Below are 60,948 nucleotides of genomic sequence, written 5' to 3'. Positions count from 1 at the left end.
CTGTACCTCTTCAGGGCTTACTGTTTCTTGGATTTCTATCCAATTCAATAGTGTGGCACCTGAAGGCATCCATGACCTCAAGTTTGGTCTTATGTTGTCTGGTTCCAGATCGTACAGTGTTAAGTTACCATGCTGTACTATGGCCTCCTCGGGAACTTACAAGAAAACTGTTTGATTAGGTAGCTGCATTGTGGTAGCTGTATCATGCCTGTCACGAGTCATAGTGACAGTTAAATGTGGTGTGCTTACCAGCCATTTACTTCCCACCTGCTCTTCATGGGGTTCATTAACCTCCCTCTGCTCGTTAGTACCTTTACACCCTTCATTGGTGAATCGTTTAGACACAGCCAATGGATAGCTTTGGTAGCCATACCCATCTCAAGATTTGGAACCGAATTCAATCTTGGATTGCCTTCTGGGTGAGCTATGAGCGATGGGGTTAATGTCACATACTCCTCTACTGAGAAGAGTGGAATCAAGTGGGTTGGGATTTGTGCCTTGGTTAGACTGGCTACAGTGGCACTAAACTCCCTTAACAGGTCTTGTGTCAACATTCTGGCCTGTTGCACACAAGCATAAACCCACTGTATAACACCAACAATCATGTCCACTGGTTGGGGAATAAGATTTAACCCTGTTGCATAGGAAGTTGCCTTTAGGGTTTTCCCTAAGCTTTCCAACTTTTGCTGCTGTTGATACAGTCTGTCACTACCCTCTGGCATCTCTGACCCCTGCCTTCTTGGGGCAGTCAGGGTGAGAGTGCCAGTAGCGCACAAACCTACCAGAAAAAGCAAATGTACAACAGTGGTGGCAGAAATCAGTCCTCCCAAAAGTCTTTTCGGTGGCTGATCCCAGTCATCTCCTTCTGAGTGACTGTTGCCTTTCTAAGCTGGCGCAGCGTGTACATGGTGTCTTTCTCAGTATGCCATGTGGCATCTTGGGCACCAACATCCTGGAAATCTGGGGAGATCTGACACAGCTGCTGATGCTGCTCCTCCTTTTCCAGGCCATCTGCTTTTTCGATTTGTCCATGCCTGTGCTCTAAGAACCCTGCAGGGGGCGGTGCAGCGGTGGAGCATGCCTGACCCTCGGCTGAGTGGTCATCTGGAGCACCTGAGTGATCTGGGATTGTTACCCCATTCTCACTGTTCAGGTCCACCCTGCACACTTCCTGATTGAGGAATCCCTCTATCGGCATGTTTACAATCGTTCGCTGGGGGTAGGTGTAGGACACCTGCTCGCTCCCCCCTTCCCTCGCTAGTGGTTCAGGGAGCTGCCCCAGCACTGGGATAGCTAGTTCACTGTCTTTGAACTCACTATCACTCACCAGGCCCATGTCAGTGCAGGCGGGGATTCTGACACCCCTCTTTGCGATGTCCTGCACTGGCAGGTGGGTGACTTGACCATCCAGCTCCAGTCTGGGTGAACCACTGTTGGTCAGACTCAGACTGACAGACTGAGCTGGTGGCTGTAAGAAAACCGGCTCGGCTTTCATTCCCTGTCCCTTCTGGGGGACTGGGTGTGTTGGCAACCCTGCCGATGAGGCAGGAACAATCAGGTCAGTCTCACTCACTACCTGGTAGTTGTGAGAAATAATGTTACCTGACTGCAGGTTCCCTGGGTCACAGCAGAGGGAATCGGCATCTGGGATCAGGTGTGTCCACAGCGCAATAGTCTCAGCGTCCAGCTGGACCTCCTGTCTAACCTGTGAATGTTGCACCAGGGGCACCTGGTGGTGGCCCTATGACAGCTGCTCAAGCAGATCCTCACTAATAGAGGACCTGTCAGGGCTAAAGGTGAGGGCTACATCACCAACCTGCTCTCCTGCCATCTGGATCCTTTCCACCACTGCGGGGTGGTGGTCCTGACCCCTCTTGGGTGCCAGGGTGCACAGGGAAAGCTCCTTTTCATCGCCAGGTGGGGAGATCTGCTCCTCTTTAGGGATGTAAAAGGTGTGTGCTTTACCTGGTGGATCGGGCGGCTGCTCGGAGCACCGCTCCTGTGGCATGGAGGCTGTTGGGACCTTGGCCGGGGCTTGACTTCCCTGTATATTCGGGGAACAAGAAAATATTTTTATTTCTTGTCCAGAGGGAACAGAAGGAATCTCTGCATGGGCTTCTGTGTTCGGTGGGCACTGTGTGAGCACAGTCTGCCTCTTGGCCCCTCTTTCCTTCTGTACAGAAGGCTTAGGAGCCTTGACCTGTTTCCACACCTTGCCTTTCTGGTGATCCACCAAAGGTTCCTCTCTGAGTCGCATGCCCTTTTCTTTTTCTACCCGTTTGAGCTTGCCGTGTGACATCAAACACCTTTCAACCTCAGTGTCAATCAGTGTCTCACTGTGTAAGACATCTCCCATGGCAGACTTGAGGTAAAAGCTTCCTGCTTTTCCTCTGTGTTTTACTGCCTGCTCTGTGACTTCAGGGGTGGAGTCAGCACTCACTTGAGAGTGGCTGACCTCATCCAGGCAGGAACCCTTCCGCTCAATCAGATAGACTGAGGGAGGGAGAGGGGGCGGGTCTCCGCCTCCTCCAGTGGAGAGTATCAGCTCATTCACGCTTCCGGCAGCCTTGGGGAGCGGTTGTCTCTGTCCTAATAAAGCTTGTTCAAGCCTGGCCAGGCGGGTGGCTACTGAATCCTTTTGTTCAGCTTTTTCTAGCCCTTTCCCTCCCCCGGTGTTCTCATGGCACTTAGGACGCTGGGTGCGGTCCTGTGTGAGTGCTTTGGAACGGGGCTTAGCCAGCTCAGGAGCCTGTGCTCCTTCGAGCAGGGGGCAGTTAACCCTCCTGGCTCTGATGGCGAACACAGTCGCTTTAACAGCTTTTTGCTCAGAGCGACTTTGGACATCATACTCCCAGGCTTTCTGGACGAATCTCTTAATATCAGTCATTTTCATGGTCTGTGCATCTGTATGCATTAAGATCATCTTTCTGAGTGATGGGTGGAGATTCGCAATGAATAAACCCTTGAAATGTGTGTTCTCTTCGCAACCCTCAGCATTTCGCCCTGCAAAATAAGTTCGTCTAAGTCTCATAATATTCGCGAGGGGACTCTGCTCTCTCGTGCTTAATGTTAAGAGCGGTGGCTATCGCAGCAGTTGGGTCAATAAACGCACTGTATTCTTCGATAAGTGCTTGACATAGCTGCTCAAAGTCATTGCAGACTTCTTTCATCTGCCTAGCCATCCACTCATGTACAGCTCTGCTGGTAGTTTTCCTGACCAGAAACACTTTCTCCTGTTCTGTGGCGTTTGGCAGGTACTGCAGGTTATACCTGAGGTCCTGAATATAACTCTCGATATTATTCTCTGACACTGCGGGGTCAAATCTCTCTATGTCCTCCGCTAGCTCTCTCAGAGAATGGAGATTTATTCTACTAGCTTCTCCGCTGACGGAGATATGGAAGAGATCGTGGTCAGACCTGTCGCTGCTAGAGAGAGTGCTTAATAGCGACTCGAATTCAGACCTTTTAGCAACCATCGTTAACTTAAAGAGTAGTACGTTTAAGTACGAAATCACAGTTTTACCACAGAAAACCACAAGATCAAGTATGCAATCAACCCAGTAGATTGCAAAAGATCACAAAACAATCAAGCACTGCTTAAAGAGCAAGGGGAACTTTTTCTTTCGGCTTTCAGCACACTGTATTGTCGTGTATGAAACCCGCGGCGTTTTATATGAATTATTCCGCTTGGTTGACTCATTTCAGTCTTGCCACGCCCCAGCCAGGGACGCCAAATAAAGTAGATTAAACCGACCCAGGGACGCCAAATAATGTAGGGAAAACCGGCTCAGGGACGCCAAATATGTAATCATAGTGGCTCTCTGAAGGCACCAGTTCTGTAAGGTATGGGCATTTACTGAGACAATTATTAATTGTAGCAGTAAATCACAAAGTTGATTGTTTTGATGGCTTTAGAATCCAACCATGCGACATAACTCAAACAACGCGCACACACAGGTACTAATACACGAGGATACATTTATTAATACATAGAATATGCATGTAAACCTAACAGATCTTGTCGAGAGGGTGTTACGAGTTCGGTAATAGGGACCGAACTAGTGAGTGAACCCACTTGCAGGAGCGAACAAAGCCAAGTCGTAAACCGAAAGTAAACCGTAATCGTAGGAACGAGCCGAGAGTCCAGGGGGAGCAAGATATCCGAAAGGGAACGTGTACCGAAGCCGAAGTGTGATCCGAAGTCGTAGTCCGTAGAGCAATCCGAGAATCCAGAGGTAGCCAGTTATCCAAGACAGAGCGAAAGTACCAATCCAAGCCGAGATCCGAAAAGCCGAAGTCCAAAGGCAAAAACCGTAAGCCGAAATCCAAGACAAACACACAGTAGAAGAAGCGCAACCAGGAAGCTCGATAGGGAAAACCAATACTGAGCAACGAGGTAGGGAAGGACAGGTGTTTAAGTAGGATGAGACGGGGGTGTAGTGGTGAATGGGAAAACTGATAGGTGAACTGATGGATAGGGGCTACGCCTACTTCTGCATCTTCCGTTGCCGAGAGGCACGGATCGTAACATTACCCCCCCCTCTACGGGCGGCTCCTGACGCCCTAACGGGACGATCCGGGAAGTTAAGGTGGAAGTCTTTGATGAGATTGGGGTCCAGAATATCCTTCTCCGAAACCCAAGAGCGCTCCTCCGGACCATAGCCTTCCCAATCGACGAGATATTGTAGGGCTCCACGAGACCATCGGGAATCCAGGATTTTATTGACCGTGTAAGCAGGGAGTCCATCAATCACTCGAGGCGGTGGAGGTTTTTGTTGTGGTTTAGACAGTGTGGATCTGTGAAAGGGTTTAAGGAGGGAAACATGGAAGGTAGGATGGATCCGAAGGGTAGGAGGCAAGGCCAGTCTGTAAGTTACAGGGGTAATCTGGGCGAGGACACGAAAAGGACCAATGTACCTGGGAGCAAGCTTGCCAGAAGGTTGCTTAAGAGGAAGGTTACAAGTGGACAACCAAACAAACTGACCACGTCGAAGTCTGGGTGGGATCCGGCGGCGCCGATCAGTTACCTTTTTCTGCTGATCTGAGCTGCGAAGAAGGGTGGCTTTGGCCTTCCTCCAGAAGGTCTTCAGGTTAGAGATATAGTCCTGAACCGAAGGGACCTCTGTGTTGGGGTGGGAGTCAGGGATCAGAGGAGGCTGATAACCTAAGGCACACTTAAATGGAGACATGCCAGTAGAAGTAGTATACAATGAGTTGTGTGCATACTCAGCCCATGGGAGCAAGGACACCTAATTATCATGGGTAGAGGAGATATAAGTCCGTAAATAGGTCAGCAGTTCCTGATTTATGCGTTCTGTCTGACCGTTGGCCTGAGGGTGGTAAGCTGAGGTAAGTGAGACTGAGGAGGTTATGGGAGTGACCACCGAGCTGAAGTTTCGAATAAACTTCCTGTAAAAATTAGCAAAGCCGAGAAATCGTTGAATGTGTTTGAGGTTCTTGGGTGTGGGCCAATCAGTAATCGCCGAGACTTTACTCAAATCCATTTCCACACCCTCTGGAGAGATGACATAACCTAAAAAATGAATCCTTGAAGCATGGAAGGTACACTTCTCCAGTTTGACATACAGTTTATTCTTGATGAGCCGGGAGAGTACTTCTCTGACGTGGAGAACATGATCCTGGAAGGAATCAGAAAAAATTAGAATGTCATCTAGATAGACCAAGACAAATCTTTGTAGTAGATCACGAAAGATGTCATTAATAAAAGACTGAAACACCGCTGGGGCATTAACCAAACCAAAGGGCATGACCAAATATTCGTAATGTCCATGGGTAGTCATAAAGGCCGTCTTCCACTCGTCCCCTTCCCGAATGCGGATTAGATTATAGGCCCCTCGTAAATCCAGTTTGGTGAAGACTTTGGCTCCATGCACCGACTCAAGTGCTGCTGGAATTAGAGGCAAAGGGTACCGATTCTTGATTGTGATCTCATTGAGACCACGATAGTCAATGCAGGGACGAAGCCCACCATCCTTCTTTTCCACGAAAAAAAAACTGGCACATGCTGGTGAAGTGGATGGACATATAAGTCCAGCTTTCAGAGAATCCTGTATGTAGACTTTCAGGGCCTCAGACTCAGAACTGGAGAGTGGAAAAATACGACCTTTAGGAGGGATAGTACCTGGCAGAAGGTCAATGGCACAATCATAAGGTCGATGAGGTGGGAGGGTCAAGGCCTCCTGCTCATCAAAGGCTTCCTGTAGATCGGAATATTGAGGGGGTATGGTAGGAACCCCTGAAGGGGATGTCGCCGTGAGTGCAATTCGTACTGGTAGATGACTGCAGTCTTTAATACATCTGGGTCCCCAAGCTAAAATTTCTTTTCGGGACCAAGAAATGTTAGGGTCATGCTGTTGTAGCCAAGGAAAGCCCAACACCAGAGGATGTGTTGGGGTCTCAAGGAGATAAAACCAGATGTCTTCCACATGGGTGGCGCCAATCTGCAAACTTATAATTTCAGTTTGCCATCTAATGAGTCCTGGAGATACGGGGGAGCCGTCGATCGATTGAACACGAAGTGGTGTAGTCACCGGGGTCAAAGGTAATTTCCAAGTTTGAGCGATGGAGGCATCAATAAAGTTTCCTGCCGCCCCTGAGTCTATAAAAGCTAGAACAGGTCTCCTTACAGTACCCCAGAATAGTGTAGAACGAATAAAAAATCCAGAGGAAAACTGAGGGGATTGAGAAATCTCACTCACTTTAGGAACTTGAGAAGGGGGGCTGCGCCTCAAGGACGAGTATGAGGCAGGGCAGGCCGCTTTAAAGTGTCCTAATTTCCCACAGTACATGCAGCGACCCTCTCGTTGGCGCCTCTCTCGTTCTTCCGGGGTTAACTGGGTTCGGGCTACTTCCCTAGGTTGATCTGAGTCGAAAGATCTGATAGGAGAAAGCCGAGGAGCCTTTAATATTGAGGTCCGAGATCTTTCAGCACTCCTTTGACGAATTCTGATATCCAATTCCAATACTCGTGAAATTACTTCTTCCAAGGTACTGCCCAATTGCGGCATATTTACCAGACGATCCTTTATTTCTTCACTGAGTCCTTGACGGAAAAAAAAAATTAGGACCTCGTTGTTCCAGTGAGTCTCCGCTGCTGCTACTTGAAAATCTATAGCATAGTCTTGTACAGACCGGCAGCCCTGGTGGATGGAGGAGAGGCGGAAGGCAGTGTCTTGACCAACTACAGGATCACAAAAAACCCCCTTAAATTTTCCTAAAAAGAGATCATAATCCTGAATTTCAGGAGCCTCGTGATCAAGCAGAGCAGTAGCCCATTCCAAAGCGCGGCCGGTTAGCAGTGAAACTATGAAGGCGATCTTGTCCTGAGGAGAAAAAAAGGTTTCCGGATGGAGCCTGAAAACCAGCGCACACTGTGCTAAGAAGCCCCGACATTTCATAGGGTTGCCGTCAAACCTGTCAGGTGGAGTTAGTGGAAGAGGCCGAGGGGCAGGTGTAGCAGCTGGCGGGGGTGGAGCCGAAGCGGCAGCTCCAGCGTTGCTTCCTAGATTGCCGATGGGCGGCATTGCAGACAGGTGCGCAGAGATCTGTTGGACAGAAGCCTGGAGCTGGAGTAAGGCTTGTCCGTGCTGATCCAAAGCCGTGCGAATCTCCTGTTGCTCCGCTGGGTCCATGTTAAAGGGCTCAGTATTCTGTTACGAGTTCGGTAATAGGGACCGAACTAGTGAGTGAACCCACTTGCAGGAGCGAACAAAGCCAAGTCGTAAACCGAAATTAAACCGTAATCGTAGAAACGAGCCGAGAGTCCAGGGGGAGCAAGATATCCGAAAGGGAACGTGTACCGAAGCCGAAGTGTGATCCGATGTCGTAGTCCGTAGAGCAATCCGAGAATCCAGAGGTAGCCAGTTATCCAAGACAGAGCGAAAGTACCAATCCAAGCCGAGATCCGAAAAGCCGAAGTCCAAAGGGAAAAACCGTAAGCCGAAATCCAAGACAAACACACAGTAGAAGAAGCGCAACCAGGAAGCTCGATAGGGAAAACCAATACTGAGCAACGAGGTAGGGAAGGACAGGTGTTTAAGTAGGATGAGACGGGGGTGTAGTGGTGAATGGGAAAACTGATAGGTGAACTGATGGATAGGGGCTACGCCTACTTCTGCATCTTCCGTTGCCGAGAGGCACGGATCGTAACAGAGGGTTATCAGAATACAAAAGGTATATATTCAATCAGTTACAAAGAGTTACATATATCAAGAGGACATACGTTCAGTATATCATTCATTAAGACCGTTTCGTAAAGTGAACTTGGTTACAACTTCTACATTAGATACTCAAAACAAGTACATAACTCTTAGGAATTAAATTGATATCAACTGATTTGGATAACAATTGAATTCTCGAGCTGTAATGCATTGAAGTTGAATACTCATCCAATCTTTGGGGATTAAGATCTCCTGCGGGCACAAAGAAACAGTTGCAGGCTTGTTGCTGTCCAATCCGCGCTCTCTGGCTCCGTGCCAGGCTGTGCTGTGCGGCTTGCGACGGTGCGCTGCTGATGCTCATTGTTGGCTTTAACTAACAAAGTTTGTGCACAGGAGAAAAGATGACTGTGGGTCCCAGCAAGTCAGGAAGAGGACCGGTTCGTTCCTGATGAAGAGCTAGTTCTGAATAGTGATTCAGCTTTCCACAGTTCCGACCTGTTCACGAGGCCTGCTGCTGGTTACTCTCTGGCAACCTCCACTCTAGACTCTTAGAACAAAGGAAAGTTCTGGCACTCGGACAGACTGGCCGTTCCGTGGTTGTCCGGGCTGAGTCTCAGGATGGTCAGGAGGCGCGCTGCGAGAATGTCCTGCCCTTGGGAGCCTTCTGCTCCTGGGCCGTCCTGCCCTGGAATTCTCCTTTGAATTCCCTTTAGAATCTTACTGAATCTTGTTGAATCTAAATCTGAATCTGAATCTGAATCTCTCAGGCTCTCTGTGTTGCCTGTTTTTACCTGGAGGAACTTCAGCTCATTGATTGGCTGAAAGTTCCATGGGCATCAGAGTCCCACGTGGGTTACTCGGCCCTACCAGTCCCTGATTGGTTGATCAAGGTGAGATATGAGTCACTTACTCCTGACACTTAGTAATGCAGTCCAGATGTCCAACTGGCACTCCCTAGACAGATAGGCGCCAATGGATGACCATTGATCATGATAGCCAGGCTTAGCTTAGTGCATCCCCCTTTGGGAGCTGTCCCTTATCAAAAGAAAACAGCTTTAAATCAGCCTGCATGAATAGCTTCTCTGTGGCTGCACCACAGAGATGAAGAGAGAGATGGGGCCTCATTTGGGAAAGCACAGCAACACTTAATTCTGTCTTATTAATAAGCATTGCTGCTACAGTATCATAAGGGAGGACATGTAGCAGCTGCTCCAAAATAATGGCCTCACCAATCTCCTCTTTGGAACACTGTTCTGGGCGAATCCATCTTCTGTACCGACCCTTCAGGCGGTTTCTGTAGGTGTTTCTACTGTTGGAACTATGGTCATCTTGAAGCACTGTTGGTATGTTTTCGGGGATATATAAAATTTTGTAAGTAATGCCTCCTTCAGGTCACTGTATATGTTGGATTGGTCCTCATCCATGGTGCTGTAAGCCGCCAAGGCCTTGCCTGTAAGCAGAGGCACTAGCCAACAGGTCCACTCCTCCTCTGGCAACTTTCAGGTTCTGGCAATTTGCTCACATGGCAAGAGATAGTTTTTGATGTCCTCACCTTGCTTGTAGGGGGGATCTTAGGCTCTTTCAGGAACATGCCTTCTGCTGAAGCACGTGTAGTAGACATGGGTGAACCCTGATTCTGATCCGATGAGATCCCTCTGTACCGAGGGGTTTTGTGAATTTACTGGGAAAATTAATTAATTGTAGAAGTAATCACGAGGTGATTCGTTATGGCTATTAGAAAATTAATCGATCAGTGACGCACACACATGGATTCAATAAACAAGATATTTTATTTATACATAAATTGTGCAAATAAAATATATATGGGCTGCCTGGATTCAGATAGCAGATCTTGGATTATCAAAGTTCAAGGTATATAATCATGAAGAAATGCAAAACAAAAAGAGATACAAACAAAGAATATGCTTCAGTATACCATTTGGCTATGCTACCGTTAATCAGTCTACATTAGCTACTCAAAAGAACACAATATGTATTGAATTGATATCAACTTATGTTGAGGTAATAATTAAATTCTCAGGATGCAATGTAGAACACTGGGTTTACTTATCCAAATATCGCTTTGTATTTTCTGACATGGAAACCAAAGACCAGCTAGCAGCTAGTGGATCGGACAAATTAGGAGGAGAGGTTTCTGCTGTGTGTCTCTGTCAGGGACCTACTAGTAGTCCGGCTGACTAGTAGAAAATGTCTCTATGCACAAGGGGGAAGAAACTTGGTTTGCTTCTGGTATAGTGCTGCTGCTGAATAAAAACGTATTCAGGTTTTTGACAAAAGTCCAAACGTATACGCATGTGATCAAGTGAAGCAAAAACATTTGCGTTGGCTAGCGATTTATGTACGGGCATTCTCAGAGCCAACACTTTGCTGAAAAAAGGTTCCAGTCCCTATACAGATAACACTGGCCGTCACATGATTGCTTCTGAGGGTGTGAAAACGTCTGGAGAAGCAAAGTTTCTGAGCGGTCTTTTAAACCACAACCAAGACAGGTGATGATTGGTCAAAAATTTAGTGGGCATTTCAGACCCACGTGGGGTTACCACGCCCTGCAGGTTCCTGATTGGTGGGTCAAGGTGAGAGTTGAGTAACAATGACTTCTGACATCTAGGACCACAATCCAGATGTTCCCAAGAATCTCACAGACAGATAGGCGCCAGGAATGGCCATTGATCATGATAGCCAAGCATGGCTGAAAGCATCCCCATTTGGGAGATGCTCTGTTTCTGAGAAAAATCACCTTAAATCAAAACTAAATGAATAGCTTGAGAAAGAGAAAGGGGGCCTCATTTAGGAAAGCACAGCAACACTTAATTTTGACTTATTAATAAAAATTGCCGCTTCATATCCCCCCTTTTTGGAGGTCATGAGGTCCTGAGGCATTGTTGCCTTCAAACACAAAACAGAGTTAAGTGGTGTCCATTGTAACACAGAGAACATTAACATCTGATATTCACATTACCCCTAGATACTTGAAGAATCTAGATACAATGGGTAACACCTGGCAATAGAGACATCGAATAGAGACATGTGCAAGCTATCGACAAACTGACTGATATCGAATAGAGAATAGAGACATCGATCAGTTCCTGCTTTGTGACAGGCTTCGCAGTTTTCAGAACGTAGTCTTTCAGCGAATGCCAAACCATCTCTATCTGATTTAGATCTGGGGATTCGGCTGGAGTTTTCACCCAGTTCACTCCTTCTGTTACAAGCCTCACCCTTGCTGCTGTGTGTTTCGGATCGTTGTCTTGAAAGAGACGGTGCCTTGATCCAAAGTGCTCCCTGATATATGGGGAAGCATGCTGTGTGACCACGACTTCCTCGAAGAATTCACGGTCCATAATTCCTTCGAAAATAAGAAGTGGTCCCGGGCCTCTTCTAGATATACCCCCTTAGATGTGAATTTCAGTGGATGTTTTGGCTTTGGCTTGTCCACATATCTCCCCTTTTTGCAAAATGACATTGTTGAAAACTGTTCCAGAGCCACTGTTGTTTCGTTGGTGAAAAGTACATCCTGAAATGCCTCCCCCTGTTCAATCCATTGGAGCACTTGTTTGAGTCTTTCCTCTTTGTTTTTTACCCTTATCATGGGGCATGTGTTGGTTTTTCTGTATCTCCATCCAAGCCTCCTGCGCACTCTTCTTATCGATGTCGGACTAACGGTCGCACCGAGGTCAGCCCATAGCTGTCTTTGGACTTGCATCGCCAGTAGCTCATCATTTTCATCAGTCAGTTTGTCGATAGCTTGCAAAATAGGACTTGAAAAAAAAGAGATCAACAGTTAGTTTTAAAAATAATGTGCATAGTTGAATTTACATGCAAGAAAAGTATTTTTAGAAAGTTATTTACCTTTGAATTGTCCTCTGTTTAGATTCTCTTTGCCTCCTCTCCCCTTTATAATCTCACTGTGCTTTCAGAAACGAAGATGTCCATCGAAGCCAAATGCTGTACAATGTCCTGTGTTGACTTCCCGTTTCTTTTCATCTTCATTATTTGGTGTGAGAGAGTCTTTGTGATTTTGCCCATTGTCCGTCTCCTTACCAAAGTGATACAGTGGTGCAGCTTGAATTCTGTACCTATATACTGTATGGTATGGTACAGATAAAACTTACACCATACCGATGAGCTAATACCAGGACACCAGGAAATGTGTCTGATGCATTAGCAAGTTAAAACAATTGCGTCGAAAACCTGGGTGTAACAGCTGTCCCTTTTTCTGATCACTCGCTCTCTGGATACACGTCTCACCTGTCCTGTTCTTTGTTTTCCTAAATTGCTGATTATGCCTGCTGCGATCCAATCCTACCCTCACACCTAAATAAGACTATTTTAAATTTCTTGGCGTGGTTCATTGTGCAATTAACCCTTGTATGTGCTGTCCTTAAGGTGATATCACAGAAAGGTTATACTGCTATTTCCTTAGATACGCGATTAAAAAAAATACAAAAAAATTTGAATCCCCGGCGGAACACATTCCATAAGAATCAGCGCGTTTATATATCGCCTTTAAAGGTGGCTTCTCAAAACGCTTTACAGGATAAAAACAACAATAACAGCATCAACAACAATATTGTATTTCATTGCACTTTGACAGAGCATCCTTAAATCAATTGTTGACTCTACTCTCTTTACTACTAGTTTGGAGTGACTGAGCTCCACTCTGTACCACACAATGATCACCCCAGAGTCTCTGCCCCGGGTGATTTGTGTTTTTTTGACAGAGGGCAAAAAACTCTCTCTCGCCTGCCCTCCCCCCCGTGTATTGTCTGTTTTTTTGTGCTGTCCTTTGACAAAACAAGGCTCGCCAGATAATGTGAATCGAAACCTGTTTTTCTAGCTTTTAAAGTCGTGTGATGTGTAAGTGGGAACACATCATTATATCTTACATATGAAAAATACATAATATAGCTCCCAAACAAACGCAAACGTGTTTTTTAATAAGATGCTTTTATTCACTCATAATCCGACAATTTCAGGAAGACTAAGGAAGGATTAAGGGAATTGTCATCTTTTGTTGAAGCTCTGTGAGCTCGGTGACTTTGAGACCATTTGTTATCCCAGGTTGTTTGAATCGCCACAATTCAAATAGAGAAAAAAGAGCTGACTGACAAGATTTAAGATGTGGCTGTCAATGTTGGATTAAAAAAAAACACATTGCCCGACGTTTGTTGCATTGCTTGAAAAATAACTTTATTTCGAGAGACTGGATAAGTTATTCAAGTGTTTTTTTTTAACTTCCTGAAAAACAACTTATAATTTAACTATATGTGCAAACGTTTTATGATATGTCGCTGTTGTGAATGTCTGTGGAAATGTGCTGGCTGGACAGGAGGCTCTACTGTATACAGAGAGGGGCAGGAGGGGGGGACAAGCTGATACATACTCTTAGAGTTTGATTAATAGGTAATATAATATAAAAATATAGTACTAAAAATAAGATACACTCTACAGACATTCACAACAGCGACTGTCAGAAGATAGGACACAGCGGCTCAGACACCCGCTGAATGGAAAGGGGCACTTTAATGTTCTGTATGGCTAATACTAAAGCCAACACTTTAATATTCTTTTCTGTATGTTTAACAATAGTGGGTACTGGCCAAATTCATCCCTGCTCCCGTTGTTAGGTGTTAATGTGTTGTTGTTAAGTGTGAATTTGTACCTGTTTCCCTGAGGTTCCCTTTTTTCTGGAAAACCATAACTCTGGTCTTGTCCAGATTGACTGGCAGCGCCCAGGTCTGACAGTGCTGCTCCAGCAGTGACAGGTTTTGTCGCAGCCTCTGTTCTGTGGGCGACAGCAGGACCGGGTCGTCTGCAAAGAGCAGGAACTCGATTTCTGTAATTAATGGAGATCAGTAAATTAAGGGACAAAACAATTGTTACGCCCGGCTCCTCAATGGGCTTTGACGTGCTAATGCATTGGTTTAACAGTCCGGGTGTGTCAAGCCTCTAATGTCTCCCGACATCGGCAAAAGTAACCTGCCTTTCATTGGACGGGAAAGCAAGAGCCGACCGCTACGCCGCCCTCGTGTTTCGAAATCTTGTGACTTTTGAAATTTACTGTAGGTGGACCACGTCTGTAAATTTCGATGGGTCCAGAGGCAAAAGTGCCTTGCCTTGCAATCTCCGGGAAACCATTAATAGCATGGTGAATTGAAGATTCTCAACCCTTACTTCGTGCGACTGGAAAAGAATTTGTGATCGGATCAACGGAATGCTTCGTAGAAGGAGGCGCTCTTTTCCTCTAGTCTAACAGTCTGTCCACAAACAAAACATTCCTGTTAGACAAGAGAAATGTAAAAAAACATTTACTTTTTGTCAGTGAAAACCGGTGTGTGTGTCTCTCTCTGCTGGATGTCCCTCTCACTCTCTTTAGTTTTGTATTTAACTTATTATATGATAGTCAGACTTAATGTATATTTGAACAATGAAAATATATTTTTACAAGATTTTACATTAAGCACTTAAAATTAATATGGTTAATAATAGTAAACTGTAACATGCTGTAACAAGATCGGTTAAACAGCGAAGAAAATGCTTTCAGAGAAAATGTTTCAGGTGTGAAGAACATAGATGTCCAATGCAATTTCAACCAAATCTGTTCCCACACACCCTGCCCCCACTACCATTAGAATATACACAAACATTTTAGCATTTCATTCTGAGCAGAAGACCCTCACACCTGAAGAGTGCTGGCTGTGACGAATTAAACCGGTTTTACAGGTTTCAATCACAGACCATGTGACATGGGAGTCAGGAAACTACAGTAACACACAACCAAAATCCGCAATATGGAAACAGAACCTGTGTAATTGTTGATAGATGATGTACTCCTAACATTTTTTCAAGACGAACTACAACATTTAAAAAATGACTTGTATGTACTTGATATCTCTAATCAATCCACAGGTCCCAGCACAAAACGAAACTAAAACGCATACCGTTTCGCGCTTCTTATTAGTTGCTCAAAAGTAATTTGACCGTATGAAATGCATAATATAAACCTAAAAACATATACGGGAGCAGTACTTAAGCACTGTAGTATCGGTGTTAAGACATACCTCTCAAATACTGTAAATCAAGTTAAAAATATCTCAAGACCGATTCTGGTCATAATGAAACCATGTTTCGTGTATGTTTTCTTTTTCATCTTGAAATAACTCATTTCTAAATACCTTTTTCACTGTTAACATCTTGCAGCAACTCTGCAACAAAATATACACTCTGACAGTTCATCCTGCTACCAACATTAAATAAAACAAATCTTAAGATTTCTATATTTATGTCTTTATTTAGTGGTTTCATTAGTGACAAAGGCTAAACTTTCTTGGAAAAATGTTTTTTATGTGCTGTGGAAAAAACTGACTTGCTTTAACAAAATATGTTTACAAATCCTTTCACCTGGCATTTTCGTAGTTAGAAATTATGGAACGCTCTGTTAAAAGCAAGGGAGTTTTTATGTCCGTTGCAGTTCTTTTGTAACATGAATATAATTATATCGTTATTAATTTCTTGAGATACGCAATTCCATATTATATTCCCTTTTAATCAAATTCTAAAAGTATGCTTGTTGACTCCGGTATCACGTTAGTTAAAGACTTCGAAGCTTACAATGTTTAGGGAGAAATGGAATACTGGTGTGTATTTTTTTCTTTAAAGTACCGAGACCAGCCATATACTGTATGTTTATGTTCCAAAATTAATATCGTTTATGGCCTTCACACGCGTTACGGTATGCTCCTCTTCTTTTTATGCTCACCTACTAAGATTTCCCTTCAGTGGTAAAATTAGATATGAATATTCAATACTTAAACGGGCACAGTTAAGACATTAAATATACATATACATACTGTATACAGTACAGTTTGCATACGGTAATATGTTTATGTTACGCGATTAAAAAATAAATAAATAAAAATGAAAAGTCCAGCACCAGCTGGATTTGAACACACAACCTGACAGTTGGTAGTCACACACCTAGACCAGTAGGCTACAAGACAGCTCGCATGAACAGGCAGGCGAAACAGCCCTACACAGCCCTGTCGCAGTACACGGATATAGTCATACCGTTATTAAATTCTTGAGATACGCGATTCCATATTATATTCCCTTTTAATCAAATTCTAAAAGTATGCTTGTTGACTCCGGTATCACGTTAGTTAAAGACTTCGAAGCTTACAATGTTTAGGGAGAAATGGAATACTGGTGTGTTATTTTTTCTTTAAAGTGCCGATTCCTGGAACATCCCTCTGAAGTGGTTCCATAAAATCTGGTATACGGAAAAGAAAGCGTTGATAAATACAAGTGTCTTTTAATACACTCTTTGCTGTGCTCTTGAGGATCCTTGTGATATTTTAAGCTCTAGTTGAATGATAGGTGTCGCATTTTAAATCATTTTCGTAGTTAGAAATTATGAAACGCCCTGTTAAAAGCAAGGAAGTTTTTATGCCCGTTGAAGTAAAACAAATGCCTGACAAAGTATGGCTTGGACAGATTCCAAGTGCTTGTACAAATGTGCTAAAGAAATTATACTTTGAGTATACAGCTTGTCCAAAGCCATCCATTATTAATACTATTAGTAATATCTTCAGTAAAGGCTTTGATGCATAAATATTTCTGATAAAGGTAGATTGTGTACTTTTGTCCAACTGAGCAATCTTGCTTTCATAAAATATACCAACATTTTAATGACTGATGATTAACATGCTGTAATACACAGTTCAAAATTAAAGGCTCAAATGCTGTACATGAGAGGTTAAGCTCCCCCTGGCGGTTTTACAAGGCGACGCCGGATAGTTAGTCACGTGACACACGTGAACTGCGTGATACCCCGGTGGGCGTGTCGCTGTATGCCGCGAAATACCTCACCCATTTTGAATGGCTGCATCTGTACTAGAGATTATGGTACTGCTTCAGAATGGTGATTGGCTGACACCATCTGACACCCCTCTAATTGGGGATAAAAGACCTGCTGATCTGTTTTACTCATCAGGAAGACAACAACATATGTTGCTTCTATTCAAAACGCGTATTTTAAGTTTAATTTAGAAGTAAAAGCCTTACAGCGTACACAGATTTCTAAACTGATCAGGAGGAAGAATAATCACTCGTGTTTTGTGTATAAAAAGTGGTTATTAACTATCGAAACCTGTTTTTATTTTGCCTGGCAATCTACCTGAATGCTGAACTACATTATCTGAGAAGAGACACAATTGAACTAGTGTTGATAATAAGAGAGAGAGTCCCCGTTACCCCCATTTTGATTTAAATCGCAAATGCGTGTTTAATTAAATGTATTTTTTGATTCACAATCAGACAAATGCAACATAAATTGTTATCTTTGTCTTCTAAGTATCTTAATAAACTTTCAACATAGCTTTCTCCCCATTTAGATTTATTTTTCTTGGGATTTTGGGATCAAATGTGGAAAGATTAGATTGTAACCGTTTTTATTTTGAAATACATTTTAGAAAATTGTAATCTATACTAAAAAGCTGTATTTATTTAATACAACTCGATTCTTATATTAATGGAGTTTAGTTGATATTGTTTAAAGTTTTAATTATTTTAAATTGTATTACAGCATTGTACACATGCTTAAAAGGTAAGAGAGAAAACGCAAGCCTTCTTCAGGTGTGAGGGTCTTCTGCTCAGAATGAAACGCTAAAATGTAATGTAGGCTCTAAATGGGTTCAATTATGATTTGGGCTTGATTAAGGTTGCTGCCTTTCATCTAAAATCCTGCTTGATTCCTTCTAAACTAAAAATTAGATACAAGAAGAGAAGAGGCTCTGGTGAAATTTCTCTTTTTTTAATTTCTGTTTTTTCTTGGAAAAATATCTTACCCGCTGCAATCCGGACACAGAAGGATTAAAAGTAGCCAGACAGGCAGGGGGGAGAGTGAGTTCTAAATAAAGAGGTATCCAGGTAACAGTAAAATGGGCGGACAGTCTGGGGAGATCGCCCATTTTCCATGTAAGTAGTTCCCTGGTTCCGCACCCCTTGGTGTTTCTCTCGCTCTCTCTCGGGTCACCTGATCATTAGCTTGAAAAATTTCAGTGCTTTGTGTATATTCTAATGGCAGTGGGGGCAGGGTGTATGGGAACAGGTTTGGTTGAAATTGCATTGGAGATCTATGAAACCTGAAACATTTTCTCTGAAAGCATTTTCTGCCCAGTTTAGCCAGTCTTGTTACAGCATGTTACAGTTTACTATTATTAACCATATTAATTTTAAGTGTTTAATGACATTTTTTGACCATGCACAAATATTCTTATGTCCATATTTTCGCAAGGGAATCAGTGCGAATTGTAATACTAATTAAATGACCGCGGGCACTTTCCACCCCCTATGACAGCAGGAACATTCCTATTCTTAGCTCAGCAGCTTATTACAATATAGGGTGTTCAAACCATTTTTTTTTTACACAGTGATACAGCGTTGCGTTGTGAATCTGTTCTTCCGTGTTTACAAAGAAAGTGGAATACAGTGATACTATCTGCTATATAGATACATATTTTTAGATATTTAGACCCTTAAATTAATATCATTATTAATAATAGTGATAATGATAATCGGCCAGTGAAAGGTCTGTTGCCCTTCACATGAATGCCTGAGGCAAATATTTCTGCTTCATTAAAATATTTATGATAAAGGTGGGTTGTGTACTTTTGCCCAACTGAGCAATCTTGCTTACATAAAATATACCAACTTTTAAATGACTGATGATTAACATGCTGTAATACACAGTTTAAATTTAAAAGTTCAAATGCTGTACATGAGAGGTTAAGCTTTATTGGCTCCTCCTGGCGGTTTTACAAGGTGATTCTGGATACTTTATGGTATGACGTCAAATGACGCGTTACAGCGCATGATACTGCGTGAAACTGCGTTTTGATGCGACACGCCCACCGCGGTGTACCCCGAAATACCCCACGTGTTTTGAATGGCTGCATCTGTACACAGACCAGCAACAAGCATTAGTATCATACAAGTGCCTTTTTTATTTTCTAAATACTCCAACATTTACCATTACCACAAGACACAAGGAAAACAGCATTCAAAGCAACAAAAGGTACTTCCAAGGGTCACAATGAATTCCTGAGGGTCAGCTGTGCTTTTAGGTGATGAGGAGAGGGCGTTAGAAAGTCTTGATGGTATGGAGAAGAAAAGCCACACATAAAAGAGGGAATTTTTCTAGTTTCCATTTGGACTGTATCGGGAGTCCTGCTGTATGCTGCACTATATTCCCCTTTGTTCAGTATCGACTCACCAGACCAGTTTCTTTGCTCCTTGCCCCCAAGTATTAAACGTCTCTCCCCAGTACTTCCATTCCACTGCCAACTGCCACTTTTCCAGAGGAGAGAGAGCTTCCTCTGTTCAGGCTCAGATATTTTTATTCTTTCCGTTAGCAACTCCCCCTCAGGGGGTTTTCCACTGTCTCTGTCAGGGGCGAAAGTGTCCAGTAGATTATCAGGAGGGAGCTTGGGTCATTTGAGCAACAAAAGGTACAGTGTTTGAGAGCTGTGAATGTGCAGACCTTACGAGTCATGGGCTCTTGTCACTTTTTTATTTGTTTTCCTGCTCTCCCCTCTGCTCAAGGTCTGATTCAACTGGCTAAGCAACCCCTGGGTGTTTCTAAATTGTTCTTAAATCATTACTATTATTCCCTGACCCAATGTCTGCATTAGAAAACCCGAAGTTGAAAACTTTGGGGGAGGCAAACATTGACACAGTCCTGGCCATCAACACAGCCCAATTAATCACACCCCGTTTCTACTTCAAAGGCCTGCATCCTGTGACATATATTTTTAATTTTAGCACATTCTACTCATTTTTTAACTTAGATAACTAACAGTTATCTAGTAGGTTGCTCAACCTCTTCTCCTAAACACATCATGCATAATTTTTTCTCTATTGTTCTTTTAGATATTTAAATGTATTTTAACCTTTATAGCATTCAGTTTTAATTTTTAATTAAATTTTTAAATATTCAAGCACTAATATTTTAATATATTAAATATTGACTTTACTGATGTGTAAAAGTTAGTACTTCAACTAAACAAGGCATCTTTGGATGTGGGTGAACAATTTTGAAAGGCATTGTAATTACTATGATATTGTTTCTTAAGTCCCCCATTCACATCCTCCTTAACTTTATACATTCAGAAGATTCTATATAATCTCTTTATTCATATTATATAATTCTTTGAGTTTTAATAAGTGTGTAATGTAAGTGGTAATTGTAAATTGTAGCTGTATCAATTAATAACACACTTTTCAAGGACAGCATTGAAAAAAAAAAAAACTTCTGACATGTCCTTGGTTATTACATCTGATTTTGCAAATTTTGGGTGAACCTGAGTATAAACCATAATGTAGGTTAAGAGTGAGTGTGGGTGTTTCTTCTCTCAATTATTAAACAACCCAGAGTGAATGTCTCCTCATCCAATCAATTCACTTCAGCCAGTTTTCCCCGCCTATCTTCTTGTTTTTAAGGATAATTTTTTAATATATCCTTCATTCCAGTTCATAACTTTCATTGTGTGCAAGACACACTGGGCATGAAGCAGTACCATCATGATTGGACTCTGTGTCACTCTAATGCTTTTCTGTGTGTGTAAGTAGAATCCTGCTTCCTTACCACCTTTACTAAAGTATATATGCTGTACATTTTCACAAATGCTAAAATTGTAATAATTTGTTACTATTAAAATGTAACACCAAATAATTTTACTCTCATATATAAATAATTTTCATCATTACTGCTCATTTTATAGACAGAAGAGACTAAATTCAGAAAAGGAGTTTACAAAATATTAGACTGTTTAACCTTTGATTCAATAGGTTGTTCTTGCTTCAGTAATATCCTTTAGATTTTTCTCATTTCAGATTTAACTCAGACTGAGGAGGTTACACAGCCTGGTCTCATTCAGACAACACTACTTGGTAGCCAGGTGACCCTGCATTGTTACTTGTCAAAAGAGAAAGCTGATTATACGGTTTGGCTCAAGCAGAGAATTGGACAGAAGCCTCAATACATAGCAATGTATTATTCAAATTTAAAACGGGCAATGTTTTATGACCAATTCAAAGATAATCCACGCTTTATGGTAAAGAATGACAAAAAACAATTCCATCTCATGATATCAAGAACACAGCCTTCGGATACAGCAATGTATTACTGTGGGATAATACGCACCAGTCATGTGCATTTCGGAAATGGAACCTTTTTAAAAATACAGGGTAAATTAAAATATTACCTTATAATGTTTTTTTTTTCTAAATAGTGCCGCCTGATCAACTGAACAACTGTATGCAAATGCGATACTATAACAATATGAATGTTGTAATAAAAACGCCACTGAAAAAATTGGTCCAAACACTTGTGGGCTAGTGATAACCATGATAGTTTTATTTCTGCACAAATGCATCACCAAATGCATTTTTTGTAATATTGATGTATCTTTTCTGTACAATGGTAGATATCATTACAGAAATTAAATCTAATAAGCTTTGTAAATTCTCAAATGATCTTAGAATATTCAAGCATTTTTTTATTCTAGCAATAGCTGGATGCAGTTTTTATCACTTAATTATGTTTGCATGGTAAATTATAGTTAAATTTAGGATTAATCTTAAAATACTAATCTCCCGCACAGACTAATATACTTGACTTATACTATAGAAGAAAAATAGCACTAGAACCAATAGAAACAGTTGGAAGTGAAACAATCTAACAATCTCTTTTTTTAATCATTATTCTTTGGCTGTGTGAATTTGTATTTTCCTCCCATGTTTGCATGAATTCTGTCTGGGTGGAATATGGAATTAGTTTTTAGAAAGTATCCTTTTATACAGAAGAGTATCTTGTTAGAATAAGCATGATTAATACTCAAACATCAAAAACTGTGGTACTTCCCAGCAGTTTAACACCATTCTTGTGATATGTGAAAATGAAATTCTCCAATAGCCAACCTGCAAATTATAGATCATATACAATATCCCTTTTTTTTCACAGCAATAAGAAAATTGTATATTTTCAAAGTTCAATATAACTATATTTTCAGATTATTTCTAAATATATGTACTTAAAATAACCCATATAAATATTTGATGATATAATCATCAGACTGCAATATTAACTTTTTTAATTTCAGGTTCAGAGTTAATAAGATGGAGTGTTACACAGCAGCTTGTGTCTGTTCCAGTCCAGCCAGGAGATAATGTGACTCTGCAGTGTACAATACACACTGAGACCTGTCCAGATCAGCATGATGTTTATTGGTTCAGAAATAGCTCAAAAGAACCCTTTCCAAAAATAATTTACACCAATGGAAGTAAGAGTGATCAAGAGTGTGAGAGGAACTCTCTGGTTGGGTTTCATACACAATGCTGTGTATATAACCTTCCCAAGATGAACCTCAGCCACTCTGATGCTGGGACATATTACTGTGCTGTGGCCACATGCGATGGACTATTGTTTGGAAATGGAACACTTCTGGAAATTACAGGTAGGTTTTTACTCAAACACTTCATCAGTCCTTCAAGGGATTTAGTTTAATTTACCTTTTTTCCCTTTTCTATTACTGCATTGGTGAATTCAAACTCTTCGACACAATATAGAGGAACAGGGTTATTTTTTTAGAAGGATCCAGTATCTAAGCCTTTTAATTAGAATGATTATGAAAGCCAAATCTACTACTACTAATCTAAACACTTTCACTTAAATGTGCAAGGAAAATAAATATTATTATAATATGTTTAGGTTTTAATACAGATAGCCTTTAAACTTTTAAAAGGTCTTCTAAAAGATAACTTTGTAGTATGTGCATCTTTACTTATATGTAAGAGGACATACATCACTGAATATGAATACCTTAGATGTTTATTTTAAGCTCTGATACCATTGCTAATAATGTAAGAAAAAAAAACAATTCAATGTTTGCTCTATTATAATGAATTTGTTTTATATTTTTTCTCAGATGCTTAGTATAGCAGGGTATTAGTGAAAAAACACGAATGTGAATGTGGCAGCTAATCTAATTTGTTACTCTTTATATATTATAATTGTTTAGGTGTATTTGAAATATTAACAGTGTGTTTTGATAAAAGTTTGATCAGGATGACACATAAGAAATACAGAAAAAAACATCTTTAAGGTTTGTTTTGATGAATATCCTGCCATTTTTGTCTGTATTCAATTGTTTAAATAGTTAATCAATTACCCTTTTTCTATATTCCATATTATTTTCTGCTTAATACATTACTCCTGTCTGAATTAACAGTATTCCAGGCTTATTTCCTTAAAATAAATACATTCCTGGAAAGTCTATTAAGTCAAATTAAGAAACAATTAAGTAATCATCTTTACGTCACATCCTAAGTATTAAACTCAATCTTTGTGGGGTCATAATGAACTATTGTGTAAAAAATAAAATTACCTGTTGTCCTGCTTTCAGATTTTTCTCCTTAAATCTGAGCACTTCAGTACAAAAGCACATATTTGTTAACTGCAAACAAAATATACACAATGTATTATGTAAAGGTACTCATTTCACTAATGGAATGAAGGTACTCAGAAACAGTTTATTATGCCCAGTTGAAGAAAGATTCAATTGTTAATTCTGAAATAATTTTCAATACTTTGTTCAATGTGTAATATATATATGTGCATTTTTTATATCCTTATATGGAAATATATATATTCAGATTTAGAAAATAATTTTCAATTTTTTTTTTTAAATCTTCTGTTACTGCTCAAACAGGATGGATTCTGGATCCCCTTGTTATTGGCTTGCTGGTGTCTAATGCTGTGTGTGTGACTGTGATTTCTGTCCTTGTCTATGGAAGATGGAAGAGAAAACGTGAACACTGTGAAGGTTCGAATTTAACATATATTATCATAACAACACAATAATAATAATAATAATAATAATAATAATAATAATAATAATAATAATAATAATAATAATAATAATAATAATAATAAAAACCCAGTTCCTCCAGATAAAAAGTAAAATGATTATTAAAAAAGTGGTGGTTGTTCCTCATACCAAAGGACCAAATATATCAACACACGTTTATTACTCTTATTGCGGAAGTTTGTCTTAATTTTCAATAATAATACTTTGCAGCTGAAAGGGAATACTAGCATACAATCAGAATATTTATTGTAAATTTTGCTTTGAGAAAGCATTAGACCTTAAACATTGGCTTGACCTGCTTGTGTTAGATACAATGATCTGAACACAGAACATGGAAGTTGGGTCTGGGTCTGAGTTTTTACAGCCTTGTCATCATCACAATGACAATGCTAATATTAAATCTAATTCCCACAATTTACCAGCTGTCAAGAGTAAAGGTTTGCCTTAAACTGTTTTGTTAAGAGATAGCTTCCTGGCCATAGGATGAGGAGACCCAGACCCCATTCAGACAGAACAAAGGGTTACTGCAAAAGTAGAGATGGGATGAAAGCAGGAAGAATGCAACAAAAATGTGAGAAGAGGTGTGTGATTTATATCTACTGTATATAGTGAAAGAATGATTGCCATTTAAAACAGAATCTACCTTTACTGTTTTTGAGAGAGGTAATTCTTTACAAAGTATGTTTATCTTTTCTTCATTTATTTAACACTATTTAACATACCTTAGTTGAATATTTGAAGAATCTAATATTTTATACAAGGGTGGTTAAAATAAGATCATCCTATCTCTTTGTCTTCTTATTAGGAAACATTGCTCAGCATAATCTCAATAATGGCACCACTACAAACGTCTCACGTGAACAGGTATGTTTTTAAACTGTATTGATTTTACAAGCTGAAGTCAGTTGAGTTATTAGTAACTTTGATATTAGTAATGATAGTACTATGAAGTGTTTGTTTCATCAATGAACATTATGACAAAAATATCTGTCTATATTTGACCTTACGTTTTAGAAAAAAAATACAGATGCAGCCATTCAAAACAAGTGGGCAATACCGCATTATTTTCTGGTGCGCTTGACGCAGTATACCACAAGTTACGGTATTAATACCGTATATTCTTGCATAGCGCCGCATGATACCGCAAATAAAATAATAGTATCCTGAATTTCTGCAAGGTGGAGCTAATAAAGCTCAACCTCTCATGTCTGAGCTGTCACCATCAAAGTTTTTACCGAAGATATTACTAATAGTATTTACAGTATAATGAATGACCTTGGACAAGCTGTAAACTCAAAGTATTGCCCTGGTCCACATTCACCATGCTTTTCACGTGCTAATAGAAGATATTGATTTAGGAGCATGTATACTGTACTGTATACAGTATGTATATGTATATATAATGTATTTACTGTGCCTGTTTAAGTATTGAATATTTATATGGAATTTTACCATAATGTGTGTGAAATCCATAAACGATATTAGTTTTGGAACATAAACATACAGTATGTAAACTGTATATGGCTGGTCTCGGTATTTTAAAGAAAAAATACACACCAGTATTCCATTTCTCCCTAAACATTTTAAGCATCGCAGTCTTTAACTAATGTGAAATAACGTACAAAAAGTGGTCGTTTTTTGATTAATAGGGAATATAATGTGGAATCACGTATCTAAAAAAATTAATAACGATATAATTTGGTTTCTGTCAAAGCGCAATGAAACCTTTAACTTGATTCTTATGGACGTCCAGTCCCGCCAGGGATTAAAAAATAAACATGCAATCACGTATCTAAAGAAATAACAGTATACTGTAACTATGTTCATGCACAAACAGTAGCATGTTACATTATTAGTGTGGTGTCTCCTCTTGCCAGAAAGCTCTAAATTGCATTTTGAGTGCGGTTTTTATTTTTTTTTTAAATTACAACCCATAAATAAAGCTGATACTGTTTAGACTTTTAATTATTTTAAACTGTATTACAACAGCACAATGCACAATGCAACATAAATCGCTACCTTTGTCTTCTGCAAAATAATGTTCAGAAATAATAAGATTGCTCATAAATGCACCTTATAATAAAGTTGTTTAATGACAAAGTATTGTTTATCACATGGCTAAATAGTCAAGTCTAGCCAAAAAGAGAAAACATCGACTTTATTTAGACTTCAGCGAAAGTATTAATGGTTTTTAATTACCATACTTTTATGGTACATGAATTTGCTAAAATGTATTTAAAAACAAAAACGATTACAAACGCCAGCGGAGAGAGAGAGACACACACAGTTTTTCATTGTCAAAAAGTAATTGCTTTTTACTTTGTCAGCACCCAGACAAACACAAACGCATTTTTAATAAAATGCTTTTATTCATTCTTAATCGGACTCACATTCCCGAATGCCCCCTGCCCCGGTCAAAAAATGGGAAATTTTAGTAGCTAAGCATAAAACGCAGAGGAGCATAAGGAAGGTCATAAAGGTCATAAACAATATTAATTTAGGAACTTAAACATATAATGTAAACTGTATGTTGCTGTTATTGGTATTTTAAAGAAAAAATACACACCAATACTCAATTTCTCCCTAAACAGCGGGAGGGCGAAACAAGCTGCCCAGCCATGTGGAATGCTACAGAAACCCAAACAGGCAATACACACTAGCCAAATATTTGACCAAGATATCCAGACACAGCTGTATGAGCTCCACCAGTAAAACTCAAAGTATTACGCTGGTCCACACTATTTGCAACCGTCATTTTAAATGAAAATACTTTATTTTTTCATCTACAAAAAGTAACACCCACCACAGCATTCCGTTGATCTAACGAACAAGGATGGGACATTAGCTAGCCAATATGATAAAGGAATCACTTTTTTGTTTATTTCTTTAGCACATTTATTTGAACATTTCCATCGATTGTAACTGAAAAACTGTTCAATCCCTATTTCGTAAGGCATTTTCTTTTACTATAACAGATAGAAAAACTCCCTTGCTTTTAACAGAGCGTTTCATGATTTCTAACAACGAAAATTATTTAAACTGCGACACTTTTATCATTCAATGAGAGCTCAAAATATCACAAGGATCCTCAAGAGATCAACAAAGACAATAGAAAAAGATATGTGTACTGTATAAGATACTGTCCATGGGGATCCAGGCTTTTTTATCCACGCTAAGTAGTCTTTAAAATGTCTTCATTACACAGTGAAGTCAAAATTCTGGGATGTGCCTATATGTACGCTGGACAAACGTTCCGAGGTGAAATTCTTCCAGCACGGGGGTACCTTTAAAGCGGAGACGACGGCACCGAATATTTTTGGTGCGCCCTCTCTTTAAAGCCCTGGCCAAATATGAAGACAGTATGAACAGTTATAATTCAAACTGAATTAAAAACTACACATCCCAGTTACCATGGTGGTGCTTGTGATCATTGCGTTTAACCAACGAAACAAGGTGAAAAATCAGTCACATGACTTTGGGGCTCAGTTTCGAAAGCTTAACCTATCAGCAAGACAGCAAAGTTTTTTTTCCAAGAAAGTTTAGTCTTTGTCACTAATGAAACCCCTAAATAAAGACATAAATATAGAAATGGACAATTAATTGACTTTTATATTTCTAAATATCACAACATGTTCGAATCCAAGTCATTTTTAATAACAATGGGTAAACTGGGTAAACTATCACAAAGCTTTAGAGAACGTAACATTTTTATTATCAACAAATTGTAAATACGACGTTTACGTTGGTGTTATTAATTTTTCACTTGAGTATATGGAGGATTGTGAGAGCAGACCCCCCCTCTTAGGCTACATTTTTATTAAGAAATGGAGGCTGTATGTGTGACAATATAAACATTTACTGTCAAACTTTAAATCAACAGTTGATTTAAAGACAATCTGTCAAAGTGCAATGAAATACAATATTGTTGTTGTCGTTATTGTTGTTTTTATTCTGTAAAACGTTTTGAGAAGCCACCTTTAAAGGCGCTATATAAAGGCGCTGATTCTTATGGAATGTGTTTTCTTTCTTCTTTTATTTCAGCATGGAATAAACCTATTTACTTGAGTACTTGATTCTTATGGATGCCCGGTTCTGCCGGGGATTCAAAATAAAACATGGAATCACGTGTCTAAGGAAATAGCAGTATAACTATATCCATGCACAAACAGTAGCATGTTACATTATTAATTTGGGTGTCTCCTCTTGCCAGAAAGCACTAAATTGCATTTTGAGTGCGGTTTTTGACTTTTTTTAAATTACAACCCATACATAGGCTGATACTGTTTAGACTTTTAACTATTTTAAACTGTATTACAGCAGCACAATGTGCTTTTTCACGAAACCTAGAGTAACGAAATGTCTTGCGTTGTACAGCTTTTCAGCTAAATATATTTATCGCTTACACCTGACACTTGAGGTCACCTGCTGCAACCAGTCCAATCCCAGGATACAGTCAACACTGACTGGGGCAAGGTAGAAGGGGTGTTTCACCCTTGCAGCCCCAAAGTGCACGGTGAGCGCCCTGGGGGTCCGGTTGCCTCGGTGCCATCACCAGGCCGCAGCAGGGTGATGGTCGAACAGGTGTCGGTGAGGCAGGGAAAGAATAAGCCAACTCTTCCCACAGCAGGCAGGGTGAAGCGCTCCTTGCTTAGAATAGCAATATTATGGACAATCAATTGACAATAAATTTAGAAAAGCACATATTAAATTTGGGAAATTTGGTTTCAAAAGTCCTCATACAGATGCAGCCATTCAAAGTGCGCGGTATATACACGTACCGGAGGTAATTGGCTACGGCGTCGCGCATCGTGACGCAAGATGACGCGGGGTACCGCGGTACGTGATTGGTTGACCGACAGGGTCACTCGTGGTCCGTTGGTCTGTCGTAGAAAGATTTACTGTAAACGTCTTTACTGTGCCCGTTGTAGTATTGAATATTCATATGGAATTTTACCACTGAAGGGAAATCTTAGTGCCTGAGCATAAAAAGAATAGGAGCATACTGCAACACGTGTGAAGGCCATAAACAATATTAATTTTGGAACTTAAACATACAGTATATGGCTGGTCTCGGTACTTTAAAGAAAACATACACAAAACATGGTTTCATTATGACCAGAATCGGTCTTGAGATATTTTTAACTTGATTTACAGTATTTGAGAGGTATGTCTTGACACCGATACTACGTAAATACTGCTCACGTATATGTTTCTAGGTTTATATTATGCATTTCATACGGTCAAATTACTTTTGAGCAACTGATAAGAAGCGCGAAATGGTATGCCCAGGGCATTTTAGTTTCGTTTTGTGCGGGGACTGCTTTAACTATATCGCCGTGGATTGATTAGAGATATCAAGTACATACAAGTCATTTTTTAAATGTTGTAGTTCATCTTGTAAAAATGTTACGAGTACATCATCTGTCAACAATTAAACAGGTTCTGTTTCCATATTGCGGATTTTGGTTACGTAATATTATTTTCTAATTTCACGTTGTGAATATATGATTTGGGCAAACAGAGCCGCAAAGAAGTACATTATGGGTTGTTGGTTTTTTTTGCAGTTTTATCTAGAACAAGCGATGCTTAAACCTTTGTCTGATTCTTGTGAAACTATCCACACGACAGTTACCCAGGAGTTGACTTCAGTTATGTCACTGATGGGATGTTTCTAAAAATCCATCCACTGTAAAACGTCTTCTCCACTTGTCCTGCATATGTATTCGCTAATGAAGCTGTGTGTTCTGAGCCTGGTTCTCTACATTTCTGTATGAACCAGCTTAGAGGGCTAAAGACAGCTTGTGTTTAAATTGAGTGTAAGGTAATTTATGCTTCTAAAGTCATGGTCAGCATTTATTATTGTACTGTGCTGTAAACTTGTTCTGTGCCTAATTACATTATTTTATAGCTTTATCAAATCTGTACATTGTCTGTCGATAATGTTTCTGTAGTGCTTTTTCAGCCCTCAGCATATGTCCGCGCCAGTGGCGCTGTGGGTTAGGTTCCTGACTCCTATGTCACACAGTCTGTGATTGAATCCCATGTAACTATGACTTTATTTTTTAACAAACATTTCTTTGAAAAAATGAAATGTTTCCCTTGGTCAGAGATTAAATAAAACCTCACTCGGACCAAACAAATTTATATTTCTAAATATCACAACATGATCGGATTTAAGTCTTTTAATAACAATGAATAGTCACCTATGCGTTACAAAATAAACATTTATATTGATTTGAATCACGTTTTGATTTAAATCATAAACGCGTGTTTAAATATATGTGTTTAAAGGTGATATACTGTATAAAAGCGCTGATTCTTATGGAATGTGTTCTGCCGGGGATTCAAAAAATTAATTTTTTTAATCGCGTATCTAAGGAAAATTGCAGTATAACTTTGTTCATGCACATCATTATACAGTATCTCATTTTGTATTTCTATAAAAAAAAATCGTTTGCCCAGCCACTATTGTTGTTATTGTTTTTATCCTGTAAAGCGCTTTGAGGAGCAAAGCTTTCTCACCACTTAGATTACTTTTTGACACCATCCTTACACATCCTTACACAAAGCAGAAACTGATTGTATTTTCCGATGAAGGTTTATTCCATGCTGAAAAAAAGAAGAAAGAAAACACATTCCATAAGAATTGACTGAGCTCCGCTCTATACCACGCAATGATCCCCCCTGAGTCTCTGCCCCGGGTTATTTGGGTTTTTAGACAGAGGGTAAAAAACTCTCTCTCTCGCTTGACCTCCCCCTCCCTGTGTATTGTCTGTTTTTTTGTTAACAAGGCTCGCCAGCTAATGTGAATCGAAACCTGTCTTTCTAGCTTTTAAAGTCGTGCGTTGTGTAAGCCACAATTCAAATAGAGAAAAAAGAGCTGACTGACAAGATTTAAGATGTGGCTGTCAATGCTGGATTAAAAAAACAACGTTTGTTGCATTGCTTGAAATATAACTTTATTTCGAGAGACTGGATAAGTGTGTATGTGTGTGTCTCTCTTTGCTGGATGTCCCTCTCACTCTCTGCTGAATGAATAAAAGCATTTTATTAAAAACGCGTTTGTGTTTGTCTGGTATTTACTTTGGTCCCTTTTAACTGTTTTTCCATCTACTGTATTGCTTTGAGATGCCACTTTTAAAGGTGATATGTAAAATAAAGTTTTTTATCATTGTTATAGAGAAACATGATCAGATTTTACCTGGTTCAGAAAAAAAAATCTAAAGTTAGATCTACACCTAACTTTCTTAATTCGATGTATTAAAATCTGTTATCTTTCCACTTGTACTGTATGTCATCGGAAAGTTTCTGCTTTGTGTAAGGATGGTATCAAAAAGTAATCTTAAGTGGTGAGAAAGCTGTGCTCAATGTATTTAAGGGACTTAAAAGTAAAAGGAGATGCTTCATATTGCTTGACTAATTTTAAAAACTAAGCTATAAATGCAGACGCTCCCCCGGTGCCGCGCCGGGTGTCAATAACAAAATATACATTCGTTCCAGGCCAAAGAGCGCCCGGCTGAGGTGCACAGGGAAAAGCAGGACAGGAATGAAAGGCGGGGTTTAGGAAGGCGTACAGTCTGGGCAGATATAGATTACACTTTTCTAAAACGTATTTGAAAAATAAAAACGATTACAATCTAATCCTTCCACATTTGATCCCAAAATCCCAAGAAAAACAAATCTAAACTGGTAGAAAGCTATGCTGAAAGATTATTAAGATACTTAGAAGACAAAGATACTGTATCAATTTATGTTGCATTAGTCTGATTATGATTAAAAAAACACATATAATTAAATATGCGTTTGCAATTTAAATCAAAACACGATTTAAATCAATATAAATGTTTATATTGTAACGTATACAGTCCAGCCTCCATTTCTCTATAAAAATTTACTCTATTACACACACAATAGAAGCAGGAAGCAGAAGCAGGGACCGTTGTCAGAAGGGAAGAAGGTGACTATTCATTGTTATCAAAAATGACTTAGAATCGATAATGTTGTGATATTTTGAAATATAAAAGTCAATTGATTGTTCATAATATTGCTATTCTATTTTTTTGAAGAAATGTTTGTTAAAAGAAAAGTCCAACGCCAGCTGGATTTGAACACACAACCCGTGAGTTGGTAATTGGGCACATAGACCAGTGGGCTACAAGGGAAGTCACATGAAGAAAGAGGCGAAACAGTACTACACAGCCCTGTGGCAGTACATGAATCTAATCATATCATTATTAAATTCTTTAGATACGCGATTCCATATTATATTAGCAGAAAAGCTTAAAACTACCACTTTTTCACACGCTATTTCACATGTTAGTTAAATACTGCAATGCTTAAAATGTTTAAGGAGAAATGGAATACCGGTGTGTATTTTTCCTTTAAAGTACCGATTCCTGGAATCTGTCTGGCTGACACCCTTATGGTTCCATAATATCTGGTATACGGAAAAGAAAGCATTGATAAAAAAGCCTGGATTCTCATGTATCTCATATAAGTATCTTTTAATACAGTCTTTGCTGTGCTCTTGAGGATCCTTGAGATATTTTGAGCTCTAGTTGAATGATAAGTGTCGCATTTTAAATCATTTTCGTAGTTAGAAATTATGAAACGCCCTGTTAAAAGCAAGGGAGTTTTTTATGCCCGTTGAAGTAAAACAAAATACCTGACAAAGTAGGGCTTGGACAGATTCCAAGTGCTTGTACAAATGTGCTAAAGAAATTATACTTTGAGTACAAGTACAGCTTGTCCAAAGTCATTCATTATTAATACTATTAGTAATATCTACGGTAAAGGCTTTGATGCATAAATATTTCTGATAAAGGTAGGTTGTGTACTTTTGTCCAACTGAGCAATCTTGCTTTCATAAATATACCAACATTTTAATGACTGATGATTAACATGCTGTAATACACAGTTCAAATTTAAAAGCTCAAATGCTGTACACGAGAGGTTAAGCTCCCCCTGGCGGGGGTCTCCTCTTGCCAGAAAGCGCTAAATTGCATTTTGAGTGCGGTTTTGGACTTTTTTTAAAAATTACAACTCATAAATAAGCTGATACTGTTTAGACATTTTTTTAAACTATTACAGCAGCACGAAACCTTTTTCACGAAACCTCCTAGAGTAACGAAATGTCTTGTGTTGTACAGCTTTTCAGCTAAATACTGTATATTTATCGCTTACGCCTGACATAAGAGGTGCCCGATAAAAACCGGTTGAACAGCTCTGTTGGAAGTTTCGTGAAAAAGGAGGTTTCATGAAAAAGCTACAGGAGTGCCAATCGTAATCTTTTTTATTTTTAATCGTTCAATGCAGACGGCTGGTGGCATGTTCCATAAGAGTACGGTAATTAAAAACCATTAATACTTTCGTTGGAGTTTAAATAAAGTTGATATTTTATCTAGGGGCTGCTCGCCTGTGTCTGAAGAGTGGCTTCTAAACTGTGAAAACATGTGTCTGTCTTTCCGTAGGGGGAAGGGAATCTGATATGCAAGGCCCTTTGGCTACAAAAGTAAAAAGGAGGCACTCGCTCTCTCTCTTTCTTTTGATTATTAAATCCAATAATCAAAAATGACACAATAAACATAATAACCATAATAACGACCAACCAACAAAAACAACCATATAAACATAATGCCAACCAAAAACATAGATAACAACCACAATACAAAATCAAATATATCAAACCATTAAAGCAAGACCGTCCTCCAATTATCAACAAATCTCAATATCTTGTACGAATTATTCGTAATACAAACCAAAAATAGCCCGCAAACCCTCTCAAATTCGTCCAATTATCATAATCCCGCCCCTTATGCAAAACCGAACCCTCCTCCCATCCCAGTTTATCCTCTTTATCATAAACAAAATCCACCTTAATTTTCAACATAAGGCATTACACAAAATCAATACCTCAACACTCCATACTCAACAACGATAATTCACAAACAGCCAGAACATGTAACTCCACATTCCCAAATAGACCTCATTTCCATAACCCCGCCCCTTATGCAAAACTAACATCCCTCCCCTGTTCTCTCTCTCTGCTGGCGTTTGTAATCGTTTTTATTTTTAAATAAATTTTAGCAAAGTCATGTAATTAAAAAAATTTAAGATTTCTATATTTATGTCTTTATTTAGTGGTTTAATTAGTGACAAAGGCTCAACTTTCTTGGAAAAATGTATTTTATGTAAACCATGCTTGCTATTAATTCATTTAGGGCTAGAATATGTTTATTGTCTTCCAATGAAAGAAGGGTTCCTTTCGGCGTAGTCGGGTTGACATTAGAAGCTTGCCACGCCCGGACTGTTACACCAACGCTTTAGCATGTTAAAGTGATTTCATTGAGGGGCCTAGCTTTCTTAACTAGTAAGTACTGTACTTACTTGGTTTTGGAGGAGGGGGTGTCTTTCGCTGGAAATCTCGCCCCCTTCTACTTTGAAAATACCTGTGAAACCAGTTTAATTTGTCACAGCCAGCACTCCCGCAGAGAGGGGGGTTGTACTTGCAGTGCATCGGTATAGATGGGAAAGCCAGAGCCGACCGCTACACCGCCAATGAGTTATGCTCTTCGTTACTGTCTAAGCCGGAACACATCATTATATCTCATTTTGTATTTCTTTAAAAAAAAATTGTTTGCCCAGCCTAACAGTATTGTTGTTATTGTTTTTATTCTGTGAAGCGCTTTGAGGAGCCACCTTTAAAGGCACCATATACAATAAAGTTCATTATTATTACTATCGTTAATTTGCTGGACAGAGAGGTGAACATTATTACGCAGAAGACAAAGATAGAGATTTACGTCGCATTGTGCATTGTGCTGCTGTAATACAGTTCTAAATAATTAAAAGTCTAAACAGTATCAGCTTTATTTATGGGTTTTAAATAAAGGCAATTTAAACGTGATTTAAATAAATATAAATGTTTATATTGTTACGCATAGGTGACTATTCATTGTTATTAAAATGACTTAAATTTGATCATGTTGTGATATTTAGAAATATGTAAGTGAAGTTTTATTTAATCTCTGACCCAGGGAAATTTTTGTTAAAAAAGAGTCATGACTCCAGCTGGATTCAAACATGCTACATGTGACATGGGAGTCAGGAACCTAACCCACAGCGCCACCGGCAAGGTCACTTGAGGTGTGTTGAAAAAGCCCTACAGACATTATCAACAGACATCGTACAGCATGTACTATTCTTGTGTTGCGGTACATTAATATATTTTATAGTTATTAATTTCTTTAGATACGCGATTCCATATTATATTCCATATTATAAGTACCGGGACCAGCCATATACTGTATGTTTATGTTCCAAAATTAATATTGTTTATGGCCTTCACACGAGTTACAGTATGCTCCTATTCTTTTAATGCTCAGCTACTAAGATTTCCCTTCAGTGGTAAAATTCGACATAAATATTCAATACTAAAACGGGCACAGTAAAGACATTAAAATCTTACTACGACTGACCAATGGACCACAAGTGCCCCTGTTGGTCAACCAATCACATACCACGGCATTTTGTATCGTAACGCGCGAGGCCGCAGCCAATTACCTCTGGTACGTGTCTGAGCTGCACACTTTGAATGGCTGCATCTATAAGTAAAATAGCAAAGGAAAATATTCCACAATGACGATGATGAAACTAAATTGTTCGAATTAAGGTGAGATGAAATGACCTGTTTGACTGAAACTCATGCTGAAATTAATTTTGTCACATGAGGATCACAGTTTGTGCATTTACTTTATTTCTGACAAATAGCAGGCTGTCTGTAATGAGTACAATCACAGGACTGTGGCTGTGTTTGGACTGCTTAGTTCCTACTAATGTGAGAGAATCCCAAGTATCAGGGTGTGCTCTTCTCTCTCCTCTTTTGTTTTCTGTCTCTGATTTCCAGCTGGCCTTTTCCATGAATTATTTTTATTTTTTAATTGATTTGTACCTAGATAAAAATTAGGTGTATACACTGTTCTAATTAGATTAAATATTAAAACTAGAGCACCATGCTTAGAAAAAGAAAAGCCACTGAAATGCAAGAAATGCTTGTGGTTCTCCATGCTTTCAGCTAGAAGAAAAAAATCTAGAGTTTGGTAGTCCATCATACAGGATGAGTAAACCAGAAAAGGCTATTGTAAAAAAATACTGAAGATAAAGAGAATGCAGCTACATTATGAGTTGAAAAACTGAAACAATTTTGAAACTCCATATGAGTCACAACACCCAGACACTTTTGCACTGAAAAGACGTCCTTTTTTTACGTTGTAAACAGACAACCATCTAGACTAAAACGTATTTTACAGTCTGTGCATTAGGAAACTACCATTCTGGGCCAGAGATTAAAGTAATAATAATAATAATAAAAAAAACTTATTTTATATAGCACCTTTAAAGGTGGCTTCTCAAAGCGCTTTACAGGATGATAACAATAAATAAAAAGAATACACAAGATAAAACACAATTACAATATACAGAGGAGACATGGATGGTGGTACTAAGAAAAGCAGAGGGGTGAAGAATGGAACCAGTTAAGTAAAGGCATTTCTGAAGAAGAGGGTCTGGATTTGAAGGAGTATAGAGAAGGAGACTCTCTGATATACTTGGGGAGAGAGTTCCAGAGCTTGGGGGCATAACAGGAAAAGGCCTGTCACCCATACAATGTAGACGGGCTTGGGGGACAGTAAGGAAAGCAAAATTAGAAGAGCGAAAGTTGCGAGGTGGGGAGTAGGGTGATAATAGTTCACACAGGTATTGAGGTGCCAAGCCATGCAGAACCTTAAAGGTGAGCATGAGGATTTTAAAGTCTACACAGAATTTGACCAGAAGCCAGTGCAAGAACTCCAGGATAGGAGTAATGTGAACACTTGCACTAGACCTGGTCAGGATTCTGGCTGCTGAGTTTTGGACATACTACAGTTTGTTCAGAGTAGATTTAGATACCCCAGCAATTAAAGCATTACAGTAGTCAATTCGAGAGAATACAAATGTGTTGATCAGCTTTTCAGCCACAGTTAATGATAGCATAGGATGTAGTCTAGCAATATTTATAAGGTGAAAAAAAGATGTTTTGACAGTATGTACAGTATAAGAAGTATAAGAAGTAAAGTTACTCTTTTAAAATGTGAAAAATGTGAGAATAGGTGAAACATTCTATCCGTGCTGCATTTCAGCTTCGTAATGGTAGTCACATCAGAATTGTGATTTTTGTTCATATTTTATTTTCAAAATATTAAATTGAGTTTATAAAATGCTAATTGTGTACTGAATATTTCACAGCATGTAATAAGCATCAGAAATTAATGTTTTTTAATTGCAAGTTATTTGTTTATGTGGATAGGTGTTTAGCTGACAGAGAATATATTATCTTTGAGCCAACATTTTGTAGTGCATGTTGTCATATTCCATTTTTTTTTTCAGAAGAATGTAAAGTGAAAGCGATGTGATAGACCTAAAACACGGGTCACTTTGATAACATGGTAGTACTTAAACTACTACTCCTAGTAGTTTGTTGACTGAAATATTATGATTTCAAAAGGAATGGTATTAATAATATTATACCAGTTAAAGAATATGTGCTGTATATTAATTGTCCTGTCTGGTTTTAGTATTTTTAGTGACTCATGTAGTAGTTCCACTATACCATACTATAGTCATGGCAAATTCAGTATTGGCAGGATCATTCTACTAAATACATTTATAAATGAAACTTTGAAAAAGTCACTTTGAAAAAATACCTTATAAAAAACTTACAGAATTATTATTAACAGTGTCAAATTAGATTTTCTTATTAGTAAAGACTCAAATAATGTCTCGATATGATACGATTATTTATCAAAAACCCTTTTTTTGGAATAATACTCTATATATTGTGCAAAATAGACTAGTTCTTTTTCAAAGAACCTTATCAGATGTGTTAAATATTTTCTTAGAAATACATTTTATTATTCAATACCAAAATTAAACTAAACCTAAATTCTTTAGTCAGCTAAAAGTAGGACTAAATATAGTCCAAATATTTTGTGAAGTAGACTAAATTAAAAGTGACAAGTAATAGGTTTATTCCATGCTGAAAAGAGAAGAAAGGAAACACAAAGTTTCAGCTGTGGAGCCTGAACTAAATTAAAAGTGGGTGACTGAAAGTGTGACTAATAGATATTTTAGTCAACTTGACGAAGACCATGACTAAATCAAAAACTGGTGACAAATTTAACACTAGTACTATGTTGAATTATTAAGGTAAATTATTATTAGATTGATGTAAATGATGTAAATTATTAGATTTATGCAAATTACAGTAATTTATCATTACTGATATTAAGTATCATTGTACATTAATGATATTAAAAAATATATTCAAACAGCAAATAGGGAGATTGTAGAGAGAGATTGTCCCTCCATGACAGGAACAGTTTTCAAAAATCAAAAGCAGAGACATCTGCTAAGGTGTACCATTTTTTTTGTCACAAAAACGTATTTATTAAAAAATAGATTCAAACACATCTCTTTACTATTCATTATCATATCTCAGGAACCTAGTCAACATCCTTTCTTTCACCTCTCAAATTAAACTCCCAAATTCAACTTGTTTTCCTATTCTGCAAATCTTGTGTGTCCTTGTAAGTACATCTTTCCCATGTCCATTTGTTAGCTATACTTCTGCAAGTTCAAGGTAAGGCGTACATCCTGTACAACCCAAGCTTTACAAATAAAAAAAAATATTGAGGTGGTAATCACATAAAATATGGAAGATAATGTATATACTGTAGAACATTAAGGGTTTTGAGAAATGTAGTGATATTTAACTGCTTTTTTTTTCAGAATGAGGTTACAGACATGTTGAATTATGCTGCCTTGAACTTCAGTGATGGTAAAGCTAAGTCTGAGAAGAAGACAAGAAAGACAAGCAATAAGGCTATATATGCCGAAGTCAGATATCAACAGCGGGATTAATTTGTTTTCAATCTATAATTATAAAATTGACCTGGACAGTAATGAAGCATAAATATCTGAGTCACCAGTGAGCACACTGCCAGTGCTACTGCTACTTATGACCATGTAAAGGAACCAAATGCTGATGCCCCATTAGCTTATTCACAACCATAGCACATTGCAGAACATACTGTAAATGCCAAAGCTGACACACTGTGTTTTTTTCTCTACTTTCTTCACTTCTTTCCAGGAAATAACCTACTTGAGGTCTGCTAACATGGATAGGTAGACATTTTATAATTGTACAAATAAATAAAACACATGCAAACCATTTTGTCTGCTTTAATGTTTGTTTTCTGTTTTTAGCTGATATATCTTTTTTTAAATGTGAAAGAGGACAGCATTGTTAACATATTCATAATATCTTTTAAATAGAGCTGTTGCTGATACAGAAGAACAAGTAAAGGTTTATCCCATGCTGAAAATAAGAGACACAACGTTTTGACTGTGGAAACATCTTCAGGTGTGAGGCAGTTGATAAAGCATGGGAGAACAAAAGCCGGGAGTGGAGAGAAGGTAGAAGCAGGAGAGATATGGTCTTTCAGTCTCCTTCCTGTCTTCTTCCTGTCTCACCAATGTAAAAATTTGAGCATTTTCTGCAAGTGATGTATTACATAAGGTTGCTGGAAAAACAAGATGTCATCTGAGTATTCTGGAATTGTCCAGAGGGGATCCCTGAGGGATGATATTATAACAATGACATCTGTAAAGGAATTGTCATGCTCTCACATAATAAGTCACATAATTATGATAAACGCTGGCGGATTCCCACGACCTCAGTCAATCAGACACCAACCCAATCAAATTCACGAAAACGACAGCGTACAATCTAATTATCCTATCACGTCTCTCACTTCTCACGACACCAACTATTTAAACCTCCTCAACCTTCACTTCACTGCTTAAACAGTCAACTGTTTCTCTGAGCTCTTCACCCTCAAAACCCTTTTTGCATTACCTTTCTTCAAGCCTCCTGGATATGACACTGCCTGTCTTCATGACTCTGACTTCGCCTTGCCCTTTTGGATTTGCTAGCACTATCTTCAAGCCTCCTGGATAATGACATTGCCTTCCTACCCAACTCCGACTTCGTCTTGCCCTATTGGATTTGTTCACTGCCCGACCTGCATAGGGTCCTTCACACCATTTGTGACAGGAATATGAGGTGGTTAGAAAGCCTGGTCTTGGAAACAGATCGCTGTGAAGAGATGAAATGCTGGTTTAATGAGAGAAATTGTTATTTGCAGCTTTATTTTCAGAGCTGGAATAAAACCCGGACCCTTTTGTGCCTAGTGCAGAATCCTACCAATGAGCCACCAATATATTTAAAGGAACATTTCACCACTTTCCCACAATAACCACAGCAAGTGAAAGTTAAAAAAAAATAGAAAATGTTTATGAAGGTGGAATATATTTTTTACCTTATTTTTTACTTTAGCTATATATGTTCCTGCTATATATTATTTTCATTTTTATTATTATTAAAATTGTTAATGATGTTCAGAGATGTTATTATAGTTCAGTTATTTCCAATATTAGCTACCAAAAGCTCAGTTTAGTTACAAAATTCCATATTGATATTCCATAAAGAAATGCTTAATGTGGTGTGTGGAAGCATTTGGGTTGACGTTAGAAAAAGCCTGGTGTTTAATCCTAGTCAATGCTGAGCCCCTTGGGACAATCTTTTTTCAATTATAGAATTTAAATTGTATAGTGTTCAGACTTTTATTAAGTTTATACTGTACATTACTGTATGTTAAATATTACATTAAAATAAAAAAGAAAGTAGGGCTATTTTACATAAAATAATTTAGTTGGATATATCAAAAATAGATTATTATTATGGCTTGTTGTGAATGTGATGTTCTTCTTTCAGGTTTGCATCCTCATTAAAATAATATTTAAATATTTTGTCTTAATTCAAATTTCAGTTACAAGTAAACAGGAAACAATTTTTACTTTAAATTTTGATTATAAACATATATTTCATGTATACTGTACTGTAGTGACTTTACAGTACCGTACTGCATTTATTGTGTATACCATACATTTATGTACTGATTATATCATACTGCAGTTGGTCACTGCACAATATACTGTACATTATATGTACAGTACTGCACGACCCAAAGACATACTGAGAAATTTGGTTTTGGTATGAGTGTGTGTATCTTGATAAATTATTGTAAGTGATGGTTTTGTGAACAAGGAATTCTTCATGGAAGTTGATAATTTAAACAAAGGAGGGAAGAAGGGTTATTTCTCACTCAGTTGTTTACTAATATACACTGTCAAGATGCAGAAGGTCTTATGTGAAATGTTTTAGACCAATGAGCTTGCTTATTATACTCTGGGATCCTGACTAATTTGACTTTATATTAATCTCATCTTAGCTGAAACAAAATAAAAGACATATCTTACTTAATGAAAGGCACTCTGTTTTATTACACTCAAGAATTGTTTTCTCTTTTTTGGATTCCTGTCTTGTCTACAGAAAACATCAATGTTTTGTGCATGTTAAAGCCTTCTCCCAAAGTATTAACATCATCCACATAAAGGCTAAAGTATAGCACCCTAGGAACTGAACTCAAGGGCAGCACTGTAATTCCATATGAATATTCAATATTAAATTTTTAAATATTAATTTAAGTACTTTTCAAATCAAATCAAAAAACATTTTCAAATCAAATCATTACTCATAGAAAAAAAAAACATTATAGTTCTTTATAATATTAAAAACTTTATAGTTAGAACAAGGATGTCGAAAAGTTTCCAAAATAACCACAGCCAGTGACTGAGTCAGTTAGTTTGATGCAGAAACTATTTAGGCAGAATACTGTTGTGTACCTTATTTTTTTTTAGTTACCACTACCTGCTGTATGCAATATGTATAATATATAAAAAGTAATATTTCACTTTTTTCATAAACATTTTAAACATCAAAGTCTTTAATTTGGTTACTTACTATGTTTTTTTTGGAAAAAATTTTATGTGTTCCTTCTGATAATATTAAGTTTATATACTTTACAAAGTTATAATGTTTTAACCTTTTCTATGAGTACTTGAGCTCCTTATAGCAGTAAAAAAAGCATTCTTTTTAGAATTTGATTAATAGGGAATCTAATAAGGAATCGCATATCTAAAGAAATCAATAATGATATTTAAGGATTTATTTTCATAAAGCTCAAATTATTGACGTACTCCACTTTTTTTGTAAACATCTGCATCAATATGACTCATTCACCTGTGATTGCTTGGAAACATTTTGCCTAACCTTTTCAGTTATAGCTTATGTTGTCAAGCGGCACATTGATGTAATGGCTTTGGCGAATGACTTGCATACTGGTGGCTGGGGGTTCGAACCTACTGTAGCTCCTGGCCTTAGCTTTCTTTTAAGAAATAAACATTTCTTTGAAAACTAAAATAGTAAATATTATGGACATTATATTGATTTTTTTGGTATTTCAGTCTCTATCACTCTGCCCAGTGATATACCTTTTGTATAAACAAGATCTAGTACCTAGTTCAATTTTCAAAAAACTTATTTTGAATAAAGCGAATCCCAGGTATAAGTGAGTTCATAAAGTCAGAATTACTATCCCTACATCTGCAAAACACCTGACCATACTGTATAATGTAAAGCTTTCAGTGCTTTGTTTGTGTATATTCCAATCGCAGTGGGGGCAGGGTGTGTGGGGAAAGGTTTAAGCTGCAATTCAACTGGGGATCTGTATTCTTCACACCTCAAACATTGTTTTCTCTGAAAGCATTTTCTTCCCTCTTTAGCTGATCTTTTGCAGCCTACGCATGCTGACACAGCTCCCTACATGAATTCTCGTTCTGGACTGAGAAGGCTTCCCAGTGGGCAAAAGATGTATAATATACGTCTATTAAACGCATACCTTAGATGTCTAAATGTGGTCCGCAATTCATCTAGAATGAAATTCTAATATACATCTATTGTTATACGTCAATTATACGTCTATGATTAGACGTTCATTATACATAAATGGTTGGAGTTCTATTATACAGATAACTTTAGAGGTCTATTATACGTATATGGTTAGAGTTCTATTATATGGATAACTTTAGAGGACTATTACAGATGCAGCCATTCAAAACAAGCGGGCGATACCGCATTATTTTGCGGTGCACTTTACGCAGTCTACCGTGAGAGTCTAGCCCTAAATGAATTAATAGCAAACATGGTTTACATAAAAGACATTTTTCCAAGAAAATTTAGCCAACAAAAACAACCATATAAACATTATACCAACCAAAAACATAGATAACAACCACAATACAAAATCAAATATATCAAACTATTAAAGCAAAACCGTCTTCCAATTATCAACAAATCTCAATATCTTGTACGAATTATTCGTAATGCAAACCAAAAATAGCCCGCAAACTCTCTCAAATTCCTCCAATTATCATAATCCCGCCCCTTATGCAAAACCGGACCCTCCTCCCATCCCAGTTTATCCTCTTTATCATAAACAAAATCCACCTTAATTTTCAACATAAAGCATTACACAAAATCAATACCTCAACACTCCATACTCGACAACGATAATTCACAAACAGCCAGAACATGTAACTCCACATTCCCAAATAGAGCTCATTTCCATAGCCCCGCCCTTTATGCAAAACTAACATCTCTCCCCTGTTCTCTCTCTCCGCTGGCGTGTGAAATCGTTTTTATTTTTAAATAAAATTTAGCAAAGTCATGTATTTAAAAAAATTTAGATTTCTATATTTATGTCTTTATTTAGTGGTTTCATTAGTGACAAAGGCTCAACTTTCTTGGAAAAATGTCTTTTATGTAAACCATGTTTGCTATTAATTCATTTAGGGCTAGGATATGTTCATTGTCTTCCAATGAAAGAAGGGTTCCTTTCGTCATAGTCGGGTTGACATTAGAAGCTTGCCACGCCCGGACTGTTACACCAACACATTAGCATGTTAAAGTGATTTCATTGAGGAGCCTAGCTTTCTTAACTAGTAAGTACTGTACTTACTTGGTTTTGGAGGGGGGGAGGTGTCTTTCGCTGGAAATCTCGCCCCCTTCTACTTTGAAAATACCTGTGAAACCAGTTTAATTTGTCACAGCCAGCACTCCCGCAGAGAGGGGGGTTGTACTTGCAGTGCATCGGTATAGATGGGAAAGCCAGAGCCGACCGCTACACCGCCCACGAGTTATGCTCTTGACGGAACACATCATTATCTCTCATTTTGTATTTCTTTTTAAAAAAAATCGTTTGCCCAGCCTAACAGTATTGTTGTTATTGTTCTTATTCTGTGAAGCGCTTTGAGGAGCCAGCTTTAAAGGTGCCATATACAATAAAGTTCATTATTATTACTATTGTTAATTTGCTGGACAGAGAGGTGAACATTATTACGCAGAAGACAAAGATAGCGATTTATGTTGCATTGTGCATTGTGCTGCTGTAATACAGTTTGAAATAATTAAAAGTCTAAACAGCATCAGCTTTATTTATGGGTTTTAAATAAAGGCGATTTAAATGCGATTTAAATCAATATAAATGTTTATATTGTAACGCATAGGTGACTATTTATTGTTATTAAAATGACCTAAATTCGATCATGTTGTGATATTTAGAAATATAAATTTGTTTGGTGCAAGTGAAGTTTTATTTAATCTCTGAGCCAGGGAAACGTTTTATTTTTTCAAGGAAATGTTTGTTAAAAAAAGTCATGGCTCCAGTGGGATTCAACCACCCAGCATGTGACATGGGAGTCAGGAACCTAACCCACAGCGCCACCGGCAAGGTCACATGAGCTGTGTTGAAAAAGCCCTACAAAACATTATCAACAGACATCGTACAGCGTGTACAATTCTTGTGTTGCGGTACATTAATATAATTATATCGTTATTAATTTCTTTAGATACGAGATTCCATATTATATTCCCTTTTAATCAAATTCTAAAGGTATGCTTGTTGACTCCGGTATCACGTTAGTTAAAGACTTCGATGCTTAAAATGTTTAGGGAGAAATGGAATACTGGTGTGTATGTTTTCTTTAAAGTACCGAGACCAGCCATATACAGTATGTTTATGTTCTAAAATTAATATCGTTTATGGCCTTCACATGTGTTACAGTATATTCCTATTCTTTTTGTGCTCAGCTACTAAGATTTCCCGTCAGTGATAAAATTCGACATAAATATTCTATACTAAAACGGGCACAGTAAAGACATTTAAATCTTTCTACGACCGACCAACGCACCACGAGTGCCCCTGTTGGTCAACCAATCACGTACAGCGGTATTTTGCGTCAACTTGCGATGCGCGAGGCCGTAGCCAATTACCTCCGGTACGTGTCTGTACAGCGCACTTTGAATGGCTGCATCTGTATACGCATATGGTTAGAGGTCTATTATTAGGCTGGGCAAATGATTTTTAATTTTAAATTATTTTAAAAGAAATTTTTTTTAAAAGAAATAAAAAATAAGATATAATGATGTGTTCCTGCTTAACTTAGCTTTTTATGGTGAAAAATAGGTGATTTTTCTTCCTCGTGATCAGCTCAGAATCTTTGTGTATGCTGTAAAGTTTTTACTTCTTAATTAAATGTTTAAAATACACAAATTTCATACAGACAACACACATTTCGAACAAAAATCCCATTATTTTCTCTTTCTGTTGTGTGAAACTGATCAGCATGTCTTTTTTTCCCAATCAGAGGCTCTGAAAATAGCGTACCGCCCACTGCACTCCATCAGAGAGGGGCGTGGCACCGAGAGGGAGGAGGCACGGAGCTCAGCAGTACAGAACGCATGTTCTGCTGCCTGGAGCGCTTATGGCAGCAATCGCGTCTGCATTTATAACTTAGTTTTTAAAATTAATCAAGCAATATGAAGCATCTCTTTTTACTTTTAAGTCTCTTAATTATCATTTAGCACAGCTTTCTCACCACTTAGACTACTTTTTGATACCATCCTTAGACAAAGCAGAAAATTCTTGTTCTGTCTAATGACATTACAAGTGGAAAGATTACAGATTTTAATCGGCTTTAATTGTGTTACGTTATACATTTTAGAAACGTTTCATCCATACAAACACCACAAAACTATTCTCGATTGTTTTTCTGAATGGTATGTTACACTTAGTTCACTGTTTTAAATACATCTAATTAAGAAAGTTTGGTATTAGCATAAACTATTAGCAATCAATAATATTAAATTTAGCACTGTAATAAGTTGTTGCACTTTCCCCCGCATCTTGTAAAAATATATTTTCATTGTTCAAATATACATTCAATCTGACTATCATATAATAAGTTAAATACAAAACTAAAGAAAAAATAGGGTTAAATATAATTCAAAATATTCTGCTAACAATGTTAACTGTTTATGAATAATAAAATGTATTAACTAAGGAGTAGGATGGCACAGTTGTTAGTATGCTTTTTTGTTTTGTTTCTTTTTCATAAATACAACAGTTGTACCTGATGTCTCAGTGGCTTTCAAAATTAAATGATGCATGCAAACCTGTGAACTAGAAAGATAACTAAGATATCCCTCCATTTATAATGGTGGTGAAGTAGCATTGCTATCTTGCAGCACTGAGATCCTAGGTTCAATTCCTGCCATCCTGTGTGTGTGGGATTTGCATGTTCTCTCTGGGTTACATGTTTTTTCTCCATATGTGTGATATGACTCCCTCTCACACTCCAAAACATACTGGTAAATTAATTGGTTTATGGGAAAACTGGCCCTGGTGTGTGTGTTTGTGTCTGTCTGTCCTGTGATGGACTGGCTCTATGTCCAGGGTGTATTCTGCCTTGTGTCCGTTGCTTACTGGGATAGGCTCCAAATCCTCTGTACTGGATAAAGAGAAATGGATGGAAGTATAGGCACTGTGTGGATAGAACTATACACAGTGTTAGAAACCCACTATGAAATGGCAGCATCTCATGGCAAATAAAGTATTTTATAGTGCTGGCTTAAGGAAACAGCCTTTCCACCTCTCTTGCACATCAGTATCCATACCTAGTTATTTAAACAAATTGCCTCTAATTATAAACATCTTAATATGCTGGCTCTGTGGATCAGCGTCAGCTATGTTTGCCCAATCCTTCAATTCATGTGCATCCAACACACAGTTCAATGCTAGCAACTACACAAAATCTAAAATACAATCCTCATTTCAGTATCTATGTAAACATACAGTCTGTTAACTTCATCATCTTCATCAAAAGTATGCCTAACCCCATTAGGAAGTGTTGTTGTTATCAGTGTATTCCTCAGCTTTCCCAAAATTATCTTCTTCTTACCAAAATCTCTAGTTTTTTATCCTGCAATAACTCAGCCAACACTTAAATCTCCAAAAGTTGCTTGTGTTAATTTCTTGAAGTCACAAATATCATGTGTAAATACTGGCCATGTAATACCCTGCATTGTGGAATAATAGTTTATTTTAAAGGGAACCAGAGAAACTAAGAACTAGAGAAATCAAGAAAGGCTTTTTTTTCTAGAATTAATAAATGCACATCCTGTTCACTGGGGAAATTAAATCCACACTGAGCAATCTTCAATATGTTCAGAATATGACAGCGAGAATCCTATCAGGGATGCATTACACCTGTTTTCAAGTCCTTGCACTGGTTACCACCTATCAGGTTTCGAGTCAACTTCAAAATCCTCATCCTCATTCAGTACCTACAGTATATGGCTTATTATCTGTCTACTCCCCACCTTTGTCCGTCTGACACTGGTCTTTTAGATGTCCTCAAGAACATCTACATTCTGTGGGTGACAGGGACTTCTCTAGCTGTACCCCAGAGCTCTCAATTTGTATTCCCAGTGATATCAGTCACGTACCCTGAGTGCATTTAAATCTAACCTCAGAACCTTTCTTTTCAGAAGACTTAATGTCTGTATCTGCTTCATTTTCTAATTTTGGTAGCACCTCTAACTGCTTGTCTTTCTTATATGTATTTACTTTGTAATCTGCAGTCCTTTTATCTGTTTTTACATCTACTGTATTGCTTTGATATACAACTTTTAAAGGTGATAAATAAAATAAAGTTTTTATTATTGTTATACAGAAACATGATCAGATTTTCTCTGGTTCAGAAAAAAAAGATCTAAAGTATACTAGTTTGTCATTCTTCTCATTCCCTTTGCTAAATGATCTATGTATGTATATTGGTTTTTGAGGGGGAGGTGTCTTTCACTGGAAATCTCGCCTGCCTCCACTACTCAACCCCCTCCCTCCCGGAGTGCTGGCTGTGACGAATTAAACCGGTCTCACAGGTATTCAAAGTAGGAAGTATAGTGTTAAGTGGTAGCTGGGCTAGTCCCTCAATAGAATCGCTTAAAGGAAAAGCATTTTCAGAGAGCAATCACGCTGTGTTTATGTAGAAAAAGCTATTAGGTTTATGAGCAATCTAATTACATATTCGCTTAAAACGCTATATAAAATAAAGTTTATTTAGAGATGAATGATCAGTGTCGCAGTTTAAATAATTTTTGTAGGAGGGCTTGGACAGATTCCAAGTGCATTTTTGCAATTTACGTTGCATTGTCCAATGTTCTGTTGTAATACAGGCTAGAATACAGTTACAGTAGTCTAAGCTTTATCAGCCTATTTAAAATAATTTTTTTGAATCCCCGGCGGAACACACTCCATAGGAATCAGCGCTTTTATGCAGTATATCGCCTTTAAACACATATATTTAAACACGCGTTTACGATTTAAATCAAAACACGATTCAAATCAATATAAATGTATATTTTGTAACGCATAGGTGACTATTCATTGTTACTAAAAAGACTTAAATTCGATCATGTCGTGATATTTAGAAATATAAATTTGTTTGGTGAGAGTGAGGTTTTATTTAATCTCTGACCAAGGGAAACGTTTCATTTTTTCAAAGAAATGTTTGTTAAAAAATAAAGTCATAGTTCCATGGGATTCAATCACAGACCATGTGACATGGGAGTCAAGAAACTAACACACAGCGCCACCGGATTTAATAATGCAATAAAAACGCTATAAAATAATGTGACTGGGCACAGAAAAAGTTTACAGCACAGTACAATAATAAATGCTGACCATGACTTTAGAAGCATAAATTACCTTACACTCAATTTAAACACAAGCTGTCTTTCTGTATGAACCTCTAAGCTGGTTCATACAGAAAATGTAGAAATGCATTAGCCTGATTATAAAAAACATAATTTAACACACGTTTGCGATTTAAATCAGAACACGATTTAAATCAATATAAATGTTTATATTGTAACGCATACTGTCCAGCCTCCATTTCTCTATAAAAATTTACTCTGTTGCACACACACACAATAGAAGCAGGAAGCAGAAGCAGGGACCGTTGTCAAAAATGACTTAGAATCGATCATGTTGCGATATTTTGAAATATAAAAGTCAATTGATTGTCCATAATATCGCTATTCTATTTTTTCGAAGATAAATAGATAAAAGATAAGTCCAGCACCAGCTGGATTCGAACACACAACCTGCCAGTTGGTAATCACACACATAGACCAGTAGGCTACAAGACAGCTCGCATGAACAGACAGGCAAAACAGCCCTACACAGCCCTGTTGCAGCACACGATATAATCTGTTATTAAATTCTTTAGATACGCGATTCCATATTATATTCCCTTTTAATCAAATTCTAAAAGTATGCTTGTTGACTCCGGTATCACGTTAGTTAAAGACTTCGAAGCTTAAAATGTTTAGGAAGAAATGGAATACTGGTGTGTATTTTTTTTCTTTAAAGTACCAAGACCAGTTATATACAGTGCCTTGCGAAAGTATTCGGCCCCCTTGAACTTTTCAACCTTTTGCCACATTTCAGGCTTCAAATATAAAGATATAAATTTTTTATTTTATGTGACGAATCACCAACAAGTGGGACACAATTGTGAAGTGGAACGAAATCTATTGGATTTTTGAAACTTTTTTAACTAATATAAAAATGAAAAGTGGGGAGCAAAATTATTCGGCCCCTTTACTTTCAGTGCAGCAAACTCACTCCAGAAGTTCAGCGAGGATCTCTGAATGATCCAATGTTGTCCTAAATGACTGATGGTGATAAATAGAATCCACCTGTGTGTAATCAAGTCTCTGTATAAATGCACCTGCTCTGTGATAGTCTCAAGGTTCTGTTGAAAGCGCAGAGAGCATCATGAAGACCAAGGAACACACCAGGCAGGTCCGTAATACTGTTGTGGAGAAGTTTAAAGCCGGATTTGGATACAAAAAGATTTCCCAAGCTTCAAACATCCCAAGGAGCACTGTGCAAGCGATCATCTTGAAATGGAAGGAGTATCAGACCACTGCAAATCTACCAAGACCTGGCCGTCCCTCTAAACTTTCAGCTCAGACAAGGAGAAGACTGATCAGAGATGCAGCCAAGAGGCCCATGATCACTCTAGATGAACTGCAGAGAACTACAGCTGAGGTGGGAGAGTCTGTCCATAGGACAACAATCAGTCTTACACTGCACAAATCTGGCCTTTATGGAAGAGTGGCAAGAAGAAAGCCATTTCTCAAAGATATCCATAAAAAGTCTCGTCTAAAGTTTGCCACAAGCCACCTAGGAGACACCCCAAACATGTGGAAGAAGGTGCTCTGGTCAGATGAAACCAAAATCGAACTTTTTGGCCACAATGCAAAACGATATGTTTGGCGTAAAAGCAACACAGCTCATCACCCTCAACACACCATCCCCACTGTCAAACATGGTGGTGGCAGCATCATGGTTTGGGCCTGCTTTTCTTCAGCAGGGACAGGGAAGATGGTTAAAATTGAGGGGAAGATGGATGCAGCCAAATACAGGACCATTCTGGATGAAAACCTGTTGGAGTCTGCAAAAGACCTGAAACTGGGACGGAGATTTATCTTCCAACAAGACAATGATCCCAAACATACAGCAAAATCTACAAAGGAATGGTTCACAAATAAACGTATCCAGGTGTTTGAATGGCCAAGTCAAAGTCCAGACCTGAATCCAATCGAGAATCTGTGGAAAGAGCTGAAAACTGCTGTTCACAAACGCTCTCCATCCAACCTCACTGAGCTCGAGCTGTTTTGCAAGGAAGAATGGGCAAGAATTTCAGTCTCTCGATGTGCAAAACTGATAGAGACATACCCCAAGCGACTTGCAGCTGTAATCGCAGCAAAAGGTGACTCTACAAAGTATTAACGCAAGGGGGCCGAATAATTTTGCACGCCCCACTTTTCATTTTTTTATTAGTTAAAAAAGTTTCAAAAATCCAATAGATTTCGTTCCACTTCACAATTGTGTCCCACTTGTTGGTGATTCTTCACATAAAATAAAAAATTTATATCTTTATGTTTGAACCCTGAAATGTGGCAAAAGGTTGAAAAGTTCAAGGGGGCCGAATACTTTCGCAAGGCACTGTACTGTATGTATATAGCTTTTTCACTGTTAACATCTTGCAGCAACTCTGCAACAAAATATACACTTAGCTCAACCTGACAGTTCATCCTGCTACCAACATTGAATAAAAAAATCTTAAGATTTCTATATTTATGTCTTTATTTAGTGGTTTCATTAGTGACAAAGGCTAAACTTTCTTGGAAAGATGTATTTTATGTGTTGCGGAAAAAACTGACTTGCTTTAACAAAATATGTTTACAAATCCTTTCACCTGGCAATCTACAGATGCAGCCATTCAAAGTGCACGGTACAGACACGTACCGCAGGTAATTGGCTGCGGTATCGCCTATCATGACGCAAGATGACGCGGTTCGTGATTGGTTGACCGACAGGGGCACTCGTGGTCCGTTGGTCTGTCGTAGAAAGACTTAATGTAAACGTCTTTACTGTGCCCGTTGTAGATATTGAATTTTACAACTGAAGGGAAATCTTAGTAGCTGAGCATAAAAAGAATAGGAGCATACTGTAACGCGTGTGAAGGCCATAAACGATATTAATTTTGGAACATAAACATACAGTATATAGCTGGTCTTGGTACTTTAAAGAAAAAAATACACACCAGTATTCCATTTCTCCCTAAACATTTTAAGCTTCGAAGTCTTTAACTAACGTGATACTGGAGTTAACAAGCATACTTTTAGAATTTGATTAAAAGGGAATATAATATGGAATCGTGTATCTAAAGAATTTAATAACGGTATGATTATATTCGTGTGCTGCGACAGGGCTGTGTGGGGCTGTTTCGGCTGCCTGTTCATGCGAGCTGTCTTGTAGCCTACTGGTCTAGGTGCGTGACTAACAACGCACAGGTTGTGTGTTCAAATCCAGCTGCTGCTGGACTTTTCTTTTAACAAACATTTCTTCGAAAAAATAGAATAGCGATATTATGGACAATCAATTGACTTTTATATTTCAAAATATCGCAACATGATCGATTCTTAGTCATTTTTGATAACAATGAATAGTCACCTTCTTCCCTTCTGGCAGCGGTTCCTGCTTTTATTGTGTGTGTGTGTGCAACAGAGTAAATTTTTATAGAGAAATGGAGTCTGGACAGTATGCGTTACAATATAAACATTTATATTGATTTAAATCGTGTTCTGATTTAAATCGCAAACTTGTGTTTAATTATGTGTTTTTTAATCATAATCAGGCTAATGCATTTCTACATTTTCTGTATGAACCAGCTTAGAGGTTCATACAGAAAGACAGCTTGTGTTTAAATTGAGTGTAAGGTCATTTTACTTACACTCAATTCCCTTACACAAAGCAGAAGGGAAATCTTCTGCCCCTTATGCAAAACCCTTATGCAAAACCAAACCCTCCTCCCATCCCAGTTTACCCTCTTTATCATCCTCAAAATCTACCTCGATTTTCAACTTAAAGCATTACTGCTTACTGGATTTTTGAGGGGGAGGTGTCTTTCGCTGGAAATCTCGCCTGCTTCCACTACTCAACCCCCTCTCTCCCGGAGTGCTGGCTGTGATGAATTAAACCGGTTTCACAGGTATTCAAAGTCGGAAGTACAGTGCTAAGTGGTAGCTGGGCTACTCCCTCAATAGAATCGCTTTAACATGCTAATGTGTTGGTTTAACAGTCCGCTGGGCAAACGTTCCGAGGTCAAATTCTTCCAGCACGGGGGTACCTTTAAACATACACACCAGTATTCCATTTCTCCCTAAACATTTTAAGCGTTGAAGTCTTTAACTAACGCGATACCGGAGTCAACAAGCATACTTTTAGAATTTGATTAAAAGGGAATATAATATGGAATCGCATAGCTCAAGAAATTAATAACGATATAATTATATTCATGTTGCAAAAGAACTGCAACGGACATAAAAACTCCCTTGCTTTTAACAGAGCGTTCCATAATTTCTAACTACGAAAATGATTTAAACTGCAACATTTATCATTCAACCAGAGCTCGAAATATCACAAGGATCCTCTAGAGCACAGCAAAGACTGTATTAAAAGAATCGCGTATCTCAAGAAATTAATAAGATATAATTATATTCGTGTAATTCGTCTAATTATATAATCAGTTTCGATCAAGGTCTCTAAAACGAACAAGAAAAAGAGGATTTTCGGAGGGCAATTACGCTGTATTTATATAGAATAAGTGATTTATGAGCAATCTAATTTTTGTTCGTTTAAAACAGTGAAATGTCAGCTACAAAAGATCGCACCAGAAACAGCACTCTCTCTGCCTGTCATAGACGTTCAGGAAGGCTGAATGAAGTCATGTCAAGTACAATAATTTGGTGATCAATAATAACAGTTGTAGGACAAGAAACAAAATATAGTGAAAACTTAAGATTTTTAAGGCTAAAACTCAAATTCATTCTACAAATTAATGCAAATGAAAATTCAGGACGTTAAAGTGCTAGAGGTGTAAAAAATACAAAAATGCACATGAGCAAAAAGTTTTAGAAATGGAGCAAACAGAAAAAAAGCCATGCCTATAGTGCAGAAGAGGGATGCAGGAACACTTGCTTAGATATACAAAAAAATCACAAAAAGGTGTATGTTACAAAAGAACATGCAAACATGTTCATCATGTACATGAACATGTACATCAATTTCCCTTCGCGATCAATAAAGTCTTATCTATAAACATGAAACAGAGTGAGGAATCAGAAAATTAGCATGCATAAAAAACAGCAATTCTGTCAATGAGCCCTAAATGAATTAATAGCAACCTTGGTTTCATGGAGGGCTTCTCAGATAGTTGGGCATTCAGGTAGATTGCCAGGTGAAAGGATTTGTAAACATACTTTGTTAAAGCAAGTCAGTTTTTTCCACAACACATAAAATACATCTTTCCAAGAAATTTTAGCCTTTGTCACTAATGAAACCACTAAATAAAGACATAAATATAGAAATCTTAAGATTTGTTTTATTTAATGTTGGTAGCAGGATGAACTGTCAGGTTGAGCTAAGTGTATATTTTGTCGCAGAGTTGCTGCAAGATGTTAACAGTTAAAAAGGTATTTAGAAATGAGTTATTTCAAGATGAAAATTTTCAGAATAATTGCAAATCTAGCAGGATAGAGAAAGCACAGAAAACTGGCAGTTAGATTAATCAGATTAGTATGAAAAGTCATTTAGCAAAGGGAATGGGAAGAGTGACAAACTAGCATACTTTAGATCTTTTTTTTCTGAACCAGGGAAAATCTGATCATGTTTCCCTATAACAATAATAAAAAACTTTATTTTATTTATCACCTTTAAAAGTGGTATATCAAAGCAATACAGTAGATGTAAAAACAGATAAAAGGACTGCAGATTACAAAGTAAATACATATAAGAAAGACAAGCAGTTAAAGGTGCTACCAAAATTAGAAAATGAAGCAGATATTCATATTCTTTAACAAAGTATGTTTACAAATCCTTTCACCTGGCAATCTACCTGAATGCCCAACTATCTGAGAAGCCCTCCTTGAAACCGTGGTTGCTATTAATTCATTTAGGGCTCATTGACAGAATTGCTGTTTTTTATGCATGCTAATTTTCTGATTCCTCACACTGTTTCATGTTTATAGATAAGACTTTATTGATCGCGAAGGGAAATTGATGTACATGTTCATGTACATGATGAACATGTTTGCATGTTCTTTTGTAACATACACCTTTTTGTGATTTTTGTATATCTAAGCAAATGTTCCTGCATCCCTCTTCTGCACTATAGGCATGGCTTTTTTTCTGTTTGCTCCATTTCTAAAACTTTTTGCTCATGTGCATTTTTGTATTTTTTACACCTCTAGCACTTTAACGTCCTGAATTTTCATTTGCATTAATTTGTAGAACGAATTTGAGTTTTAGCCTTAAAAATCTTAAGTTTTCACTATATTTTGTTTCTTGTCCTACAACTGTTATTATTGATCACCGAATTATTGTACTTGACATGACTTCATTCAGCCTTTCCTGATCGTCTATGACAGGCAGAGAGAGTGCTGTTTCTGGTGCGATCTTTTGCAGCTGACATTTCACTGTTTTAAACGAACAAGAAATTAGATTGCTCATAAATCACTTATTCTATATAAATACAGAGTAATTGCCCTCCGAAAATCCTCTTTTTCTTGTTCGTTTTAGAGACCTTGATCGAAACTGATTATATAATTAGACGAATTACACGAATATAATTATATCTTATTAATTTCTTGAGATACGCGATTCTTTTAATACAGTCTTTGCTGTGCTCTAAAGGATCCTTGTGATATTTTGAGCTCTGGTTGAATGATAAGTGTCACAGTTTAAATCATTTTCGTAGTTAGAAATTATGGAACGCTCTGTTAAAAGCAAGGGAGTTTTTATGTCCGTTGCAGTTCTTTTGCAACATGAATATAATTATATCGTTATTAATTTCTTGAGATACGCGATTCCATATTATATTCCCTTTAAATCAAATTCTAAAAGTATGCTTGTTGACTCCGGTATCGCGTTAGTTAAAGACTTCGATGCTTAAAATGTTTACGGAGAAATGGAATACTGGTGTGTATTTTTTTCTTTAAAGTACCAAGACCAGCTATATACTGTATGTTTATGTTCCAAAATTAATATCGTTTATGGCCTTCACACAAGAATGCTCCTATTCTTTTTATGCTCAGCTACTAAGATTTCCCTTCAGTGGTAAAATTAGATATGAATATTCAATACTTAAACGGGCACAGTTAAGACATTAAAGATACATATACATACTGTATACAGTACAGTTTTCATACTGTGATATGCTTCTGTTCCTAAATCAATCTCTTTTATGAGCATGTGAAAGGCATGGTGAATCACTGTACTTTGCATGATTGGAAACAAATGTGTGATTGCGAAATGCTGTGGTGTTACTTTTACAAAGACGGTCAATGAAAAAAAGAATGTTGACCAGGGCAATACTTTGAGTTTACACTTACAGCTTGTCCAAGGTCATTCATTATTAATACTATTAGTAATATCTTCGTTAAAGACTGATGGCCACAGCTCAAACATGAGAGGTTGAGCTTTATTAGCTCCACCTTGCGGAAATTCCGGATACTATTATTTTGCTTGTCGTATTATAGGAGAATTTACGGTAACTAGCGGTATTTACCGGTAACTCGCAGTATTTACCGGTAGCTTGCGGTAGACTGCGTACAGCTTACCAGAAAATAATTCGGTATCGCCCGCGCATTTTGAATGGCTGCATCTGTATAAGCTTCATTCTGTGGATATGTTAATTTGATCGAAGTAAAAGTGTAATGTAAAAACATTTTAAAAAATCAATAAGCAATACCTTGACAAGACTGTGAAAACACTCTCTCTGACATCACTACCGCCTACTCTCTGAAGTTGGTTTATCTGGAAATAATATTATATTAGAAATAATATTAGAAGCTATTTTTACTACTAGATCTTCATTAATCAACTAATCAGACATACCCACTTACACATTCAATGGAACAAACACATTTTCACGTATTAACTGCACTTTTTTTGCAGTATTTTATCAGTCTAAAAACACAAAGTGACCATTTTTCAAAGTAAAATAAATTTGTAGTAACTTTTTAGAACATGAAAACACTTTATTTTGCCGTTAAAGGATAAGCAAGATTATAAATTATAAACTAAAAATATGAACGTATGCCAGAGATGGATCATATTAATCGGATGTAGGCTATAAAATTATGACCTATTAGTAGTGACTATTTTCTACACCACAGTGAGAATATAATATCATACCAGCAGGTTTTGATTGTCCATGCTGTCAAGTGCTTGCTTGTATGCACAGAACTCTTCCATTGTAGTCAGCCTCCTGATGTGGAATTGGGAGTCCACCAGTTCTGTGGACGTACCCAAACGCCTCAATTCATCCCTCATCCCTATCAGGAGGCCCAATACCCGCTTCTGAAACTCTGAAATAATTTACATTTTATATCAGCATTTAAAAGGAATTGGTTTAGGATTTTCTTACACTATTGTCACATTAGCATTACTGTAGTGTTGCTAATGTGCTACATGCAATTTATAATCTTAAAAATAAAAAATGCCCACATCTGTAGTTCATTTTAACTGTACTTCCTTCCTTCTGAAAGAGGATATCTCTCTCTCTTCTCTTCTGGTCTGGACATGGTCTTCTGCCTGGGAGACTCTGAAAAGAATTCAGTTATGGAAAACATTTACTTTATCACATAACTTAATATTTCAATTTAGTCATTTAGTTTGTCATTGAACTAGGATTCTATAAACAATGTCAATTAAACTCCATTGGTGTATTTATTAAAAACATAGCTTCAATTTTGAATATGTTTGTGTCGTTTGTAGCATTGTGGTAAAACACAACATATTTTTATATTGTATACGAGCCTACACATAAAATACATTCTGTGTAAAACTATAATATGGGTAGATTTATTTATTACTTTATACAATAAAAAATACATACTTTTTGACAGTCTTCCAGGATCATTTCTGCCATCTGGCCAATCCTTGTTTGATACTAGAAATTAAAAAGTTAACAATAATCTCATACCTATCAAATCTATAATTTGCAGAGGGATCATAAACTATTCTTAAATTTAATAATTTAATTAATATGATACAAGTAATGTACTATTGTTCATGTCTACAAAGCCTTGTGTTAAAACATTTATAAAGCCTTATTTCCTCACCTGATCGAGATGAGGGAGAAGGGGAGGGTGAGCAGGAAGCTGAGGAGGCATGGTGACTCTAGGGTTCAGTTGAAGACTTTGGTCTTATAACTCGCTTAGGGCTTCGAGCTTTGCGTGGTGAGGTCACAATGTGGACTACCTTGGCTGTTAATATAATATTGCAGATTAATTTAATATTTAAGTATGGACATAAAAGTTTCACCAGTCCAATAATCTTTTAATATAATTTGCTTATGGTAGACAGTTCTCCAGACTTAGGAAAGTACAGTGACATAACCTCAGACGTAATAAAAAAAAAATAACTTGTGAATTTCATCTCAATTTCATAGAGTTATTAGATGTAGGTAAAAAATGTAGTAATACCTTCAGGAATGTTGAAGCCAGAACTCGGCACTGTTTTTTTCCTTGGGGAGGTTCTCACCTTTGATGGTTGGGCTTCAATAACATAAATAATGGTGTTAACTTGTCTTTAAATATGATTGATGATGGTTATCTTCTAAGGACATTAAGAAAACATTTTAACTTTAATTCCAATAACCTACCTTAAAGCGTACTTGAAAAGCTGAGTGAGTTCTACGAGACACTCTTCCTAGGAGAGAACCTCAGTTTTGGGGGTGGCACTGGCAGCTTCGGTGGCTTCTTCTTTTCTAAACAGAAAAAATATGGCAGTAAAATATTTCATATTAAATTAAATTATTTAATCAACTTGATCTGTAACTTTTTACAATAAATGTATTTCCTTTATTTTGGGAACTTTGAAGGCAGAGAAATTGACTTACTTGGAGTAGCAGCATCAGAATCAAAGTCTGTAATATAATAGAAAAGGATCATATTTCAATATAATACTGAAAATTAGTTTAACATAGAATAAGCTAACCAAAATTCTTAGCAATTTCCATTGTCAACAAATCTGATAAGATTTTTAACATTTTCATACAGAACTCCTTTCAAATTGACTTATTTTAAAGGGTTGTAAAAAAATCAATAAGGTACAAGCTTAATGAGGCATCAGTTGATATTAATAACTGGTTAAAAATATAGCTATTGAGATTGTTACTTTTACATACAATCAACGTAATCGGAGAACCCCCGCTTCTTACTTTTGCGTTTTGGATTGGGTGTCTCATCCTCGTCTTCAGCATCCGTAACAGAGGTGGTTAAATCAAAATGATCAAACTCTGATTTCTTGTCTACAAATAATTATATTTACATTACGTATGATCAAATATGAAAAAGGTATTGTTGCACTAATACATTTACATAGACAGTTACAGGAATTTGCTCTTATTTTCAAAGAAAGCTATACCTGATGTATGGTTAACTTTAATGAGCTTGAATGTAACCCAAGTATCTTTATTAGGGTTGGCCTTCTCTTTGTATAGTTTTGTGGCCTGCTTTCGATCATTCAGCCACCACACATACTTCAGGTAACCACCCAGTTTGAGGGCAAGACTCCCTCAACCTCCCCCTCCTACTCTATCCAAACAGCGCGTGTCCACATTACCTGAAACAGACATACACATTTTAATTCAGATTGTGGTGCTGATTACTACACTTGTGTTCACTTATAATGATTATACTCAATAAAAACACATAATTCAATAATACACATTCTGCTTTATTTATACATTTGTAGTTAGATGGTATTCACTACATGCAATTCCTCACAAACTTTAAACTTTAAACTTAACTATGAGAAAAGAGCAGACAGAAGCATCCTGTGTGAATCAAAGTTGCAACTTCTTCATGGAACAGAATTATGTTCTATGCCATGTAGAAGAGGGAAAAGGACATAACAGCACCATATGGGAGGCACACTACTTTTCTGTGCAACTCTTTTACAGAGAGAAATTTCTCCCTTGCATGCACCTCCAGACTATTAACATATACAGTATTAAACAGTTGTGACTCACATGGTTCAGTGAAGAAGTTACAAGTCTGAGTCTGTCGTACAACATCACATAGAAGACTTCTGTCTGCTCTTTTCTCCTTCACGAATGCAAAGTCCTCATTATCCAACAGGAAACAACAGTCTTTTTGTCTTGACGAAATATACATCCGTGAACCAGATGCTTCACAGTTGCTCTGAACTCTTTCCTTCTCCTTCATTCTCTTTACTACTTGAGCTATAGGGTTATGACTGTTCCGCACTAGTTTCTTCAAGGACTGTAAAAAGTTTTCAAATGGGAATGCAGATACATAATTTAAGGAACAATTAAATTGTACCACATCCTGATGTAGATGTCTCAAACTGTGCACATTATATATAACAAATGTTGGTCTATACAAATGCTGGGCATTGTCAACAAAGGTATCAAGCAGTTTTTGGGCATAGTTGAGATAGGCATTTCTCTTTCTTTCATCCGAGTCCAACATAACGGAAAGGGCAACTGTTAGCATTAGAAAGTGGGTGTATAGTTCCTTTGATACAACATTACGAAGCACAATGGGGCCTGTATACAAAAGGAACTGGCAGAACTCTGTAGCCTTCCATCTGTCAAGCTCTGAGAGGGATCTTGGCTGTATAGCAAATTCCCCAGGTATCTTTCCGCTAAGAATTTCCAAATTATCAGAAATTTCTTTTCTCTGCCTGACAGACAGTCGACATTTAGGTGGTCCTTGCTTTAAGAAAATAAGAATTCTTTTGCCAACACCAAGACAAGCTAGATGCATGTAGTCAAGGGAGAATTGGCTTATGCACCCAATTCCAGCAGCAGCTAAGGGA

The 60,948-nt window shown here is 37.8% G+C and overlaps 1 protein-coding gene across 1 annotated transcript; it reads left to right on the top strand.

The window, feature by feature from the left end:
* Positions 1-20,735: 20,735 nt before the first annotated feature.
* LOC102698651 (uncharacterized) lies at positions 20,736-39,392 on the top strand. Its single transcript, XM_006638061.3, has 6 exons — positions 20,736-20,820; positions 21,093-21,446; positions 22,361-22,714; positions 23,969-24,082; positions 24,933-24,991; positions 38,951-39,392. The coding sequence occupies exons 1-6, from the start codon at positions 20,781-20,783 to the stop codon at positions 39,080-39,082; spliced, it is 1,053 nt and encodes a 350-aa protein (XP_006638124.1). The 5' UTR covers positions 20,736-20,780; the 3' UTR covers positions 39,083-39,392.
* Positions 39,393-60,948: the final 21,556 nt, after the last annotated feature.

The sequence above is a fragment of the Lepisosteus oculatus genome, chromosome 13, assembly GCF_040954835.1.
Source record: "Lepisosteus oculatus isolate fLepOcu1 chromosome 13, fLepOcu1.hap2, whole genome shotgun sequence".
In the NCBI taxonomy this organism is placed as follows: Eukaryota; Metazoa; Chordata; class Actinopteri; order Semionotiformes; family Lepisosteidae; genus Lepisosteus; species Lepisosteus oculatus.
This window is presented reverse-complemented; position numbering and strand designations above follow the sequence as displayed.

Bases quoted from the DNA above. Each gene is read 5' to 3' on its own strand.
- LOC102698651 (XM_006638061.3), top strand. From the start codon at position 20,781: ATGATTGGACTCTGTGTCACTCTAATGCTTTTCTGTGTGT. The intron at 21,447-22,360 runs GTAAATTAAAAT...TTTTAATTTCAG, and splicing joins AACCTTTTTAAAAATACAGG to GTTCAGAGTTAATAAGATGG. The intron at 22,715-23,968 runs GTAGGTTTTTAC...CTGCTCAAACAG, and splicing joins AACACTTCTGGAAATTACAG to GATGGATTCTGGATCCCCTT.